General features: G+C 35.4%; 3 protein-coding genes across 3 annotated transcripts; 1 reads left to right on the forward strand and 2 right to left on the reverse strand.

Moving 5' to 3' along the window:
• The first annotated feature begins 26,365 nt into the window (after nucleotides 1–26,365).
• On the forward strand, nucleotides 26,366–53,182 carry LOC148955179 (kxDL motif-containing protein CG10681). The gene is made up of 4 exons (XM_089108093.1): nucleotides 26,366–26,493; nucleotides 35,720–35,864; nucleotides 41,949–42,148; nucleotides 52,955–53,182. Exons 2-4 carry the CDS (start codon nucleotides 35,725–35,727, stop codon nucleotides 53,071–53,073), a joined length of 459 nt encoding a protein of 152 aa, XP_088964219.1. The 5' UTR covers nucleotides 26,366–26,493; nucleotides 35,720–35,724; the 3' UTR covers nucleotides 53,074–53,182.
• Nucleotides 53,183–63,689: 10,507 nt separating this feature from the next.
• LOC148955180 (uncharacterized) lies at nucleotides 63,690–64,040 on the reverse strand. The gene has a single exon (XM_089106441.1). It carries the CDS (start codon nucleotides 64,038–64,040, stop codon nucleotides 63,690–63,692), a length of 351 nt encoding a protein of 116 aa, XP_088962567.1.
• A 6,961-nt stretch (nucleotides 64,041–71,001) lies between these two features.
• On the reverse strand, nucleotides 71,002–71,613 carry LOC148955181 (protein CFDP2-like). The gene has a single exon (XM_089106454.1). It carries the CDS (start codon nucleotides 71,611–71,613, stop codon nucleotides 71,002–71,004), a length of 612 nt encoding a protein of 203 aa, XP_088962580.1.
• Nucleotides 71,614–72,089: the final 476 nt, after the last annotated feature.

Here is a 72,089-nt window from a genome sequence, read left to right on the forward strand (position 1 = left end):
TTTCGGGCTCTTTCTGTAGCCAAAAATTTCTGAGGCAGTCGATTGAGAACAAGTCTTCATATCCTTCCACATGCGTTCTTGATCTAACTGTTCTGGTTGAGAGAGAGAGCTTGAAAGCAATTCGAAAGTTCTAACACGAAATCGCGCTACAATGTTTTGTCTATCAGCTTTTTTGAGTCAAAAATAGAGTTGGAACGAGGAGTCTTCTTTACATTTCTCCTCAACTTTATTTTAAATTTTGCTATCGCAAGTGAGTCGTTAGATCCTACATCAGCACCTCTATACGATCGAACATCAATGAGGCTTGAGCGCCACTTACGGCTAACCAAACAATGGTCCATTTGATTTTTAGCTACACCATCAGGGGAGGTCCAAGAATATTTGTGGATGTCGAGATGAGCAAATAAGGTCCCACCAACAACTAAATCATTGGCTGCTGCAAAATCAATGAGCAATTCACCATTCTCATTTTGGTCTCCAAGCTCATGGCTTTCTAGTATGCTACTTGGAAGCAATAATCCCGGTCGTTGCCAATCTTTGCATTAAAATCTCCAATGAAGCATGTTATGTCATGCCTAGGTATATCGTTTGTTGCAGCTTGTAAGGTTCTATAAAATTGGTCATTTACCTCTTCAGTTGCTTCATTGGTCGGGGCATAGCAAACTACCAAAATTTCAAGACAATATCTGAAGTCGCAACCGTCGGAATCTCCAAAAATATTCTACGATGAACTTCAAAAAGTTCATTCGTTTTGCCAACATTTTTCCTTAGGACCTTAAAAAAAAACTATAAAAAAGTGTGGTCCCCAAACTCCCCTCCTGGAGGTAAGCCACATATGTGGATATTTAATCAAATTCAACAATTTTACTCTTCGGTGCGCTCGACAATCTTGACTTTTCACATCCTGGCCATTTGCACATAGTGACCGTTTTCAAGTCACAAAATAACGATAATTGCAGTGCTGCTCTTGCTTGTTGTGGTGGGACTTTTCTGTTCTCAAAAAACGATTGTCATATTTTACCTTGGAGTATTTCCTCGTTATTATCATGATTTCGTAACTATGAGCCTCCAGAATTGAGCTAAAATTCGGCAACACTGAAACAAGAGTTGGTGAGCAGTTTTTTATTTCAAAAACCTCTCGGCCCTGACCCCTCAGATTGTGGAACGTATTTGCTTGTGCTGCATCTATAAAATGATGAAATAGAGTTACAATCCGCTATTTTGTTGAGGACTCGAAAAGAAAACAGCTAACCACAAGGTCCCCGAGTTTGACACCAAATATGTAGGTGTTGTATTCTGGGGAGCCGGGCTTTAACCCCCCCCCCCCTGAAAAATACCGCCTGTGAATAATACCCCTGTTGAAAATTCGCCCCAGAAAATACTCCCCGTAAAATACTCCCCTCCGTGGAAAATACCCTCCTCCCTGGTCCTGGTTGGTCTCAAATTACTCCCAATTACTGAAAATATTCTCCAATTAATTTTAAAAACCTTTTCCACAAAACAAGTTTTCTTATTTTGTGCAGTGGTAGATTCAGGGGGGCGAGGGTCGCAACCCCCCTAAAGTAGCATAAAGTAGTGTAATTAACTTAATTAAGGCAAGTTTGGGTTGATTAAACTTACTCCTAACGCAAGTTTATCGGATGAACCTATTTTGCCCCCTCCCCCCCAAAAAAAAAAAATCCTGGATCCGCCCTTGGTTTTTTGGCCTTCTCAAGACCAGAAAATAATTTGTACTTTATTGAAAGAAACAAATGACCGTGGATTGCCAGTATAATTTACATATACTGTTATTTATTCCTTAAAGTTCTAGTAATTTTTATTTATTAAAGTAAAAAAAGAGAAGACATTTAAAATGTATTTGGTTTACAGTGAAGTGCAAATTATTTTCTGGTCTTGAGAAACCATGGGGGTTAACAGCCCTACTCATGTTTTTTTTGCACGTTTTGAGTTTTACTCGGCTATTTATTTTAATTTCTGTTGGTTTTGAGTTTCATTTCTCTATTGAAAGTGATGTATGGTAGTTTTGCCGTTGGATGATTACTTGACTTAATTTCTACTCATTTTTGGCTTAATGGGGCTCTTTACTTTTCTTTGAAAAACTTGTGTTGTGGAAAAAGTTTGTTTGATTAATTTCTGTTCGTTTTTAACTGATATAGCCTTTTTCATAGAAATAAAAACATTATATGTCTTTTCGGATTTTTTTTTCTGTAAGAATCGATTGTTTGGCTTGCTATTGATATGTTGAAGAAACTTTTTGAACAATACTTAATCCTGACACAAATAGTGTTTTTTAGTTTAATTCTATGGCTCCTCAATTGACCTGAAAAGTAAACTTAATATCATTCCCAAAAGATTCTATACAGCCTATGCTGTTTGACAACCTGGATACACTTACGCATTTTTATTTATCTAAATTTTAAGAACAGAAGTAGTAATAGTGGTAGCCCCAAAAGTTTCCACTTAATACCCAGAGTAGTTCTCGATATATTGCCGAGTGGTCTAATTGGCAACCATACACACAATGCCTTTTGATTTAGTTTTCAAGCATAATGGACGAATTGCATAATTGTAGGGGGCTGATATGTTCAAAGACCCTAGAGACATATTTGCTGGACCGTTCTACTATGGTAGACAAAATGGCTCTCTCAAAATTTTCACTGGGTATTTTTGGAAAATGAATGGGCTTGGAGAAGGATTGCTTGCCCACCAATCTCTTTTTATTCTTAAAAAGGTTACTAGAACTTCTAATTTTGAATCGAATTAGCTCCTTCCAAAGTTTCCATGATATTTCTAGTAGGGAGGGCATAATATCTCCCGTACGAACACCGTGCTGCCATCTACAATTGAGTCTAACGCTGAAAGGTAATAATTTATTCAAATATTATTGATCGAGTCTAATGGGATCAATGCCCCTTTTTGGCGTGCCATGTTAAGAGGACCTAAAGAAACCTAACGTTAATACATATATTTAAAAAAAGGGTTGTATTTTAGTGGTGCGGAATGGGCCCGGGCGTATGTCTAGTTTGCTGATTTGTTACCTATACCTGAGCTGAAATGGATGTTGTCAAATACACTCGTAATAAAAATGAACTTAGCTTTGTGTTTGTCTTTCCCACTAGGCCCCTAGGGCAATTTTAAGAAAGAGTTAGTTTCTTTCTTACATACAATTTTTTTTCATAGCTTTTTGAATGAAATTTATGTATCTTGTATTCAAAAGGTGAATTCAAAAAAGAGGTTGTTGCTAACTTACAATTTTTTTCATAATTTTATTAATGAAATTTCCGTATTTTGTATCCAAGAGGTGAAATCAAAAAGAGTTTGTTACTTACTTACAAATAATTTCATAATTTATTGAGTGAAATAACTGTATTGCATATCCAAGAGGTGAAATCAATAAGGAGTTTGTTACTTACTTGCAATTTTTTCATAATTTCTTGAATGAAATATCTGTATTGTGTATCCAAGAGGTGACTTCAATAAAGAGTTTGTTACTTACTTACGATTTTTTCATAATTTCTTGAATGAAATTTTCGTATTGTGTATCAAAGAGGTGACTTCAAGAAAGAGATTTTTACTTACTTAGAATTTTTTCATAATTTCTTGAATGAAATATCTGTATTGTGTATCCAAGAGGTGAAATCAATAAAGAGATTTTTACTTACTTACAAATATTTTCATAATTTCTTGAATGAAATATCTGTATTCTGTATCCAAGAGGTGACTTCAAGAAAGAGATTTTTACTTACTTGCAATTTTTTCACAAAATTGTTACTTCTATGAACAATTTGGTATCTTTGTTAGAAAACTTGCTACTTTTTACAGAAAACTTGTTATCACTGACGAAAAAATTGCTACTTCTAAGAGAAATTTGATAGTGTTAAGAAAAATTTTTGTTAGTATTAATGTAAAAGTTGTTACTTCGAAGAGAAAATTTGTTATCATAAACGAAGAAATTGTTATTTCTAAGAAAAATTTGGTATCCTTGACATGGAACTTGCTACTTCTTACGGAAAACTTTTTATCACTGACGAAAAAATTGTTACTTCTCAGAGATATTTGATAGTTTTAAGTAGAAGTTTTTTAGTATTGAGGAAAAAGTTGTTACTTCAAAGAGAAAATTTGTTATAGAGAAGGAAAATTTGATACTTTTGGGAGAATACTTGTTATCATAAACGTAAAAATTGTTATTTCTAAGAAAAATTTGGAATCTTTGGCAGAAAACTTGCTACTTCTTACAGAAAACTTGTTATCACTGACGAAAAATTTTTACTTCTAAGAGAAATTTGATAGATGTAACTAAAACTGTTAGTGTTAAGGAAAAAATTGTTACTTTGATGAGAAAATTTGTTAGTGTTAAGGGAAACTTGCTACTTTTGACATAAAACTTTTTATCATTAACGGAAAAAAATTTTGCGTCTAACAAAAATTTTATAATATTAAGTAACAGTTTGTTAGTATTGAGGAAAATGTTGTTACTTTTAAGATAAAATTTGTTAGTGTTAAGGAAAACTTGCTACTTCTGACAGAAAACTTGCTATCACAATCAAAAAATTGTTACTTCTAAGAAAAAAAAGTATCTTTGACAGAAAAATCACTGATGAAAAATATTATTTCTAAGAGAAATTTGATAGTGTTCAGTAAAAGTGTGTAGTATTAAGGTAAAAGTTGTTACTTCGAGGAGAAAATTTTTTAGTGTTAAGGAAAAATTGTTACTTCTAACAGAAAACTTGTTATCATAAACGAAGAAATTGTTATTTCTAAGAAAAATTTGGTCTCTTGGACAGGGAACTTGATACTTCTTACAGAAAACTTGCTATCACTGACGAAAAATTGTTAATTCGATGAGAAAATTTGATAGTTTTAAATAGAAGTTTGCTGCTATTGAGGAAAAAGTTGTTACTTTGAAGAGAAAATTTGTTAGTGTTAAGGAAAACTTGATACTTTTGATAGAAAAGTTGTTATCACAATAAAAAAATGTTACTTCTGAGAAAAAATTTGATATCTTTGACAGAAAACTTGTTAGTTCGAACAGAAAACTTGTTATCACCGATGAAAAATATTATTTCGAAGAGAAATTTGTGTGTGTTCAGTAAAAGTATGTTAGTATTAAGGAAGAATGTTGTTATTTTGATGAGAAGGTTTGTTCGTGTTAATCAAAACTTGCTACTTCTGACAGAAAACTTGTTAGCACAATCAAAGAAAAGCTATTTCTGAGAAAAAATTTGGTATCTTTGGTAGAAAACTTGCTAGTTTTCACAGAAAAGTTGTTATCACAATCAAAAAATTGTTACTTCTGAGAAAAAATTTGATATCTTTGACAGAAAACTTGTTACTTCTAGCAGAAAATTTGTTATCACTGATGAAAAATATTATTTCGAAGAGAAATTTGTGTGTGTTCAGTAAAAGTATGTTAGTATTAAGGAAAAATCTTGTTATTTTGATGAGAAGGTTTGTTAGTGTTAATCAAAACTTGCTACTTCTGACAGAAAACTTGTTATCACGATCAAAGAAAAGTTACTTCCGAGAAAAGATTTGATATCGTTGACAGAAAACTTGCTAGTTCGAACAGAAAACGTGTTATAACTGACGAAAAATATTATTTCTAAGAGAAATTTGTGTGTGTTCAGTAAAGGTACGTTAGTTTTAAGGTAAAATGTTGTTAATTTTAATGAGAAAATTTGTTAGTGTTAAGCAAAACTTGCTACTTCTGACAGAATACTTACTATCAGAATCAAAAAATTGTTACTCCTAAGAAAAAATTTGGTATCTTTGACAGAAAACTTGTTCGTTCTAGCAGAAAACGTGCTATAACTGACGAAAAATATTATTTCTAAAAGAAATTTGATAGTTTAAAGTAGAAATTTGTTAGTATTGAGGAAAAAGTTGCTACTTTGATGAGAAATAGCTTTAGTGTTAAGCAAAACTTGCTACTTCTGACAGAAAAGTTGCTATCATAAACGAAAAAATTGTTACTTCTAAGAAAAATTTGGTATCTTTGATAGAGAACTTGCTAGTTCGAACAGAAAGCGTGTTATCACTGATGAAAAACATTATTTCTAAGAGAAAATTGTGTGTTTTAAATAAACGTTTGGTAGTATTAAAGAAGAATGTTGTTACTTTGATGAGAAAATTTGTTAGTGTTAAGGAAAACTTGCTACTTTTGATAGAAAAGTTGTTATAACAATAAAAACATGTTACTTCTGAGAAAAAATTTAATATCTTTGACAGAAAACTTGCTAGTTCAAACAGAAAACTTATTATCACTAATGAAAAATATTATTTCGAAGAGAAATTTGTGTGTGTTCAGTAAAAGTATGTGAGCATTAAGGAAGAGTATTGTTACTTTGATGAGAAGGTTTGTTAGTTTTAATCAAAACTTGCTACTTCTGACAGAAAACTTGTTATCACAAACAAAGAAAAGTTACTTCTGAGAAATTTTTTTTATCTTTGGTAGAAAACTTGCTAGTTTTGAAAGAAAAGTTGTTATCACAATCAAAAAATTGTTACTTCTGAGAAAAAATTTGATATCTTTGACAGAAAACTTGTTACTTCTAGCAGAAATTTTTTTATCACTGATGAAAAATATTAATTCGAAGAGAAATGTGTGTGTGTTCAGTAAAAGCATGTTAGTATTAAGGAAGAATGTTGTTACTTTGATGAGAAGGTTTGTTAGTGTTAATCAAAACTTGCTACTTCTGACAGAAAACTTGTTATCACGATCAAAGAAAAGTTACTTCCGAGAAAAGATATTGATATCGTTGACAGAAAACTTGCTAGTTCGAACAGAAAAAGTGTTATAACTGACGAAAGATATTATTTCTAAGAGAAATTGTGTGTGTTCAGTAAAGGTATGTTAGTTTTAAGGTAAAATGTTATTGCTTTTAATGAGAAAATTTGTTAGTGTTAAGCAAAACTTGCTACTTCTGACAGAATACTTACTATCAGAATCAAAAAATTGTTACTCCTAAGAAAAAATTTGGTATCTTTGACAGAAAACTTGTTCGTTCTAGCAGAAAAAGTGTTATCACTGATGAAAAATATTATTTCTAAGAAAAATTTGATAGTTTAAAGTAGAAATTTGTTAGTATTGAGGAAAAAGTTGCTACTTTGATGAGAAATAGCTTTAGTGTTAAGCAAAACTTGCTACTTCTGACAGAAAAGTTGCTATCATAAACGAAAAAATTGTTACTTCTAAGAAAAATTTGGTCTCTTTGACAGAAAACTTGCTAGTTCGAACAGAAAGCGTGTTATCACTGATGAAAAACATTATTTCTAAGAGAAAATTGTGTGTGTTAAGTAAACGTTTGGTAGTATTAAAGAAGAATGTTGTTACTTTGATGAAAAAATTTTTTAGTGTTAAGGAAAACTTGCTACTTTTGATAGTAAAGTTGTTATAACAATAAAAACATGTTACTTCTGAGAAAAAATTTAATATCTTTGACAGAAAACTTGCTAGTTCGAACAGAAAACTTATTATCACCGATGAAAAATATTGTTTCGAAGAGAAATTTGTGTGTGTTCAGTAAAAGTATGTTAGTATTAAGGAAGAATGTTGTTACTTTGATGAGAAGGTTTGTTAGTTTTAATCAAAACTTGCTACTTCTGACAGAAAACTTGTTATCACAATCAAATAAAAGTTACTTCTGAGAAAAAATTTGGTATCTTTGGTAGAAAACTTGCTAGTTTTTACAGAAAAGTTGTTATCACAATCAAAAAATTGTTCCTTCTGAAAAAAAATTTGATATCTTTGACAGAAAACTTGTTACTTCTAGCAGAAAATTTGTTATCACTGATGAAAAATATTATTTCGAAGAGAAATTTGTGTGTGTTCAGTAAACGTATGTTAGTATTAATGAAAAATGTTGTTACTTTGATGAGAAAGTTTGTTAGTGTTAAGCAAAACTTGCTACTTCAAACAGAAAAGTTTTTACCACAATCAAAGAAAAGTTAATTCTAAAAAAAAATTTGGTATCTTCGACAGAAGACTTGCTAGTTCAAACAGAAAACGTGTTATCAATGACGAAAAATATTATTTCTAAGAGAAATTTGTGTGTGTTCAGTAAAGGTATGTTAGTTTTAAGGTAAAATGATGTTACTTTAATAAGAAAATTTGTTAGTGTTAAGCAGAACTTGTTACTTCTGACAGAAAAGTTGTTATCACTGATGAAAAATATTATTTCCAAGAGATATTTGTGTGTGTTCAGTAAAAGTATGTTAGTATTAAGGAAGAATATTGTTACTTTGATGAGAAAGTTTGTTAGTGTTAATCAAAACTTGCTACTTCTGACAGAAAAGTTTTTATCACAATCAAAGAAAAGTTACTTCTGAGAAAAAATTTGATATCTTCGACAGAAGATTGCTAGTTCGAACAGAAAACGTGTTATCACTGACGAAAAACATTATTCCTAAGAGAAATTTGTGTGTGTTCAGTAAAGGTATGTTAGTTTTAAGGTAAAATGTTGTTACTTTTAATGAGAAAATTTGTTAATGTTAAGCAAAAATTGCTACTTCTGAGAGAAAAGCTGTTATCACAATCAAAAAACTGTTACTTCTAAGAAAAAAAATTGTATCTTTGGTAGAAAACTTGCTAGTTTGAACAGAAAAGGTGTTAACAATGATGAAAAATATTATTTCTAAGAGAAATTTGTGTGTGTTCAGTAAAATTCTGTTAGTTTTAAGGTAAAATGTTGTTACTTTGATGAGAAAGTTTGTTAGTGTTAAGCAGAACTTGCTACTTCTGACAGAAAAGTTGTTATCATAACAAAGAAATTGTTACTTCTAAGAAAAATTTGGTATCTTTGGCAGAAAACTTGCTAGTTCGAACTGAAAACGTGTTATCACTGATGAAAAATATTATTTCTAAGAGAAAATTGTGTGTGTTCAATAAACATTTGGTGGTATTAAGGAAGAATGTTGTTACTTTAATGAGAAGGTTTAAAATACATGTGATTTTATTAATAATATTTGATTTTTGTTCTGAAAAGATATAAAAAAGCCTTTTGAAAGTATTGCTTGGTGTTGGGGTATTCAAAAAGCTGTAAAGTAAATTTGTGGGTGAAAAGGATGGGTACTTCAACTTGTAAAATGGGTTTAGGAGGGAAATTAAGAAAAGAACTTGTTTTGAAATGCCTTTGAAAAGTATTTCTTGGTTTTGGGGCATTCAAAAAGCTGCAAAGTAAAGTTGTGGGTGAAAAGGATGGGCACTTCAACTTGTAAAATGGGTTTAGAAGTGAGATTAAGAAAACAACTTGTTCTGTAATGCCTTTGAAAAGTATTGCTTGGTGTCGCAGTGTTCAAAAAGCTGTATAGTAAAGTTGTGTGTGAAAAGGATGGGTACCACTACTTGTAAAATTGGTTTAGCAGAGACATTTAGAAAATAACTTGTTATGAAAAGATTTAATAAAGCCTTTTGAAATGTGGGGGCCCTTCTGTGGCTCATGTGCACAAAAAAAAGTATTAAAAAATGGGTTGGGGGGCCCGGGGGCCAGGGGGGTCCTTTGGGGGCCCATGGGAGAGGGGGCCTCGGGGGTCTTCTTGGTGCTTGGGGGCCTTTGGGGGCCCCGGAGGCCCTTTTGGGGCCCGGGGAGGGGCCCCTTTGTGCGGGGGCCCTTTGGGAGGAATGGAGGAATGGGGCCCTTTTGGGGTTGGGGTAGGGGACCTCACAACACTGTTCAAATGGAACTTGTGTATTATAACGACCACAGAGTTTCACCCCAAATCATCTTCTAAATCATCTTCTGAAATCATCTTGTAAAATGTCTCAAACTGTTTCGCCCAAATCATATTCTAAAATGTCTCAAACTGTTTCGCCTAAATCATCTTCTAAATTGTCTCAAACGGTTTCGCCTAAATAATCCCTAAACGTAATTGTTTTGGCATCCCTGCACTGTCACATTTGAAATTCCTATGAAAAAATTCCCACGTTAATCTCTTCATCTCATATGTGTTCCTAGCTACACTATTAAGGTTTTAATAGAATATTAATATTTATAACTCTGACCTAAAGATCAAAGAAGCCATATCTAAAAATAGAATATCTATCTCCTTAGAGTCCCGTATAATTCCTAGGAAACAAGTGATGTCATTTATCCCTCAGACCTAAAGATCAAAGAAGCCATAATGTTTCTTAATTCCCCTTTCGTGGTTCCCCTTTCGTGGATCAATAATTCACCGTCTTTGCTTTTGTAATCAATTTCTCAGAAATCCAGTTCCCCTCGAGTCAATCAACACATTGTTCCCGTCAATGCGCATGTGCACACTTCGCCCCGGAGTCATTACACGTAGAAACAACAAATAAATTGACCTTGAAAAAGGGGGCATTGACCCCATTAAACTCGATCAATAATCCTTGAATAAATTATAACCCGTCAGCGTTAGACTCAATTGTAGATGGCAGCACGGCGTTCGTACGGGAGATGTTATTCCCTCCCTACTATTTCTAGCTATTATAGAGTGGTGCTGGCTGTGATGTTGCTTATATGCCATTTTGAAAACCTACATGCATAATTTTTTTTCTTTTCATTGAAACTCCCCCTAAAGGTTCCCTAAGAGTTTTACCATAATACCATTGGCGTCATAAATCACAGTAACTTTAGTGGTAGTATTAATAGTATACACATAGTGCCTTCTAGCTAGTTCAAAATCCGCGCCAACTTACCCTTAAAGGTCTAGCTTAATAATGTAGGCAGTTGTTGGGATATGGCCTTGTCACTTTTTTGAAAGTTCACATGCTCATAGTTTGTTTTGATTTAGTTCAACATCCGCCTAAACATTCCTCAAAGCTTTTCCTTAATACCCTTCGTAGTAGCAGTAGTTGTAGTAGCATTAGTAACAGTATGCGCATAGCAGGTTTGGTTTCTCTACATTCCCTTCAACACAAGCTGGAAGTTTCAACTTAATACCATCAATCGTTAATGAGGCATTTTTGATACATCCTCTTAACAAACTGTGCGGGCATAGTGTATTCTTTCTTATTTGTTCCATACAGTTTCAATATATCCCAAATTTTTTGCATTAATACCCTTAGTTTTAATAGCAGTACTAGTAGTACCAGTAGAATTAATAGTAGTAGCCTTAGCTTTAGTGGCAGCAGTAGTATTAGAAGTAGTAATAATAGTAGCAGAAGCAGTAATATCAGTAGAAGCATTAGCATTAGGATGCAAATATTTTCTTTTGGTTAGTTCCACACACCAAACTGTTCCTAAAATGGTTTAAAAACAAGGTTTTTAAACCATTATTTTCAATTTTAATATTCTTAAATCCTCCCCCCCCCCAAAAAAAAAATCTTCGACAATTCTTGCAAAGAAATATGACTTTATATCGGGAGCTTTCTGTTATAAGGAGATTTCCGACGAAATAAAATATTTTGAGGAGAGCGATTCAAAGTTTTCAATCCAGAATAGTGATTTCATGCAGGTTGTATTTTTTATGTAAAATTGATGAGAACATAAAACAACTGGAATTAAACACGATTGTTCCAGTTTTTACACAAAACAATTTTTTTTTATTTATTTTTTTTTTTAATAATAAAAATCCTTTTCTGGCATGAACTCTCAGCTATACTCCATTAGTAGACATGAGCACGTTGAAATGCAAAAACGATTGTGCTCCCATTATGAAACGAGGTTTTGTCGGAAACGTGACCGGGAGAGAAGGGCTTTTTAAGGACTTATTAAACTTCGACTTCGATTACTAATTAAAATAAAGATATATCGGGGAAACTTTCTACTTTGATATATCTGAGGTAAACCAACCGGAAGATCATTCAGGAACATAATTGTCTTCTTCATTAGTTCCTGCTAACCTGTCTTTCATTGCACTATTTATTGGTAATATCAAAATTCCTCTCTCACTATTCTTGAAATTCACTCCATCAAGCCCAAGTTTTGTTTTCAGATCTCTGTACTTCGCCTCTGCAATCCAAATATGAGAGGAATACGCCTGACTATTGATTAAATAAAAAAAAAACAAGTTTTTTTAAACTGAAAGTAAGGAGGGACATTAAAACTTAAAACGAACAGCAATTATATTATTCCGTTTATGAACGGGGCTGTCCCCTCCTCAACGCCTTGCTCTTTACGCTACAGTTTGACTCTTTCTCACAAATCTATTTTTTAAAACAATAAAAAATTTTAGCGTAAAGAGCAAGGCGTTGAGGAGGGGACAACCCCTTTCATATACGGAATAATTTCTGTTCGTTTTAATTTTTAATGTTGCTCCTTACTTTCAGTTAAAAAAACTTGTTTTTTTATTTAATTTCTGAACGTTTTGAATTAATATAGCTTTGATTTTGGCTCACCGTACATGAATAATTAAAATAGAATTTGTGTATTAATTTTACTTTTTTCGGCTAAATGGCTTTCTCGAAATTTTGATCTGACATAACTTACGAAACAACTTACGTAACGAACTTCTATATTCGTATACTTTTATTACGTAAATGAGGGGTTCTTCCCCTAGTCAATACCTTGCTCTTACACTAAAGTTCGAATGTGTTCCAATTCTTTAAGAATGACCCCTGAATCACAAGGGCCGTTTAATTAAAATAGATAGCTGTTTTGAAAGCACTAAAAAAACTTTACCGTAAATAGAAAGATATTGACCACGGAAAGAACCCCTCAAATACGTAATAATTTCTGTTCGTTTTAAGTTTTAATGTTGCTCCTTACTTTCAGTTAAAAAAACTTGTTTCTTATTTAATTTCTCGTCGTTTTTTAAAATAAAACTGGGATATCCCCCCTCATAGGAATGTCCCTTATCCCATGAAAATATCCTCTATGAAAAGACCCTTCCATGTAGCCCCCTCCTCCGACCCCCCGCCCCAACAGCCAATCCCTCCTTAAAACATCTGCATGCTTCCAAATAACAAATACTATGTGTAAATGGGCAAAGTCCATAACTTGCAGCCCTTCCCCCGGGGACTGTTGGGGATTAAGTCATCCCCAAAGACATATTTATTAGGTATTCGACTGTGCTGAACAAAATGGCTATCTCAAAATTTTGATCAGTTGACTTTGGGGAAAAAAGATCGTGGGAGGGGGCCTAGTTGCCCTCCAACTTTTTTAGTCACTTAAAAAGGGCACTATAACTTTTGATTTCCGTTCGAATGAGTCCTCTCGCGATATTTTATGACCATTGGATCGATACAATCACCCCTGAAAAAAAAACAAATAAACACGCATCAGTGATATTTCTTCTGGCGATTAATGCAAAATTCCACATTTTTGAAGATAGGAGCTTGAAACCTCTACAGCAGGGTTCCCTGATACGCTGAATATGATGGTTTGATTTTCATTAAGGTTCTATGACCTTTAGGGGGTGTTTCCACCTTTTTTCGACAATGAGGCAAATGTTTTAAGGCTCGTAACTTTTGATCGGGTAAGATTAGACTTGATGAAACTTAAATATTTGAAATCAGAATAAAAATTCGATTCTTCTGATGTATCTACTGGCATCAAAATTCCGTTTTTTAGAGTTATGGTTACTATTGAGTCGGGTTACTCCTTACTTACAGCTTTTCTATTTCGACAACTTGGTAGGTTTTTTCCTACAGCATAAGCAGTATGGTATAGGCCTACCCGTATATAAATAAGGTTAAGAGCTAGACTTCATACAAGTCTTTAGCGTTTGCTTCATGTCACCTTATGTAAGTTACAAGGTCTCAAACTGCAAGGTAGTACCAATCCCGAGATAGAGGCCCAGTTATGAATATATCTAATTACCTTTACATCATTTACCGGATTGGGCTTGTTTCGGTTGAGTATTGTAGCCGTAGGCCATTCTGAGGAACTCCACACTGTAAGATTTTTTATGGGGGCTTATACAGCTGCATCGACGCTGTAACTAGGCATATAGCTGCGGCCAGTTATTCAAATACTTAACTGTCGATTGCTTCAAGAAACCTACAGTTCTGCTTGACAAAACGCCCATTGATCATGGTTTTATTCTGGCCTTTGTCGCCCACAACGGAAGACAAGAAAGTTAATTCGTTTAGTTTTGTCAGTTTCTTTGATGTATATTTATTCAAAACTACTGATCTCCATTAGGATTGGTAGTCCTTAAATACCTAAACCTCCTGAGACCGGCCGTCCCTGTCTGTGGACACTCTCTTATAAAATTTTAAGTGTAAAGGATATACCTCCTAGCCATGTTTTGAATGTTTTAAGATGTCCTACGTACATGAAATACCATTTACACTTTTTCAGAAAATTTTTTTTGCTTATAGTGCCTATTTGGCATACTAAAAAAATCTTAATTTTTAAGATGAAAAAAAAACGAAGAAAAAAATGAAAATGTAAAGTATAGGTAATAAGAAAAATAAGGTGTAATCTTTCAACTCCACAATTCACATAGACATTTTTACTAGGAATTAGTTAAAACAGATGGCTCTCATGGAGTCTCAAGAACCCCCCCCCCCCCTGTCCTCTGCAAAGGCATAGAAGGTAAGAGGGAGGTCAAGCAGTATGAAAAGTACCAGGGGTCATACTTGTAGGTAAAATGTCCACGAATTGTCTCAGACTACAGGGTCTAGGAGTTTACCCCGCCCCCAGCTAATACAACCCGCCCCCTCCAAATAAAAAAATACACCCCGTGAAAAAATACCCCCAGGAAAATACCCTCCTACGCAAAACACCCTCCGCGGCTGGTTGGTCTCCAATTATTTTTGACTTATGAAAAAAAGACTAGAACTCTCAATTTCTGTTCTAATGAGTAACCTCCAAAGTTACTGCCGCCATGAGGTGGAGCTGGGGATGACGATAGGGAAGTCCCCTTCCTATACAGAACAAATTCTGCTCATTTCGGGGTTTACTAATACTCTTTACTTTCATATAACAGCGTAGACAAGAAATATTCCCAGAAATCCAAAGGGATTAAATATTAGTTTTAAATTTTTGGTGCGTTTTTAAAGTTTACCCCCCCCCTCGAAAAAAAAAAGTCCTGAATACGTCCCTAAGGATCATAAATGAATTTCTATCTCCACCCGCCCATTCTCTTTTTCTTAGAACTAATTCTGTATTTATCGTAAGCTTCAATGAGAGTTGGCATATTTTGGCATTGAAATATACCCTTTGAGGCATCCCTCCCTTCGTAAACAGCCAAAATATTTTTAAGGTCTAAACAAATTTCCCTGTCTTAGGTAAATTATCTATTGTTTTACAATTCCAAAAAATTTGCATGTAAGGGCTTTAAACCTCAACAATGGGTTTCTATGATTGTTTTGTAGTTAGGGAGCGACGGATATGCCTCAAAAGCGGCATTTTCATACTAAAACATCCCAACTCTCATTGAGCCTTCAGATAAACACAGAATTAGCTCTAAGAGAGAGACAAGGGGAGGGCAGAGGTAGAATTGATCCAGGACTTTTTTGTCTAGGAGGTTTTTTTTGGGGGGGGGGGGTTAAAAAAATTTAGACACATCAAAAACATGAAAAGGATATTTAATCCCTCTTGGTTTCTGAGAATATTTCTTGTCTACGTTATTATTATGAAAGTAAAGAGTAAGATTAAACCCCAAAATGGGCAGAATTTATTCCGTATAGGAAGAAGAATTCCCCTTCCTTATCCCAGCTCCACCTTATGGTCTTAGAAACTTGGATGGTACTCATTCGATCTGAAGTTCTGAGTTCTAGTCCTTTTTTATCATAGGCAGGGCAATAGCGCTTCTTAAGTAAAGAGCGATGATGGCATAATGTTCCATTTTTTTTAGACCAGGGCACTTCTTATAGAAGGAGCTATATCTATATACGTAACTTACGAATTAACTTACGTAACGAACTTCTGTATTCATAGATTTTTAATACGTATAGTAGGAGGTTCGCGCCCTATTCAATACCTTGCTCTTTGAGCTAAAGTTCAAATTTAAAGTTCAAATATAAATATATATATATATATATATATATATATATATATATATATATATATATATATATATATATATATATATATATATATATATATATATATATATATATATATATATATATATATATATAATATATATATATATATATATATATATATATATATATATATATATATATATATAAATATATATATAAATATAAATATATATATATATATATATATATATATATATATATATATATATATATATATATATATATATATATATATATATATATATATATATATATATATATATATATATATATATATATATATATATATATATATATATATATATATATATATATATATATATATATATATATATATATATATATATATATATATATATATATATATATATATATATATATATATATATATATATATAGATTTATTCGAGATCAATTAGATAAAGATGAAGTCATCTTGAAAGAGCGTAGAAGCACAATAAATGCATCTGTTTTTGCAAAAGATGCAATTCACATGCAATGAAGGAATTGGACGCTAAGGGTGATTTCCATTTCAAATTCACTATTTATGATCCATCTGAGACTCCTTCCATACCTCATGATGTATTTACCTCATTAACGTGCAAACTAAACGAATGTGGTGAAAAAATGAATGCATGGCTGGACCGATGCAATGCCATTTCTGTCACTAAAACGTAGCCTACTCCCAGCGAATCTCTAAGTATCCCGCTTCACGTAAAAGAAGCACCAAACGAAATCTATAAATCGTGCCAAAAGCAGAAAGAATTTCTTGATTCCAATGGTGCATCCGGAAAAGTACAGAAGGTAGTTACGAGAAGCGATACGCTGGTGTTGTATGTTAGAACCGAGCATGATGCAGAAGCTATAGCTAATAGCATAAAATTGAATTCCGCGGCTGTAGTTAAAGTCCATAGGCCGAAATTCCTGGCAGTGGCTAAATTTGTCCCTGAAGATACGACAAACGAGGAGATTGAGTCTGCTATGGAAGGGATCCAAGAAGCGAAACGCTATGGTACTAGTAAGTCAGTCAAGCTAACATTCAGAGACAAAGAAGCTCTTGAAAAAGCATTGAAATATGGCGTTTACGTCGGTTATTGCCATATCAAGGTGGACAAATATGTTGCCGCCCCTCCGAGGCGTTTTAAACGCCAAAAGTTCGACCATTTGCAACGAAATTGCCCTAACAATGCGAAGTGTTCCAGGTGCCCCGGTGATCACAAAAACCCTAAAGACAATCCATGTGTCCGTGACACTAAATGTTCTAATTGCTCTGGAAAGCATCCATGTTATAGCTCGCAATGCCCGGTTTATAAAAGACAATTAGAGGCTAGTTCAAACAAACGTAAGCAATGAATGCAACTATCTCGCCTTATAACAGAAATATATACGGGCACGCTCCACACAAGCTGTCTCTTTTAAGTGATCTAGTAACCAAGCATAGCATAATATGCATTCAGGAACATTTGGTAACAGCCGATCATTCAGCAATCCTTGACCGATTTCCAGGAAAAGACTATTTTTTGCAGCCTGCTATCCGCAACAGCTCAGTTGGAAGGCCGAGTGGTGGAATCTTGATCATTGCAGACTCCAATTTGCAATGCTCGCTAATTGATTCATGCGATTATTTTTCTGCGATCATAGTTCCTGGTCCAAATGGCTTTATAGTCATATCAGTGTACCTCCCTACAAATTATCGTGATGTCCTCTCAGAAAGGCGTTATACGAAGGCTTGTGCGAGACTCGGGAGGTTGGCCGAACAATACAAGTCAGAAAAGATTATTATCTGTGGGGACTTCAACTCTCAGCTTCTGGATGATGATCGTTTTTTCACCATATTAAGGGGGTGTCTGCCAGACGCTATGGCCCCGGTTCCAAAATCCCAGTCCTTCACGTTTGTCCACAGCGCATCCCTGGCTACATCAAATATCGATCACTTTTTCGTAAATTTCCTACTTCCGACCGGGATTAAAGCCATTGTTGACTCGGAACCTAATTGTAGCGATCACCTTGGGATTAGCTTAATGGTACCATTCTCCACCTACAAGCGGTGCCCTGGGCGATCATGGTTTATCAAGAGTGAATGGCAAAGGATAGATCAGTCCTTGTACAAAGATATTCTTGACTCAACTCTTGCTAAAATCAAAGTACCGTTCCACCTGCTTACTCATGGCCAAAATGAAGACAGACTAGCCATGAACATCTTTTGCTCCGAAATTGTTCATTCGATGAAGCTTGCGGAATCTGCCGCTGTTCCAGTGGCAAAAGTGTACCCCAACACTCGTAAAAAGGGATGGGATAACCCAAATGTCAAGTTTGCCAAGAAGAGATCCAAGTTCTGGTACGAATTGTGGAAGGACTGCGACAAACCCCGCTCTGGAGTAGCTTCTCAGTGCTTTCGACATGCCAAAAAGGAATTCAAACGTACTGTCGAGAATATGCAAGTCCAGCAAGTGGAGAAGTTGTCTTGTGATTGCAGGAGTGACCCAAACATCTTATGGAAGCGATTCCAATCTAACAGGGCCGACGCTGATGTGCAAACTCCCATTCCCGATGAAAGTTGGGTAAACCATTACAAGGACGTGTTTGCGCCACCACCCAACGAGCTGGACTCCGTATATAAATCTGAGTTAGATAGGCAATTAATCAGCACAAAACTCCGCTGCACTGATGTCATTGTTTCCAAATGGCATATTGAGATAATTGTGAGAAAATTGAAAAAGAACAAGTCTCCAGGGCTCGATGGGATCACTCTGAGGCTTTTACAGCACGGCACAGAACGTCTGCATGAGTACTTAGCCTAACTATTCCAAATGAGCATCGAGCAGGGACTCACACCTGCCAACTTTCATGGTTGCCGCACATCCAATATTCTGAAAAAGAATCGAGATCCCTTGCTTTGTAAAAGCTACAGACTAATCACAGTTTCATCGGTTATCAGCGAATTATTTGAGAAGGTACTGTTGCACCATATTACGTCACACGCTCTATTTGGAGACAAACAACATGGATTCAGAAATGGGCTGGGCTGTGGAAACGCCCATCAGCTACTCAGAAGAATAATGAGGTCTACATCTTTAGTAAAAAAGCCACTCTTTGCTTGCAGTGTCGACATTTCCGCTGCGTTCGATTCTGTCGTCCACTCGCAAGCACTGTGGTGCCTCTTGGATTCAGGAGTTAACCCCTACATTGTTCTTGTTCTCCATGACTGGTACTCCCATACGCATATTCGTATAGCTTTGGAATGGGAAACAATCACTAGTCACTGCAAGCCAAAGCTTTCTGAACCCATTCGGCTCTTCAAATGAGTTCGGCAAGGATCTGCTCTAAGCCCTATCATCTTTAATTCTGCGATTTTCTCTGTAACTAGATTCGTTCGTGGGACCTTCTTTTTGGAGGGCTTGGATCTAAGTTTCATTTCTTATGCAGATGACTTGTTGCTCCTAAGCAGCACACTGAGGGGTCTACAAGAGAATCTTCGTCGTTTAGTGACCCTATACAGAAGAATAGGACTACGAGTCAACATAGAGAAAACCGAATTTATCGTTTTTAGCGGCACTAACTTGACTAATTCCAATCTTGTCCTTGATGGTATCAGAATTCAGCAGTCCCAGTCCCTAAAATACCTTGGTATCACGTACGGTCTGACGCCTAGGTCAACTAGAGGCTTGTTGACTGAATCAGTCTGTAAATCTATCCGCTCATGTGGAAAAGCTGTCAAATGCAAGTGGTCATTTAATGGATTTATTAAGTCAAAACTATTCAACGCCGTCGTCTCTCACCCTTGTGGGAAATGTTGTCCCTCACCGAGCGTCAAAAAATACGAACCACGTACTACAGATTTTCAAAATTTTTGCTGGGACTTCCACTAAGATTTTCTAACACGGAGATCTCATCCATATATGGAATCCTTGATCCATCAACCAAGGTGATTGATCTAGAACAGAGAGCCTCAAGACGATCCCTCAGTAAACTCTACGACTCACTGCCGACTCAACTGTTTCTGTGAATGAAGTACCTGTATTTAATTTTTAGTGTTGAACATGTTTTTCTTCTTTTTTTATTTCATTTTGTACTCCGCTTTTTCCTCCATTTCTCCATTGTAAGCGGGCATAAATATATATATATATATATATATATATAGCGGAAATTTTCAAGGAATTTTGAGGAGGAAAGGAGAACTGAATCACAACACGCCGTCTGTATGCAGATTGTCAAAAGTGCGTGACAGCAATATTTTAGGAACAGTTTGGTGTGTGGAACTAACCAAAAGAAAATATTTGCATCCTAATGCTAATGCTTCTACTGATATTACTGCTTCTGCTACTATTATTACTACTTCTAATACTACTGCTGACACTAAAGCTTAGGCTATTACTATTTATTCTACTACTACTACTACTGATACTGTTGCTAAAACTAAGGGTATTAATGCAAAAAATTTGGGATATATTGAAACTGTATGGAACAAATAAGAAAGAATACACTATGCCCGCACAGTTTGTTAAGAGGATGTATCAAAAATGCCTCATTAACTGTTGATGGTATTAAGTTGAAACTTTCAGCTTGTGTTGAAGGGAATGTAGAGAAACCAAACCTGCTATGCGCATACTGTTACTAATGCTACTGCAACTACTGCTACTACGAAGGGTATTAAGGAAAAACTTGAAGGAATGATAACTAAATCAAAAGGCATTGTGTGTATGGTTGCCAATTAGACACCTCGGCAATATATCGAGAACTACTGTGGGTAATAAGTGGAAACTTTCGGGGCTACCACTTTTACTACTTCTGTTCTTACAATTTAAATAAATAAAAATGCGTGTTTCCAGGTTGTCAAGCAGCATAGGCTAAATAGAATCTTTTGGGAATGATATTAAGCTTTACTTTTCTGGTCAATTGAGGAGGTATAGAATTAAACTAAAAAAAAAAAAAAAATTGTGTCAGGATTAAGTATTATTCAAAAAGTTTCTCCAACATATAAATAGCAAGCCAAACTATCGATTCTCACAGAAAATAAATAAAAAAAACACAAGTTTTTAAATTAACTGAAAGTAAGAAAAACTTAAAAAGAACAGATATTATTCCGTATATAAAAGGGGCTGTCCCCTCCTCAACGCCTCGCTCTTTACGCAAAAGTTTTTTATTGTGTAAAAAAATAGAGTTGTGAGAAAGTCAAACTTTAGCGTAAAGGGCGAGGCATTGAGGAGGGGACAGCCCCTGTCATATACGGAATAATTTCTGTTCGTTTTAAGTTTTAATGCCGTTCCTTACTTTCAGTTAAAAAAACTCGTTTTTTTTTATTTTATTTTTGAACGTTTTTGAATTAATGCAGGTTTTGATTTTGGCTCACCGTACATGAATATACGTAACTTACGAATTAACTTACGTAACGAACTTCTGTATTCATAGATTTTTAATACGTATATTAGGAGGTTCGCCCCCTATATACCTTGCTTAATACCTTGCTATTTAAGCTAAAGTTCGAATTTTGTTCCAATTCTTTAAAAATGACCTCTTAATCACAAAGGCCGTTAATTAGAATGAATAGCTTTTATGAAAGTACTAAAAAATCTTTGGCTTAAAGAGCGAGGTATTGACTAGGGGGTGAACCCAATCATCTATATATAATATTTTCTGTTCGTTTTAAGTTTTGATGTTGCTCTTACTTTCAGTTAAAAAACTTGGTTTTTTAATTTAATTTCTGATTTTTTTAAAAATAATTTTAGGAAATCCGGCATCCCCTTCATAGCAATTTCCCTTCCTCCATGAAAACTTCCTTCATGGAAAGATCCTCCCACTTAACCCCCGACCCACCCACCCCCGCCCCCCCCCCCACACCTACCAGAAAACGTCTGTATACCTCCCAATAACCAATACTATATGTTAACATTGGGTAAAGTTCATAACTTTCAGCCCTCCCCCCGGGGACTTCGGGGGATCAAGTCATCCTAAAAGACATAATTATCATATTTTCAACCATGCTAAGCAAAATGGTTATCTCAAAATTTTGATAGGGTGACTTTGAGAAAAAAAATGAGCGTGGGAGGGGGCCTAGTTGCCCTCAATTTTTTTTTTGGTCGCTTAAAAAGAGCATTAGAACTTTTAATTTCAGTGCCAATGAGCCCTCCCATGATATTCTAGTACCACTGGGTCGATACAATCACCCCTAAGAAAAAAAAAAAAAAAAAAAAAAAAAAAAAACGCACCCGTGATCTTTCTTCTGGCAAAAAATGCAAAATTCCACATTTTTGCAGATATGTGTTTAAAACCTCTACAGTAGGGTTCTCTGATAAGCTGAATATGATGGTTAGATTTTCATTAAGGTTCTATAGCTTTTAGGACGTCTTTCCCCCTTTTTCCGAAAATCAGCTAAATTTTCTCAGGCGCGTAACTTTTGATGGGTAGAACTAAACTTAATGAAACTTATATATCTGAAATCAGCATTAAAATCTGATTCTTTTGATGTATCTATTGGTATCAAAATCCTGTTTTCTAGAGTTTCGGTTACTATTGAGCCGGGTCGCTCTTTACTTAGCCTACAGTTCGTTACCACGAACTGTTTGAAAAATCCGAAAAACATAACATGTTTTTATTTCTATGAAAAAGACTATATCAATAAAAAACGAACAGACATTAATCAAACAAACTTTTTTCCACAACACAAGTTTTTCAAAGAAAAGTAAAGAGCCAAAAATGGTAAAGAGCCCAATTAAGCCAAAAATGAGTAGAATTAAAGTCAAGTAATCTACCCAGGGTTAAACTACCATACATCTAACAGTTAGTGGTAACGAACTGTAAGTAATGAGCGACCCGGCTCAATAGTAACCGAAACTCTAAAAAACGGAGTTTTGATACCAATAGATACATCAGAAGAATCAAATTTTAATGCTGATTTCAGATATGTAAGTTTCATCAAGTTTAGTCTAACCCATCAAAATTTACGCGCCTGAGAAAATTTGGCTGATTTTCGGAAAAAGGGGGAAAGACCTCCTAAAAGTTATAGAATCCGTTCTTGCTTTTGTCTTGCTACAAAAGCAAGAACGGATCCAGGTTTTTTTTTGGGGGGGGGGGGGGCAAAATAGGTTTCTCCAATAAACTTGCGTTGGGAGCAAGTTTAATAAACGCAAACTTGCGTTAATTAAGTACATTACACTACTTTAGACTACTTTAGGAGGGCTGCGCCCCTCGCCCCCCTGAATCCGCCACTGCACAAAACAAGAAACTTGTTTTGTGGAAAAGTTTTTTTTAAATTAATTTATAGGTCAAAAGTGATTGGAGACCAACCAGGAGCAGGGAGGAGGGTATTTTCCACGGAAGGGGTATTTCACGAGGAGTATTTTCTGGGGCGAATTTTCTATGGGGGCATTTTAGGGGGTATTTTCCAAAGGCGGTATTTTCCCGGGGGGGGGGTTAAAGGCCGGCTCCCCAGACTACAACACCTACATATTTGGTGTCAAACTCGGGGACCTTGTGGTCAGCTGTTTTCTTTTCGAGTCGCGAACAAAATAGCGGATTGTAACTCTATTTCGTCATTTTATAGAGGCATCACAAGCAAATACGTCCCACGATCTGAGGGGTCAGGGCCGAGAGGTTTTGAAAATAAAAAACTGCTCACCAACTCTTGTTTCAGTGTTGCTGAATTTTAGCTCAATTCTGGAGGCTCATAGTTACGAAATCATGATAATAATGAGGAAAGACTCCCAGGTAAAATATGACAATCTTTTTTTTAGAGCAGAAAAGTCCCTCCACAACAAGCAAGAGCAGCACTGCAATTATCGATAGTCTGTGACTTGAAAACGGTCACTATGTGCAAACGGCCAGGATGTGAAAAGTCAAGATTGTCGAGCGTACCGAAGAGTAAAATTGTTGAATTTGACCGAATATCCACATATGTGGCTTACCTCCAGGAGGGGAGTTTGGGGACCACACTTTTTATAGTTTTTTTTTTTTAAGGAACTCATTATAAAGAAGTTTAAAAATATTAGTTTATAACTTTTGATAAATTTTGAAAAAATAAACGGCCGAAAGTTTTTTTAATTTTGTTTTAACCTTTTAAATCTTAGTTAATTCTAATAATTATTTCTCCCCCTAATACGAAAAAAATTGGACAGTTAAGCTGAAAAAAGATTAAATTTTTGAAATGGTATTTTTTTTATTTTATTAATCAGTACTTTGTGATATTACTCTACCAATAACTCAAAACAAGTTTCTGAACTCATTCATCAGTTTGTGAGCAAAACTGAAAATTCTTATGAATAACATGAGGCTTGTCCCCTTTTGGTGCAAAAGGAAAAGACAACAGACAGTGAAACAACGTTACCCAATTCGGGCCTGTCAAAAGTTCAATGTATAAGAACAATATAGCTGGGGTTAAGGTAGGAAGTGAGGTTAGTAGCTGGTTTGGTGTTGAATCAGGATCTAAGCAGGGTTGTGTCCAACTTTTGCTAATAAGGATTATTTTGTTGGGCTTAGTCCTAAGGAATACGGCAAAGGCTATGGGAGAGTATGGAATTCAATTGGAAGGTAAAACCCTCCTAGACTTACATTAACCAGACAATTTGAGTGTCCTAAAGAAAAATGTTCGGAATTCCGACGGTCTTGAAATTTGTCTTGAAATTTTGACCCCGATGCCATCTGAGGTTGTAGGAGTACATGATGCATGAAAGGGGTGGTCTATTTATGGTCATATGATTGGAGGGTTCTTATAGCTCATTCAATTGATAATAGAAAGGGTTAATGCCTTTTTCAGTAGTCGAAAGTGATTGGAGGGCAACTAGTCCCCCATCCAAGCCCACCCTCCCATTTGTCCATTATTTTTAAAAACTAAATGTTGCCTTAAGAATAAATCAAAATGCACTATGTTAATGCTAATTCCCAATAAGGCATCTCAGCAGTATCTAAAAAACGACTGAGGGTTTTATGTTCAAACTTTTGGGGCTACTTCTGCTCCTAAAATTTAACCAAATTAAAATAGCGTAAGTGTTTCCAAGCTATCAAAGAAAGTAAACAGATTTTTTTGCGAATGGTATCAAGGTTTTTCATTTCAGGTCAACTAGAAGTGGTACGAAACTAAAATAAACACCACTATTTAGGTACAGATTTTTAAAAGGGCGTATGTTCTTAAGAATTGCTGAAAATTTTTCTCCGGCATACAAATAGCAGGCCAAACTAGAAAGTCTTTAAAAAACGAAAAGATTTAAAGTATTATTTTCTTTTTCCTTGAAAAGACTATGTTAATGTAAAATGAAAAGAAATTAATTAAAAAAAACTTTTTCCACAAAATGAGTTTTCAAAGAAAAGTAAAGAACTCCAAACGAAAAACGAGCAAAAGTAAAATCAAATAATTTACCAAGCGTGAAACTACCACAAATCAGCATTGATAAATAAATGAAACCCAAAACAAACATAAATTACAATAAATAGCCGAGTCAAACTCAAAACGAGTAGAAACTAACATGAGTAGGGCTCAAAACCCTTTTGCTTTCTCAAGACAAGAACATAATTTGCTTTTTAATGAAAAATATACAAATGAATGTGAATTGTCAGTTTAATATAGATGTACTGATATTTAGTAATCAAGATGTTAATATTATTTGATTTATTAAAGTTATAAAAGTAAAAACATTTATTTTTTTCAGTAAAGTGCAAATTATGTTCTGGCCTTGGGAAGGCATTGAGGTTTTGAGCACTACTCATGTTAATTTCTTCTCGTTTTGAGTTTGACTTGGTTATTTATTGTAATTCCTGTTCGTTTTGGGTTTCATTTATTTATCGATGCTGATTTGTAGTAGTTTCACGCTTGGTAGATTATTTGATTTTATTTTTCCTCATTTTTGGTTTAATGGAGTTCTTTAATTTCCTTTGAAAAACTTATTTTATTGAAAAAGCATTTTAATTAATCCTTAAAAAGAGTACTTTAGCTTTAAATGCTCAAAGATTACCAACGCTTTTAATCTTGATCTTCACCTTCATAGGCTACGCCGAAAAAGAAAACTGATGGAAAAGAAATGAAGTGAAAAGTTAGTTATTAAAATTTTGCAAAATATTTTTTAAAGAGTCACTGGATTTTAGCAAAGTAGAAGTAACAGTAATTGAGAGACTTCACCAAAAGGATTTTGAGTTTAGTCCTTATATCATTAGTAATTTAGACCTGTTGTCTTTAAGTCCATCTCAGGATAACATTAAAATTCAGCTATTTTTAAAATCACAATATCTGGACGTTTGTAATAAATACACGTTAGGATAAACAAGCTTTTGGTGATTGTATTATATTTTTTTCGATATCTCAATTTAGGATACTAATTATAAATTTGAGGTACATGAGAATCAATCTAATGTCTTTTTCTATATGGCACTCTCTATTTGTACTTTCTTTGCTCTGCAAAACAAAAACGGTGAGAAGTTTAGCTCATTTGTGTGAGAACACCATAATTTCATATGACAACTTTGCTGCCAAGGCTGATTTATTTTAAAAACTACACCTGATGTTCCAAGAACAAAATCTGAATAACCTGTATTTTAATACAAAAGAATTAAATTATTGGAACTAATTACTACAGGCTCCTTTGTTACACTGAGGCTCTTTCTAATCCAAGGTAATAAATTGCTTTCACGTTTCCAAAATAGATCTAGGCTATTCAATCCAACTGACAGCAATGCAAAGGAAAATAATAGGCCTAAATAAGGATTTACAGGACATTGATAGAATAGATGGTAAAATTCTAGACAAGCTACTTTTTGCTATCTTTGCAAGTGGTTATATTAGCAAAATGAAATTTTCAGTGATCATTCAAGGGCTAAAAAGAGGGATACCACTAGACCGCTAATGGAAAATAGTACAGTTTATGTATAGAGAGAAGACCTTAGCCAAACATTATATATGAGAAAAAATGTTGGTAAATTTTAACCAAATCATATTATTGACCTACGACTAGGCTAAAGTGAATATACCACTTGATGCCTTTTTTTATGCTCTTTACAAATATAATAATTATTTTTGTCAGAAATGAATTTTAGCCCCCACCCCTATATATAACAATTCAGGGTATATATTTGCACATTAGGGAGGTTAGGGGAAAGTTTAATCTTAGCCTACCTCTCATTTGCATCAGAAATAAAATTGTCTCAACTTCCATCAGCCCAATTATCTGAAACTGATGTTTGTTGGATAGCATGTTCAGAGCACCAGCATTTTGAAAGACATCCTAATATTGTTGCTTATGGTAGGTATCCTTCCCAGTCAATATATACAAAATCATATTATTGAGTTAGGACTAAAGTGAATGCACCATTCGATGCCTTCTTTTATGCTGATTACGAATATAATAAGCATTTCTATCGGAAATGAATTTCAGCCCCCCCTATATATGCCAATTCAGTGTTAGGTTAGATTAGGTATAGTCTATATTGGGGGGGGGGCTGAAATTCATTTCCGATAGAAATGCTTATTATATTTGTAATCAGCATAAAAAAAGCATTGAATGGTGTATTCACTTTAGTCCTAACTCAATAATATGATTTCGTATATATTGACCTCCTTCCCTCCCCAGACTGATGATGCAGTTTTCCTGTACAATTATCTCTTATACAATTATTGAGTTGACATTGGTGCCCCCCCCCCCAGCTGAAGTAAAAAGACTCTAATAGCCATCAGCCATCTGGTAGCTGCACCCTCCTCTTCTCTGTACTATCAACTGAATTTAGAAAGCAAATTAGCCTATACAGAAATCCTTCAAAACAAAAGGATCAATTAGTTTTTATGGAGATAGTCCTAAGGAAGATTGCACAAAGCTCTAGTTGAGTAGCTGAAATGCAGAAAGGTTAAGGGAAGCAGATTTGATAATCCATAATGGTGCCATCATTCAAAAAAACTTGCCAGTTGGAACAATCCCCCAGACTGCTCCAATGTCCTGCTAATGTATGTGCCTCCTTCTAAATCTAATAAGTCTTTAAATGTTTATGCACTTGCATCACCTAATTCTGTCTCTCAATGGTCTAGTATTGAACATAATAATAATAGTTTCCTTTCTGATGCTGACAATTCTCTTGTTTCTTCAAGAACAACTTGTTTAACTGATGTTTCTTCTTTGTTGTTTCATAGTGCTGTATCCAATAACCTTACCAGTCCTTTAGATCCTGCATCCTTGCTGATTCCTACCTCTCAGGGAATGAGATTCCTTAGCTCCAGTGTAGATAGCCTCCCTAATAAGCTTTCTGAACTCTCATTTCGTATGACATCTGAAGGAGTGGATGTTGCTGCAACTTCGGAAGTTTCACCAAAAAATAGCTTGTCAGTCTTACTTTCGGATGAAATCAAAATAGATGATTACCAACTATTTTCTAATCTGAAGTCCCTTCTTTGCCACCGAGCAGTACGCCTTTCTATAAGAGATGGAGTAAATGTTAGTCTCATTCAATTCAATTCTCTGAATACTGATGGAATTGAGTGTTTGCGGATTAAATTACACAATCAAAGAACTTCAATTGTAGTTGGTGTTGTTTGTAGAAGCCCCAGTGCTCTGTGTGTTATGGACTCAGAATCAAATTTGGCTGCCATGTTGTCTCATATGATGACCAATTTTGCCAGCTATGATTGTGTTCTTATGGGGGACTTTAATCTTCTTGAAATCCAATGGATTGATGGATCTGGTTTTTGTAATAGAGATTCTCCTTTTTTGTCTGCCCTCTCTGATAATGCCCTCTATCAAACAATTTCACAACCAACTTGTTTGAGGGAAGGTTAAGTCTCCAACATTCTTGATCTGGTTATACTCAGTAACCCTGACCTTCTTATTAAGAATGTTGTAACCACACCTGTTGGTAACAGTGACCATGTTGTAATTGTGACTAAGTCATGTCTACCCTACCCATCAACCTACGTCAAAGCAACAATTGTGTGTTAGCTAAGAAATAATTTCTGACCCACTTGACAAAGTGAAATGGAAAAAGCTAATTGCGGATGATGTTGATGAGAGTTGGTCAAATGTAAAAACAGAAATTCTAAATGTTGAAAAATCATGCACCAGAATTTTTCAGGTAAAACAGGCAAAAAGTTTACCTTTTTTAACTACTAAAATTAGTAAGCTAATCAATAGAAAACACAGAGCATGGAACCCTTATAGAAAAAATAAGACCACAGAAAATTATCTAGTCTTCAAATCCTTTTGTAATCAAACAACAAACCAAATAAAGGTGTTGAAGAGGAGGTTTGAGGAAAAACTGGCAGAGGAAGTTAAGGTTAACCCTAAATCTTTCTGCTGTTATGCCACTCAAAAATGTAGCAGCAGACACACAATCCCAGATATCCTGCATGATAGTAAATCAGTTGCTGATCCTCAACTGAAAGTTGAAATTTTCAACCAACATTTCTCTTCAGTTTTTTTGTTTAACTCTAGTATTGTACATCCTACACCTCCCTTATATGATGTACACACAATATGGAACCAATTCTGATTACAGATACTTTGGTTCTAAAGGAACTGACATCCCTCAAGCTGAATAAATCTGCTGGCCCAGACAGCATTCACTCACATATCCTACACAAATGTCATACAGTTTTGTGTCAACCTCTTTCCCTGCTGTTCAAATTATCAATAAGTATTTCTGGACTTCCTCAGGATTGGAAAACTGCACATATTATTCCTATTTATGAAAAAGGTAGAAAGGACCTTGCTGAAAATTATTGACCCATTAGCATGACATCAGCAGTTGTTAAGGTTCTTGAAAGAATAATTAATTATGCAGTTGTTAAACACCTTGAAGCTAATAATGTTTTACACAGTTCACAACATGGCTTTCATTCAGGAAGATCTGTTGATACCAATCTCCTTGAATCATATGGTCACATCACCAAGTTGCTTGATATTGGGGTTCCTGCTGACTTGATTCCGCTTGACTTTTCTAAAGCTTTTGACAAAGTGTGTCACAATCAACTTGCAATTAAATTGCATGCAGTTAAGCTTGAAGAGAAATCCCTGCTCTTGATCCTTGATTTTCTTTACTTGTGAAACCAATGTGTTCAGTTGTTTGATGACTCTGGAGATTGTATTCTTTCTTCCTCAATGTGTGTTCTGAGTGGAGTTCCTCAGAGAAGTGTCTTGGGTCCTACTTTATTTAATGTATTCATCAATGATGTTCCTTCCATTATCAGTAGTAATTCAACTCTTTATGCAGATGACCTGAAGCTACTTGGACCAGCTTTGTCCTGTGAAGATCATGCCCTGCTACAAAATAATCTTCATCTGCTGGGTCACTGGGCTGGGGCCTGGCTTCTTGAATTCAATGTTGCTAAGTGCCATATCATTTGCTTTGGCAAACACAATCCATGCTGCTTTTATTTTTTCTTAGGCCACCCACTCTCCTCTGTAAATAATGAGCAAGATCTTGGTGTCACTATTGACAATGAATTAAAATTCAGCACACATGCTAAGAGGTCTTCTGCTGGGGCTAGTTCAACCTTGGGTTTGATTAAGCGTACCAGCTCCACTCGTTCTTCTAAAGGCATCAGTCTTCTTTATAAGGGACTTGTGTGTCATAAGCTTGAAGTTAGAATGTCACTTGCCTCTCCGTATTTAAAAAAAAAACATAAAAGTTCTTGAAGATGTCCAGAGATGTGCCATTAAAGTGATATCACAAAGGCTAGATGTTGAGTGGTCCTCCAAAGAGTGTAAATTCAATTGGGATGCTATTGAAGATGGAGCAGCACCTGGTCACCAGTGATTCTTGCATACAATTAGTCATCATTCCGGAGCTCTACAATGAGAAATCCTTAGATTGCTCCTAGGTGCAATTTAAGGTAACTAGTACACTAATATTAGAATTGTATATACACTATTAAATTAGCTAGCTAGTTGGCTATTAATATCCCAGGTATACATAAATTTTATATTAAAATAGCCAACTAGTTAGCTACCAATACAGTTTCTAATACACTCATGGAATTAGCTAACTAGTTACTATTAATATCCTAGGTATATATAATCTTTAGTTTAAAATAGCCAACTAGTGGTAAATTTCTAGGTAGGACTATAATTTAGCTGAGATGAAAATGAAAATGTCATTTGATGCCTTTTTTTATGTTCGTTCATAATTCAATAATTGTTTCTGTTGAAAATTTCATCTTGAGCCCTTAAAGGGGCCCAAAGGTATTTTATATGAATTATAAAAGAGCATAAAAAAAGCATCAAATAATGTAAATAATTTCTGAGACCACACTGGCTAATCATGATAAACAAAAAATCGCGAAGAAAGAAAACGAGGACAATTAACAGCCAGTGAAAAAATTGAAAAATTATGCAAATATTTCGGTCAAGACCTCCGCTTGACCGTCTTCTGTGCAGAATAAAACTGATAAAAATACAAAAACCAAACCCTAAAATAAAAATACCAAACTAAAATTGGACGACCCTTTCCTAGTAACGGTGAAAGGGTAACTGACTAAAAAACACAAGTCTAAATGGCATTTCAGAATTTCATTTTGCGTAAAGCACTTTTAAAGGCTGATCGCTTTCCAGTTTGATTGTTATCGGAGACTCTATTCGATTGCACAATATAACTTTGTGGATGTATGTAAAAACGATCAGAATTAATAATTTTGTCATAAATGGGACTTAGAAAAATTTCTCCAGTGTCTCTATTGAGAGCTACCTTTTGGTGAATGTGCTTTTTTATTTCAACTGCCTCCCTGAAAACTTGCTTGAGACCTTTAACGGGGGCAACGATAGAGGCCTCGTCAAACAAAAGGAAATGGTTTGGATTCTCGTACACATGTTGCGCCAAGGCGGAATCAAAAACCTCAGGCCTTTGGCGTAACGTCATTGCCTTGTCGATTGAGGACTTGTGCTCAGATAACCTCTCCCCCAATTGATGTTGGGTTCTACCAACATAAAAACAGCCACAAGAACAAGGAATTCTATAAACACCACTACCCAGAATGGGGCTGGTTTTATCTTTGCCGTTGTTAAAAAAGTTCTGTGTAATATTTGAATTTTTAAAGGCGACGCTAAGTTTATGTTTTTTAAGGATTCTTTTCAATTTGTCACTAAATTTTGGAATGTAGGGTAGAAAAGGGAAAACTTTCTTATCATAAACCAATGTGACGGTATCTGTTGGGCCTTGTGGACCTGATGCACTCCCCTCTGCCTTTTTTGGCCTTCTGTCTATAATAGTCTCAAGTAATTTTATAGGGTAGCCATTGCAAAATAAAATGTCCTTAATATAGTTCAATTCTGAGTCTATGTGAGGCTCTGAGCATATTCTTATTACTCGGTCAACCAAAGAAATAACAACTCCTCTTTTTATGCAGGGAGAGTGGTTGGAGAAAAATGCAAATACCTATCGTTATGCGTAGGCTTTCTATAAATGGAAAATTCAAGGCCAGGAGACTTATTGAAAATTAAAACATCTAGGAAAGGAAGTTTGTGGTTATGTTCTAGTTCTAAAGTGAACTGAAGGTTAGAGTCCAAAGAGTTTAGATGAGTTAAAAAGGAGTTAAGTGACTCTCGCTCCATGCTCCCACAGAGAAATAACATCATCGACAAACCTACCCCAGAAACGGTGTTTTATCGGAAAATTTTCCAGAGCAGAGATTTCTATGAATTCCATATAAAAAGTTGCCAAAAATGGTGACAAGACTTGTACCCATAGGTAAACCCTTAATTTGGGTGAAAACATTGATTATTAGCGTCGCCTATTAAGAATTCAAATATTACACAGAAATTTTTTAACAATAGCAAAGATAAAACCAGCCCCATTCTGGGTAGTGGTGTTTATAGAATTCCTTGTTCTTGTGGCTGCTTTTGTGTTGGTAGAACCCAAAAGCAATTGGGGGAGAGGTTATCTGAACACAAGTCCTCAATCGACAAGGCAATGAGGTTACGCCAAAGGCCTGAGGTTTTTGATTCCGCCTTGGCGCAACATGTGTACGAGAATCCACACCATTTCATTTTGTTTGACGAGGCCTCTATCGTTGCCCTCGTTAAAGGTCTCATGCAAGTTTTTAGGGAGGCAGTTGAAATAAAAAAGCACATTCACCAAAAGGTAGCTCTCAATAGAGACACTGGAGAAACTTTTCTAAGTCCCATTTATGACAAAATTATTAATTCTGATCGTTTTACATACATCCACAAAGTTATATTGTGCAATCGAATAGAGTCTCCGATAACAATCAAACTGGAAAGCGATCAGCCTTTAAAAGTGCTTTACGCAAAATGAAATTCTGAAATGCCATTTAGACTTGTGTTTTTTATTCAGTTACCCTTTCACCGTTACTAAGAAAGGGTCGTCCAATTTTAGTTTGGTGTTTTTATTTTAAGGTTTGGTTTTTAAATTTTTATCAGTTTTATTCTGCACTGAGGACGGTCAAGCGGAGGTCTTGACCGAAATATTTGCATAATTTTTCAATTTTTTCACTGGCTGTTAATTGTCCTCGTTTCCTTTCTTCGCGATTTTTTGTTTATCAAATAATGTTTTCACTTTCACCCGAGCTAAATTATATGGCCCACTGCAAATTTACCATGAACTTTTCCCCACCCCTCTAATGTGGAAATATATACCCTGAATTGTTGATGGCAAAGTTTTGAATCACAAAATTCACCGCTATTTTTGTCAATGGCATTTTGAAAACTTGAAACAGTAGGAAAATGGTTTATATTTGAGTTGCCTAATAAATGAGATTAGAATTATTATAAATAAGTATTTTTGGAATATATTACTCTTGAGCAAGTTATTTATAAACTATTGATATGTTTTTAATCACTTTTCAAAACTTCACTAGTGTTGATCACTTCTTTGTGTGGTTACAAAGATGAAATACCTTTGGGGCCCCTTTAAGGGCTCAAAATGCAATTTGCAACAGAAGCAATTATTGAATAATGAAAGAGCATAAAAAGGCATCAAATGATGTTTTCACTTTCATCATAGCTAAATTATAATGCCACCTAAAAATTTACCCAACTAGTCAGCTATCAATAAAGTTTCTATTACACAGTAGAATTAGCTAAGTAGTTCACTATTGAAGTCTTAGCTATATACATATGTTTAGATTAGCAAAGCAGTTGGTTATTTGGATCTAACCTATATATAAATTTCAGCCTGAAGTAGCCAACTAGTCAACAAATAAGAGAACTGTATTTACTTTATAGAATTAGCTGACTAGTTGACTATTAATGTGCCATGTATATATATATATATATATATATATATATATATATATATATATATATATATATATATATATATATATAAACATTAATTTAAAATAGCCAATTAGTCAGCTATCAATTAAGTACCTAAAGTTTCATATGTTTAGATTAGCCAACAAGTTGGCTATTAGATCTCACCTATATATACAGTTCAGCTTGAATTAGCCAACTAGTCGGCTGTTAATATGCTTGTGAATATGTAAACTTTAGTTTAAAATAAGCAACTAGTCAGCTATCAATTAAGTTTCTAATGCACTGTAGAATTAGCCAACTCGTTTCCTATTAAAGTCTCAGTTATATACAAACGTTCCAATTAGCCAACCAGTTGGCTATTAGATCTCATGTACAAATACACTTCAACCTAATTAGTCAGCTATGAGAACTTTATATACTTTATAGAATCAGCTAACTAGTTGGCTATTAACATCCCATGTATATACAAACTTTAATTCAAGTTTTAAAAAAGAATTGGTAGTCCTTGTTGGCAGACAATCCAAGTTTGCTAATTTCCTTTCCTGTATATATATATATATATATATATATATATATACATATATATATATATATATATATATATATATATATATATATATATATATAGACTCAATTCAGTAGCCAATCAGTTCTCTGTTTTATATTTTTGTGTATACTTAAACTGTTTTTCAATAGCTGACTGGTTGGCTATATTTAGGACGTTTACACATAAAGTGGTTTGATATTAGCCAGGTAGTCTAAATATTATGTAGATATGATGAGTGGAAAGCAAGATGTTCCACATCCTTGCCTCTGACCTCTCCCAGTCAATAATAGCAAAAAGATGGAAAAGAGAAAATATAAATTAACTGGCGCTTCAAATCACTTTGATAGCTGACTATTTATGAAATGCCAAAGCCTTGTGTGACTTAAGCAGTCAAGCACCTTATTCCAGTTGGCAAACCTTTCACTACAGATGCCTGAAAAGAATGCTTATCCTAACAATGCTCTAGAAGGGACATTTTATGTTGACTGCTTCTGTGCAGAGTAGACACACAGTAGCTATCTTTGATATCAGTTTGTAACAAGTGGCACTGTTCTGTCCAACTTGCTTGAAATACTCTGTCCTTAGTGCTTGAGTCTAGTTGCACAACTATAGGTAATCAATTATACACTTGACTAGCCATATCGTGGATTTTGACTTTATAGCTAGCACTATCTGTTCATTTAAATCACACAAATGATCAGTTTAAGTGATGTTAAGTCAGACATGTTAAATCACCAAATTAGAAAATTGACCAAAAAAAATGTTCAAAATAGACATTTCAGTATCACTGTGCTTCTTTGTACAAAGTTTTTGCCTATGATGGAAATTTTACTGAGAAATCCAAAAATGTGGGTATGATATCCTTGCAAAAAGTAAGAAAAGGCTAGTTAGGGCCAAATGCTTTTGAATAATAATTTTTCAATTTTGTTATTCTAAACTGATTGTAGACTTAATTGCCATAAATTTTCTCATGTAGTTTTTAAAAGAAAAAAGGTTTTACTACATGGTAAGTGGATTTAACTATCTATGCCAGCAATAAATGTTAGGTTCTATTACATAAATTTCAAAAAACTTTGCATTAAATCAAACTTTGTTTTTCAGAAAGCATGGAAAATATGGACAGATCAATGTTCCAATCAGTGGAGATGTTCAGAAATTACACAGCAGCTGAAGTGTTTACACATAGTCTAGCTGGAGTTTCCAGTCAACAAATGGTTGAAGACATGATGATATCACAGAAGCAAATGTGAGTTCCACTTAAATTGAGACAGTAAAATTTCTCTGCATACCTTTCCAAAAGACTTTACTTTCCTTTGTAGAAAATAAGCTTTTTGGGTCCTTCTTCTTAATAATGCAACATGAAAGTCAAATAATCTGTATTCAAGTACCTTTTATTGGGTTTTATTCATTCCAACAAACTAATATTCTACCCTCCTAAGCCTAAAATTTGTTTAACGTTTTGAGAAAATGGAGATTGATACTCTAAGCCTGAAACTTAAGGTTAATCCATTGAAGATTATGATTAAGAAATACGTATAATAAATGTCCCAGCTTTTCTTATTTTTGCTTTATTTTGCTTTATTTTTGATTTATTGCAGTTGTATAATTCAGGAACAACCAGGAATTTTCTGTGTCCTCTGACATATCTAAATTACACATTAGCATAATCATTGTTTGATTCTTTAGTTTCAAGTTATAGTGTGGTAAGTTAGCAATTCCAGTTGCATGAAGAAATTCTGATGTAAATTAAATTTTTTCTTCCTGTTTATCTTTTACAGATGCTAAAATAACATGTTCCTTGTTCCATTGTAATTTCTGAAATTATTATCTAAATTATGCAACAGCATAGTTATCCTGCTATTCTTTAGTTTTAAGTTGCATTTTTGTTTGCAATTTGATGTGATTTTTGCTCTTTCTTGTTCCTTGCCTTTTTCTTTAGCTATTGGGAGTCATGTATCATCTTGTGAAATTTTGCCCACGTCATAGATGCTAAAATCAATTCATCTTTTCTGTTTATCCTTCACAGACTCGCACATGCTAAACTAACACGTTCCTTCATTCCATATAGTTTCATTTGTCTTCTAACTGCAAATTTTGTTGTGCAGCATTTTCTTTTGCATTCAATTTGATTTTTGCTGTTTCTTATTCCATGCCTTTTTCCTTGGCTGTTCACAGTCATTTGCCATCTTTTGCGATTTTGTATGCGTCATAGATACTAAAAACGAACCGACCACTCCTGGGTGGGAAATGATGCATTTTGTGCTCTTGAAATGTGCTCATAAATATGACGTCACTCAAACGACTTTTTTTTCCAAAATTAAGGATCTAAAGAAATTTTCTCAAGCTTGTGACCTATTTAGATCGTTTTTTTTTCAGGCCAGAAAACCACAGGATGCCAATTTTCAAAAAAAAACAACAAAAAACAAATATGGAGCCATTGTCAAGAAAAAATGTATACATACATACATAAATTGACAAAAGTTTGAATGATATCTTCTGATATGGGATTCTAACAAAATGATTTGGTCATTTTATTCTAACATCTTATTTGCAACCCATATCACAATTAAAATAATTACACATAATCTTTTTATACAAACATGTTTAAAAAAATGACTGAAATTTTCCATCTGCTAGTCTTTGCTATACAACAAAAGGAAAAGGTAAAAATGAAATCTATAATGGGATTAGCCTTAGCGTAAACAAGGATGAGGAAGATTGTAGACTAACTCATATTTATTATATGTATGAGCAAAAAATATACACATCATATTACTAGCAAACATAAATATAGGCTACAAATAAATATATACCGCATTTTTATTAGCAAAAAAAAAACAACAAAAACAAGCCAGAGCCTCAAACAATTCTGTCATTTTAGAAGAAAATAAAACTAAAGAAAGTAAAGAGACACAAAAATGAACTTGTTTAGTAAAATTAGATATAATTAAATGCACTTTGGGAATATAGATGCCAGTTTGAGAACTCAACATTCTTCTGCTAGATTAGCCAAGGTAATATTTAATTCATTTTTTCGAAAATAGTTTTATTCAAAGAGCTTTTACCTGTTTTATATTAATTCGTTTTAATTGTATTTACTTGTGTTATGCATAAAAATTTTACATAAATAGATCTTTAAATTTTGTCACAATCCCATGCAAGAACGCAATTTTCAAACTTTTGATCTTACAGAATATTTGACCCCAGTTTGTTACCATTCTGGATTTTGTTCAGAACTTTACTGAATGTCTTTTTTTTTTTTTTTTTTTTTTTTTTTTTTTTTTTTTTTTTTTTTTGCATGGCATACTTCATCTCCTTTTATTATTTCCTCGTATGTTTTTGCTGTTTAACCTAATTTTTCTTTTGTTTATAGAAGCTTCTGGGCATGAAGCTGAAAACCTCTGGCTTTTTTTTTAGTATAATTTTATTCTTTATGGTCTTAATTATAAGTTTTACATGTTTTTACATCTATTCATTTCACTTTATTTATGAATGTGCAAATAGTTTGGTTTGAGAAAGGTATCAAAACTTACCATAACTTACAAAATGAATGGATTCTTTGCCAATTAAAAGTCTGAGATCTTCTTATTTTGGATAAGATTGATAAAATGCTATTAATCGAACTAAATGCAAAATGCGAACTCAAATCTAATAAGATAAAATAAAAAAAGGGTAAGATTTATTTCGGGTAAATATTCAACAACATCCATTTTGTTCCTTCAAAAGAGAATGCAGAGCTCCTTAAGCTCTTATGCAAGAGCAGACGAGTTAAATCAGAACTAGGCACCAATTAAAAGGAGTAAAACTGCCGTGCAAATTGCGAATCTTATTAAAGATTCATTCCCTCGTAAGATAAGCTAGGATTTCTAGGATATGGTGTCAGTTTCATTATTATGAATAAAATTATTCATCTTAAGGAGTTAGATCTGTAAGAAAAAAAAGGATAAGATACTATTTAATTAATTAAGTACAATGGCAGAAATGCAGCTGACACTTTAATTTATGCTGAAATGAATACTAAAGATAAAAAAAAGTTTTCAAGGTAATAATGAAAATTATTACGTAAAGGAATACGGAAAACATTCAGGAAACGAAAACTTTATCATAGCTAAATCAAAAATAAGTTTTCCCACAGGAAAGTAAAGAGCAGTCTCAAAAAGTGAAATGAATAGAGATCACCCTAAATATGAAGGTACTAGTGCCTCCTAATATTTAAAACACAAGATTATGTGCAAATAAAGGTTTAGTCCTGTGCTGTTGAGTTCCGTGGGGTTGATTTATTTGCAGATGAAGACGTGTGGAAGGAAGGGTTGGCCTATGTGGGTTTGACCAATTACAATCATCAGAATTGAGCTATTAGGCTAAGCTGAGATAATTTATTTGATTTTTTTACGATGAATTTATGTTTTATGCAATCAAAAACTTCTCTAAAAGATTCTTATTATCATCTTTTTTTTTCAAAGCAATAAGTAAGCCGAAGACCTCAATGATAATCTTTTAGGTATGCTGAGGAGTATAGCCTACATTTTTTTCTGGAAAATTAAAATATTTTATTGTAATAGAACATTCTATGTGGATCTTGTTTATGTTTGAAATTCCAATTCTGAACAAAAACGTGAAACATTCATAACATGAAAACCTGAGCATGCACTTAGTACGTATACTTGTTCCTCAACGCATCTAAGTTTGCTGTTTATAAATTTACGTGTTTAGGGTTCTGAATTTTAAGAAAAGGAGAATAAGGGAATTACTTTAAGAAAATTCGCTAATGCAGTTTGTATGCTAATTAATAAATGAGATTTAGTCTTTTTAGGACATTTAGCAGGACGTTTACGAAATTTACCTAGAAAATATACCATCTATCCCTATTTCTACCGACCTGGGCATTGAAATTTCCTTATAAAAATGCCATATTTGGAAGATGTTTTTTAGCCCAAAAAAGTCCACAAAAAACAAACTAAACCCAGAAGAATTATCCATTCATCAGAATCCAAAAAAAAAGCTGTGTCGTTTACTAGGCTATAATTTCCCTCAGGAAATTATACAATTCTGAAAATACCAGTCTGAAAATACCATTTCTACATATAAAACACTTTTTGCTCAAAGAAAAGCTGTCAAAACACAAGCTGGTGCTGCTAAAGTGTTGGCAGCTTTTGGAATTCTGTCGAATTCTACTACTGGCAGCTTTGGAACTTTCTCCATACCTGTCTGAAAGTTTCAACTTAATACCCTTAGTTGTTCCTGGTATATTGCAGATGCGCCCTTTTGACCACTTGGATACTTGCAGTGTTTTTGGATCTAGTTCAAAATCCCTTCCCCCCCCAGAGATTAGATTTGTTCCAAAATATGTGGGACAAAACTCATGGAGAGTTTCAGCTAAATCGGACTGCGAGAAGGGATAAAATCTTGATTGCAAGATCTGGTCTTTGGTCTAGTTTTATGAAGTTGTCAAAAAGCATTTAATAAAAAAGAGCGTAATACTGCACAATACAAGTAAAATAAAGAAAACAAGAAGTACCATTGGTGCATATAATATTTGCCCAAATATTTTCGCCCAAAGATGGTGAATCCTTGAAATAACCCATTTTTGAACAGTTTGTGGTAACGAACTGGAAGTAAGAAATGACTCGGCTCAAAAATAATCGAAACTTTAAAAACACAATTTTGATAACACCAGATACATCAAAATAATTGAATTTTTATGGTAATTTAAAGTTCATTAAGTTTAATGTTACCCATCAAAATTTGCGTGTCTAAGAAAATTTTCCTAATTTCCGAAAAAGGGGTGGGGGAACACCCCCAAAATTAAAGAGATCTTGATGAAAATCACACCATTAAATTCAGCTTACCAGACCCTATTTAAGAGGTTTCAAGCTCCCTAAATACAGAAATTTAGAATTTGGCTTTTTTTGCCAGAAGAGATATCACAGATCCGTGTTTTTTTTTTTTTTTTTTTTTTTTTTTTTTTTTTTTTTTTTTTTGTGAAGGGTGATCGGAAACCAATAGTTCTAGTGCCTTTTTTTCTTGATCAAAAAGATGAAGGGCAACTAGCCTCCTTCCCATGCCCCTTTTTTCCCCAAAGAAATCCGATCAAAATTTTAAGATTGCCATTGGATTCAGCGTAGTTGGAAGGTCCAATAACTATGCCTTTGGGGATAAAATGACCCCCATAATTCCTGGTGAAAGGGCTGTAACTTACGAAATTTGCCCATTGTTTACATGTAGTATTTGTTATTGGGAAATATAGGGAACTGTTTTGGCCGGTATTTTCTGCAAGAATTTGCCATGGGAAAGAAAGTTTCCGAGAGGAATTTTATTGGAGAAATTTTACATGGGAGGGGGCAGGAAAGGGGATTTCCTGGCATTATTTGAAAACTTTCAGAAATTAAATAAAAAAAAACAAGTTTTTCAACTGAAAGTTAGGAGCAACATTGTAGCTTAAAACACACAGAAATTATTCTGTATAAGAGGGTGGCCTGTCCCTTCCTCAACCCATGCTCTTTACGCTAAAATTTTAGTTTTTGTCATAATTATTTAAGAAAGACAGTTCAGACACAAGGTCCGTTGAATTTGAATCTAAAGTATTTTTAAAGAACATCAATGCTTTAGCGTAAAGAGCTAGGTTGAGCAAGGGACAGCCCCCCCCCATCATATATTGAATAAAATATTTTCGTTTTAAGTTTTAGTGTTGCTCCTTATTTTCAGTTGAAAAAAATGATGGTGCAGTATTTCTATTTTTGCTGGTTGGTCCTTCAGATAGGTATATTACCATGCGGTCATCACTTTTGCAGTTAGGTAAATAAGTCGCAGCAAAGGTATATACACGGTAATGCATGTTTGTTTCAGAAATGGGATACATCGCAGCGCCACAACGAACGTGGATAGCAGAGGAACTAGGGTTGGAGTATTGATTAATTTCCTAATTGCGTCATTCACTTCTTGGCATTCAGTCAGATCAGATCAAAATGAAATGTTTTTTAAAGAAAGTTATTTTATTTAATTATTGATAAGTTATATTAATTAACTGTTCGCGCAATAATTCTTTATAATTTTTATTATTTATATTCATTAAAGTTTAGTTGTAAGTTAACTAATGGAGTCATGCGCAGAAAACACCAAAAACCAGGTCTCCTAGCCATCGGTAAAACTTCGTCATTTTGGACGTGGGAAAGAGGAGGCAAGGAGAAATACGTGACAGATGATGTGCCCCGAAACTCTCCAATGGAGAAGACAGGAAAGCGCATTACTGCATAAATACCTTTGCTGTGTAAATAAGTCTATTAAAGAGAGGGTAAGACCTTATCTCCTTTCAAAATAGTTTTCTTTTCAGGCTTCAGAGGTTTGAGAAAACGAACGAAATGCTGATCAATTGCAATCATTTATCCTCAACTAGATTTCAAAGTGCATGCTCCTCTTTCAAACAGCACAATCAAGTTTTGACAGAGCTGAAAAAGGACCTGGATTACATATTCAAAAAACTGAAGAAAGTGAAAACAAAACTTTCAACTACTTACCCAAAAGAGTTTGAAAGTAGGTAGCTCCTAATTTTTGCATACTACTGGGATAATAAACGACTTTAATTTACAAAATATTCCTGAGAAAGTGAAAAAAAGAAAATCTCCTAGTTTAAAATAACCGAAATCTTGTATATAAAATCAACCATGTTTCGGTCGACGTTCATACTGAAAAGACTGCTAAACTAATCAAGCTAGAAGCATGACAATTTTTTAGAATAATTTAGAACCGTGAGAATATTCATAGACTAGAAGTCAGTGACGAAAAATTTGCAGAATTTAACTTGTAATGGTATTACGGTTATTGGCGTCGTTGAGGGAGGGGGGGGGTTGCTCCCCCAATGATTTGGAAAAAAACTATAGTATATTAAGTAGCTTTAAAAGTCTTATTCGTTTTAAGTGTAAAATTTGCTCCTTACTTTGAGCAGTTTTTTTAATTAACTCATCCTCGTTCTTAACATAAGGAAAACGAGAAAAATAGGGCCCTATTACACTTCATAATATGTTCCGAATTAATATTTTTCCAAATATACTTCTTTTTAAGTCTTATTACAAAGTAAAAAGGTGAGCCTAGTAAATGACAAGGTGGCAAAATGTACTATACTTTCTATTTCGCCACGTTTTCTCAGGTCAATTTTTTTTCCTGATATTTAAGGTGCTTTTACTTCCTAAAATCTATAAGTTCAAGATTGGATTCTCTTGTTTCAAAACTTTCAAAAGTGGAAATGAATACACCCTCTACGTCTGCAAATAGGACAAAAATGCAATCATTGAAGAGTAAGAAGGTAGATATACAGTGCTTTTAATAATGATATTCGTACTATAACTAGATGGGTCAAATCGGTTGTAGTTTGGTCATGAAATTTGGTAGAGGAGGATCTGCACCAGGAATCATTTAACTGTTTAAATTTTTACTTCCAGTATTTAATTAAAACTCCGATTCTCTTAATTGTCATTGAAATGTCTAATAAGCGCTGATAAGATCCTATTTCTTACGTTTTGGATACACATACTAACTCATGAATGTAGACCTGCATCTATGTACAACTAAATAACAAAAAATAGTATTTTCAACTGAAAGTAAGGAGCAACATTAAAACTTAAAACGAACAGAAATTATTACGTATATAAGGGGGGTTACTTCTCCAAAGCACCTCGCTCTTAACGCTAAGTTTTTTAGTACTTAAAAAAAAAGCTTCTTATTGTTCTAATTGAACGAACATAGTATTTCAGGAGTCGTTCTTAAAGGATTGGGACCGAATTCAAACATTAGCGTAATGAGCGAGATGTTGTGAAGGAGTAACCTCCCTCATATACGCAATAATTTCTGTTCGTTTTAAGTTTTAATGTTGCTCCTTACTTTCAGTTACAAAACCTTGTTTTTTTTTTATTTAGTATCTGTTCGTTTTTTTAGATAATACCAGGAAATCTGGCTACACCTCCACAGAAAAATCCTTCTACCCACTGATTTATCCTCTGGATAATTCAATCCTTGTGAAAATCTATCCCAGACAATTACCCTAAAAATCTCCACGCGCAAAGTCGAGTCAGAAAAGAGAAAGCAATACATAAGAACAATTTCGAAATTCTGAGAAATTCCTCCAGTGTAAAATTTCCCCTGAAAAATTCGCCCCCCGGAAACTCCCCTCCTTATGGAAAATTATCTCCGTGGAAAATCTCACCAGTAGAAATTCCCCCTCCTCCTGAAAAATGTATGCATACTTCCCAATAACAAATACTATACGTAAACAATAGGCAAATTTTGTAACTTAAAGAGCTTTCCCCAGGGGCTTTTGGAGGTCATGATATCCCCAAAGGCATAGTTATTCGGCCTTTCAACTATGCTTAACAAAATGGCTATCTCAAAATTTTGATTGGAAAATTTTGAGAAAAAAGGGGCGGGGGAGAGGGCCTAGTCGCCCTCCATTTTTTTTGGTCACACAAAAAGGGCACTAGAACTTTTAATTTCCGTTCGAATGAGCCCTGTCGCTATATTTTAGGACCAGTGGGTCGATACGATCATCCCTGAAAAAAAAAAAAAATAAATAAACACGCATCCGTGATCTTTCTTCTGGCAGAAGATACACAATTTCACATTTTTTCAGATAGGCGCTTGAGACCTCTACAGTAGGGTTCTCTGATATGCTGAATCTAATGGTGTGATTTTCATTAAGATTCTATGAATTTAGGCGGTTGTTTTCTCCTTTTTTTCAAAAATCAGGCAAATATTCTCAGGCTCATAACCTTTTATGGGTGAAATTAAACTTAATGAAACTTATATATTTGAAATCAGCATAAAAATCTGATTCTTTCGATATATCTATTGATATCGAAATTCCGTTTTTTAGAGTTACGGTTACTATTGAGCCGGGTCGCTCCTTACTAATCGTTCGTTAAACACGACCTGTTTGATACTATGCTGACTTCTCGCTATTTTCGCTTTTCTAAATATTTCTTTTAACCAGCTCCAAGAAAAAGAACTGACATAAATGTGCTAAGAATTATGACTGAAATTAGTCGCATTTTACTATAAAATCAAAGTTCAAAAATAGGGATGACATCCTTTTTAATAGTCAGTGTATACAAATTCACAAAAATGCCAGATATTTCGGTCACGTATACAGTGACCGTCATCAGTAGTGAAACTAAGCAAAAACAATATAAAATAAAAGTTTATATACGAAATCAAATAAAACTACATGTAGTTTATTTGATTTCGTATATAAATTTTTGTGGGATGATCGACCCCCGCCCCATCTGGGATGATTGTCATCTTATATATACACCCAATAACTTTGCAGTCTGTAGACCTACATTTCTTCCACATTTTATTTGGTCTCTTTTCTCTCTCCCCCTCCCTCTCTCTCTCTCTCTCTCTCTCTCTCTCTCTCTCTCTCTCTCTCTCTCTCTCTCTCTCTCTCTCTCTCTCTCTCTCTCTCTCTCTTTTTCTCTCTCTCTCTATCAAATATCAAGTATATCCAGTAAATATCAAGGCTGTTTGTTGCTCCCCCATCAAGAGGCACCGGGTTGCAAGAGGGGGCTCGAAAACCAATTTCATGAAGACTAAGTCGCTTAAACTATGAATAAATGAGGATGAAGTGACAATTTGATGTGCCGAGGGTTTCGTCCAGGGGGATAGCTGTACTGACCTTGGTTGCATTATAATTAAAGAAGATGGCTGCAGTGAAGGAGTAATATGCAGAACAGCAAGGTGCACAATGCTTCTTTGCTGTAGAAATATAATAGGAAGAATAAGAAGATTAATATTTCAATCCAAAGTAGGATACTAAAAGCCACAGTAATGATAGTTATCAAGTATGGTTTCAAAACGTGAGCGCTTTGACAAGCTGAAGAAGGTAGGCTAAATGTTTTTCAGAGGAGCTATCGAAGGATAGTTATAGGTATAACGGTTGAGATAGTTATCCCAGGTTTTATGGATGAAAACTGATTTGCGGCAAAATATTGTGTATTATTTTTGTAATTTGGCGGAAGCCGAACAAAAAACAGTATGTCCTTGAATGGGGAAGCGATCGTAAAGAAAAATTTAAAAGAAGTTGGAACATCATAAGAGGGAGCAAAGAGCTTAGCTCTAAACAGAGTAGATTGAAGAAGGAGCTTGCGCATTTCCTAGGAATTAGGATGCTGCGATAAGTTCTTAGTAGCAGTAGTAGTGAAATCAATGAAACTGTTCATTTAATCGTTCGACAGTAACCCTATAGCTTTAAAAATTTTCAACCGTATTTTCCGAAGAAAAAGAATTGGAGTTAATTTTTTAAAGTTTTGAAGAACAATAATATTCAAATAGAAAGAAACCAAGTTGTCAGTATATAATTTAAAGCAAAAAAAAAAAAATTGTGTCTTCAAAAAGATGCGTGTCAAGGTTTGTTTTCATTTGAGAAAAATAATTCGGAATGTTGATCATGCAAACGTTTTAAAGAAACGGAAAGACAACAGTAAAAATTGAAGTCTAAAGACAACCATTAAATTAATGACGCATAAATTGGTTGCAAAAAAAAATTCAGTTGAACGTCGTCTAGAATCTAGAAGTCGCAAATTAAATAATATTAACCGTCATAAAAACTATATTATTTTGTTACTAGCCCTTTTTTTTATATCTTTATTATGATCTTTGTGCCTTAGCGATGAGATCCTTTTAAGAACCACGTCTAATTGATCATAAGGTTTTGCTTGGTGGATCTTCCATTGCGAAATGAAACTCTGCAGCAGATCAAAGGAAAAATAAAGAGTTAAAAGAAGAGATACGGGATAAAGAAGGCTAACAGAAAGACTTTATCACCATCTTGTATTATTAAAACTAAAAGAGCAACTCGGAATTAGTGTTTTTTAAGCTGAATTTGATCATATAAAAACGATGTTTGTACTTTGCACCTGCTTGTTCTATGGATTTTTTTGGGCAACAGTAAGCTACTCAGATGAATGAAGCTGTGGTAGCAAATTTCTAGGAAAGCCATGTTCTCACAAATGTCTCCCTAGCATAAACTACATGGGATCGCTGCTGGTGAAGATGTTTTTTTTTTAAATAAACAATTTAAACGACAAATGTAGGAAAACCATAAAATCACTAACGTCAAAAACTTTTTTTTTAAGTTATCCGTGGAAAAAATGTTTAACAAGGTTTATTAGCAGAGTATGTGGAGCATTGGAAATCCTAGCCTCGAAATCTCTTTTTTTTTCTTTTTTTTAATTCCATGTCTTTAAACTTCTTCATAAAGCTATCGTTGTTCTCTTGTAGGCCTTAGATCCTTTTTTTTGTCTTAGCCAGGTTTATATAGTTGGTGAATTTTATGGATTTTTTTCTTTTTTTTTATTCACTAAATTTATATTGAAGGTTAAGAGTTTTGAATTAAGATTTTTTCTATTTTTTTTTTAACCAAAGCCATAATTTTGAATGGTGTGACTATATTAAGATCGTTTCTTTTTAAAATTAAATAAAAAAACTAGTTGTTTTTTAACTGAAGGTAAAGAGCGACATTAAAACTTAAAACGAGCAGAAATTATTCCGTATATGAAAGGGGCTGTACCCTCCTCAACGCCTCGCTCTTTACGCTAAAGTTTTATTGTTTTAAAAAACAGAGTTGTGAGATAGAGTCAAACTTTAGCGTAAAGAGTGAGGCGTTGAGGAGGGGATAGCCTCTTTCATATACGAATAATTTCTGTTCGTTTTAAGTTTTAATGCCGCTCCTTACTTTCAGTTAAAAAAAATATTTTTTTTTATTTAATTTCTGAACGTTTTTGAATTAATGCAGGTTTTTATTTTGGCCCACCGTATATGAATAATTCAAAAGAAATTTGCATGTTAATTTTTCTTTTTTTATGATTTTTCGTACGATACGACAGATACGATACGATCGAATTTTGTTCGAATCACAAATCCCTGAATCACAAAGGCCGTTTAATTAGAATAGATAGCTCTTTTGAAACTAATAAAAATATTTTAGCGTACAGAGTGAGGTATTGACTAGGGGGCGAACTCCATATTTCTTTACTGTCAGTTGAAAAAAACTAGTTTTTTTTTAGTTTTTGATCGTTTTTTAAATAATGCTGGGAAATCCGACGCCCCTCTATAGGAATGTCCCTTCCCCCGTGAAAATATCCCCCATGGAAAGATCCTCCCACGTACTACGTCTCCCTCCTCCGACCCCCCCCCCCACACACACACACAACAGAAAAAGTCCCTCCTGAAAACGTCTGTATACTCTCGGTTAACCAATACCATATGTAAACAATGGCCAAAGTTCATAACTTGCAGCCCTTCCCCAGGAAACTATGCTAGATTAGGTCATCCTCAAGGACATGTTTATTAGATTTTCGACTATGCTGAAAAAAATGGCCATCTCAAAATTTTGATCAGGTGACTTCGGGAAAATAAATGAGCGTGGGAGGGGGCCTAGTTGCCTTCCAATTTTTTTTTCACTTAAAAAGGGCACTAGAACTTTTAATTTCCGTTCGAATGAGTCATCTCACGATATTCTAGGACCACTGGATCTATACGATCACCCCTGGAAGAAATAAAAATAAAATGAACACGCATCCGTCATTTTTCTTCTGGCAAAAAATACAAAATTCCACAGTTTTGCAGATAGGAGATTGATACCTTTACAGTAGGGTTTTCTGATACTTTTGATCTGATGGTGTGATTTTCATTAAGATTCTATCACTTTTAGGGGGTATTTCCTCCTTTTTTTGAAAATAAGGCAAATTTTCTCAGACTCGTAGCCTTTAATCGGGACGACTAAACTTTATGAAACTTACATATTTGAAATTAACATAAAAATCCAATTCTTTTGATGTATCTACTGCTATCAAAATTATGTTTTTAGAGTTTCGGTTACTATTGAGCCGGGTCGCTCCTTACTTACAGTTCGTTACCACAATCAGTTTGATAATGGTTTTTTATTAAGCAATATTTTTGCTTTAAATCCTGGATGTCTTTATGTGTTTTATTGTTCTTTCTAATGCTTCTAGAACAGCGTCAAAATCTACCCAATTATATGGAATGTTCTTGGTACTTTATTTTAGAGCTTGTCTCTTCTAAGTTACCCCTCGAATAAATCAATTCAATTAAGCTATAAATAGTCTGAAGAAATAGCGACTCGTGGAGAGAAATTTACTTTTGTAATCTTGGGTCAGGTCTTGTTTTATAACCCCAATAACTTGGGGAAGTTATGGCCACAGTAAATATCCAAACCTCAGGGGTAGTTAGACCCGCCACAAATGTTTCAGAAGCCCCTAGGAAATTGTTCCTAACTTTAATCAGGATGTTTTAGTGCTTTGAACTCTTTCACCTTGGAATTTGTTATTCTATCCTTTCAACCTACCCCTAAAATTCCCCGCCGAATCCTATTTATTGAAAACTGATATTGATGCTTAAAGTCCAACCGTAAAGTTGGTGTTGCTACTGTTAAAAAGATTGAAGTTAGACTAAAAATTGGGGCCTATTCTTTTTTTTGTTTTTTAGAATCTTGGTAATGAAGTCGTTTCAATTACAAACAATGCTCAATAAGCAGAAGTTTGGAAATAATGCATTCATTAACAATCAATTTTAGGCTGACCTCAAACGTTAAACATTTATCAAGTTTAAGCTAACCCATCAACAGTTACTAGCCTAATTATTTTTTTTTATAAATTTAGAAAAGAGGTACCCACTCTAAAAAGTGATTCGATATTGACTGAAAATTTTACTATCAAATTCTGGATGGTAAACTCTTCAACTAGATTTTCAGTCGTAAAACTACGGAAAGATTAAATTTTATGCAATTAGGAAAGTCGCAAAATAAAATAAAGTCTGCGAAAGCAGCGCGAACCATGCAGTCCTTGGTGGAAGGATCCAAAATTTTAAAGAATATTCTTGTACACTTTTACTCCGTCGTTTGTTTGAAAATACTCAATTCATACTTGTTTATTAGACACCTTTTTGAATTTGTGTTTTTTTATATAGTAAATAAAACGTTAAATTAATAGAGCAAGGGACTAAGGTTGTGACAGCCTCCCTCGCATTTTACAGATGATAGGGAACCTGATATAAAAAACAAACAGATCAAAATTTTTCTAAACAGGTTTTGTTTTCAAATGAAAGTTAATAACGACACTGAAACTTAAAACGAGCATAAATAATATTATATTTAAGGTAGGGGGCTTTCATACTAAAATTTATGTGTTATTGGTGCTAAAGTTTTGGTCATACTTTATTGGGGGTAGATCTATATATGTTTTACATGCAAGGAGTTCGATAGTTGATCTCTTTATAGATTAATAAACGGCACACAAATAAAAAAAGTACGATCATAAAAGGAATACTTTCCTTAGAGTGGAATTAATCCCTTTATACATTCTAACGCTTTTGGCGTAAAGAGCATAAGAATTTGGCGGCGACAGCCCCTTCCCCATATATACAGAATAATTTCTGCTATTTTCAAATTCTGTCATCTTTCTTCACCTTTATTTGGATTGCTTTTTCTATTGATTTACATAACCGGTCGAAAATAATATTGAATTTAGGTAGATGAGTGCTAATTCGAAATATTTTCTTTATTTCGTATCAAACAGTTCGTGGTAACGAACTGTAAGTAAGGAGCAACCTGGCTCAATGGTAACCGAAACTCTAGAAAACGAGTCTTTGATACCAATAGATATATAAATAGAATTAGATTTAAATGCTGATTTCAAATATATAACATTCATTAAGTTCCGTGTGACCTGTCGAGATTTACATGCCTTGCACTATTTGTCTGATTTTAGCAATAAGGAAGAGAGGCACTCTAAAAGCATCGACACATTAGTCAAAATAACACAATCACATTCAGTTTAGCAAACAACTCTCCAGTAGTGGTTTTAAGTCCCCATCTACAAAAATGTGGAATTTTACATTTTTTGCCCGAAGAAAGATTCCGGATGCGTGTTTATTTGTTTTTTTTTTGGGTTTTTTCCACGGGTGATTGTGTCGAACTATTGTTCTAAAATTTTATGTAAGCGCTTATTGGAAAGTAAATTAAAAGTTATAGTTTCCTTTACAAGAGACAAAAAAAATTGAGGGCAACTAGGCCCCCTCCCACGCTCATTGTTTTCCAAAGTCACCTGATAAACATTTTGAGATAGCCGTTTTGTTCAACATGGTCGAAAATCCGATAAATATGTCTTTTAGGATGACTTAATCTCCCGAAGTTCCCAGAGGGAGGGCTAAAAGTTATGAACTTTACCTAATGTTAAAATATAGTATTGTTTATTGAGAAGTATACAGAAGTTTTCAGGAGTTTCTTTTTCTGGTAGTGGGAGGGAAGGGTGGGTCGGTGCTTATGTTGGAGGATCTGTTCAGGAAGGAATTTTTCATGGGGGAAGGGAAATTGCCATGAAGGGGGCGCCGGACTTTCCAGCATTATTTATTGTTTATTGGGAAGTATATAACCATTTTCAGGAAGGATTTTTTCTGGAGGGGGGGGGGGGCTAGAGGAGGGGTGACTATGGATAATATTTAATTTGATGAGGTTTGTTGGTGGTAAGGGAAAGATCAATGTAGGGGACGCCGGATTTCACAGCATTTTTTAATAAACGATCAGAAATTAAATAAAAAAAAACAAGTTTTTTCAACTGAAATCTAAGAAGGAATATTAGAACTTAAAACGAACAGAAATTATAACGCATGTGAGGGGGTTCTCCCCCAAGTCAGTAACTCGCTCTTTACGCTACAGTTTTTTTTTATTGCTTTAAAAAGAGCTATCTATTCTAATTAAACGGCCTTTGTGATTAAGGGGTTTGTGAATCAAAATTTTTTTTAACTTTTAACGTAAAGAGCGTGGTATTGACTAAGGGGAGAACCCCTTCATATTCGTAATAACATATACGTAATAAAAAAACAATAAAAAAACAAGCGATACGGCTCAATAGTAATCGAAACTTATAAAAACGGAATTTTGATGTCAATAAATGTATCAAAAGAATGTGTTTATAATGCTGATCCTAAATATATAAATTTTATTAAGTTTAGTATTACTCATCAAAGGCTACGAGCCTGAGAAAATTTCCTCGATTTTGTAAAGAGGGGGGAAACATCCCCTACAAGTGAAAGAATTTTAATGAAAATCACACCGTCAGATTCAGCGTATCAGAAAACCCTATTACATAGGTTTCAAGCTCATATCTGCAAAAATCTGCAACTTTGTATTTTTTGCCAGAAGAAAAATATACGAATATAGAAGTTAGTTACGTAAGTTGATTTGTAAAGACATCCATTTAGCAAAAGAAAAGTAAAATTTTTATGCAAATAAAAGCTGTATTAACTAAAAAACGATCAGAAATTAAATAAAAAAAACAAGTTTTTTAAACTGAAAGTAAGGAGCGACATTAAAACTTAAAACGAACAGAAATTATTCCGTATATGAAAGGGGCTGTCCCTCCTCAATGCATCGCTCTTTACGCTAAAGTTTGACTCTGTCTCACAACTTTATTTTTTAAAACAATAAAAAACTTTAGCGTAAAGAGCGAGGCCTTGAGGAGGGGACAGCCCCTTTCATATACGGAATAATTTCTGTTCGTTTTAAGTTTTAATGTCGCTCCTTACTTTCAGTTTAAAAAACTTGTTTTTTTTATTTAATTTCACATAGGCTTATACAATATCGCAAAGACGGGGTTTCCCCATTTATTACTCTTATATACATTTCAAATTGTCCAATTTTTGCTCAAATTCTCTTAATCTAGACATTGTAGCCATTCCCCGAAAACTAAGTTAGGTTACAGGGGGAGGGGTTGATAACTCCCTGATAGACCTACCAGCGTATTCAGCCTAATAAGAATGACATGAATTGAAAATAAAGATGAACTTAATTATAAAAATAATGAAGAAACTAATATAAGCTTGTGACTGTCCAAAACTAAAGTAAATGCGAACAAGAGATGCCACTGAAGCCTTATTCTTATTTTGGTACAACCGCTTTTTAACTAATTTGCATTTGTTATGACATTATCATTTTTTTACCAAATTTCTGATGAGGGGAAAAAAGTAATCCTGTAGTATTGTACCAGCTTCTTTCGGATCTGTTTTTTTTTAACCTACCTAAAAATTACTTTTCAAAGGCCTATTTGACAGACCTCAAAATTCAGTTGAAATGGTCTGCGTAAGTTTTATGGGTATCCTATACGAACAATTTTTTTTTCAAACTTCTATGAATTTACCTCTTACTTTGTATGTTTGAACGGTATTCGTGATTTTATTTGTTTAATCAATGCTGATGGTGAATGCGCAGTAAATTGACTATTTACTTGTATCAATAAGTTAGTTCAAGCGAGTTGGCACTTTTAACTTTTTTAGATGCAATGTCGTCTGCTCTGGCTTTAAATGAAGAAGAAGAGGATTTGGCTTCTACTCAAGAAGAGAATGTTGAAGGTACTTCTAAAGAAGAAAGTGACCAACTTGCTTTAGAAACATGATAGCGTAAGAAGTCTTGCCTATTGTTCTTAAATTGCTTTGTTCAGTGTTTTCTTAACTGCTTTTTGTTCTTAATGTGATCTCAACTTTTATTAAACCGTGTACTTCATATTCAAAGAGTTTTTCGTTTGTTTATTTATTCACTGTTTTTCGGAAAATTTGAATCAGAGTAGGACCTTTCGATAGACTAATATGATCCTCAAGAAGTTCGTCGTTAAGATATTTTGGTCCGCAGTGGGCCGAAATGTCATCTTGCCAAAATTCTGAGTGCTATTATGGTCTACCACTCTCAGAGTTAATACTGGCGTGCAATATACAACTTGCCCCTAAACATAGATGCTGTCCATAAAAAAAGTGCGGTTATTCTAAGCCAGCGGCAATAGAGTGTAGCAAAATTACAGACTGTCTATTCGAGGGTTGGCCAGGGGGAGGGGTGAAACTAAGGCCTCAAAAAAAGGTATTTCTGTTTTCAAACTTTCTATGAAAGGCACTTCTGACGGATTGAATGAATATTCAGATGATTTCGGATTTAATCTTTGACCTGCTTTCGTTAGGAATGGTATATAAATGGAAGAATATAGAACAAAGTGTCCAATATGGGTTCCGAGGGGCAAAAAGCTCTCCTATTATTATGGATCCGATACTTTATCTTTTAAAATTGCACTTTGTAGAAAATCAAATGCACTAAACTTTTGTTTGGAATAAAAGACACAAATGTAGAAATCTTGCAATCTTTTTTATTGGAGGGGGATGGGGTGAGGCTTGAAAGGTTTCGTTTAGCTGTTACCAATATGTTAAAGCTAGTTTTGCCTGATTTTTATGACCTGTTAAGTCTTTTTTATCATGCAAAATACATTGCAATGCGCTGCGTGAAGTTATGATGACTTTTCTCTCCATGGATCTGTAGGCTAGGGTTTTAGGCTATTATTTTATATGATATTATCTTGTTGGCGCAGTTCCTTCTCTGCCATCCCCGCCCCTAGGTTTGCGACTGCTGACTGGTCTCAAGGCTTCGTTGGGAATGATAAAAAAAAATGTAAAAAATTCTCAAAATATTGTTCTTTAACATTAAATTTTAAGGTAAATAATGGAGCCTGGGGGGCGCTAGCGTTCCTCATATTTTGGGCACTCCTGGGTGAGGTATTAAAGCGAACGGAAATTTACGTTAAAAAAAAGAGATACTAAAAGTTAAAACAAACAAGAAGCATTCCGTAACTGAGGAAATGCTCGCCTCCTCAACTTCCCGTTCTTTGCGCTAAAACTTAGATTTTAGAGCCTGGAGGCTTTAAAAAGGGTTGCTCACACGCAAGGGAAGTTGGAACGGGATAAAAGGTGCTTTTCATTATGCCTCAAGAAGAGAAAATGTGTATTTGCTTTAAGCAATAAAATGCTCAGTTCAATGTTTGAAAAGTTAATCTGTAAATAAAATTAGCGATTATCCTATAACTACAAATATATGCTGCTTTAATAAATGCTTTCAGCAAAACAGTATAATATTTTAGTATGAAAAGGGAGGGGAGCAGTCCCCCCTTGTTTGTAGGTTTTTTTTAAAGTTTTGATGGCGTTCTTTACTTTCATTTGAAAAAACTTGTTTTTTTTTGTAATGTAATGTCCGTTCAAGAGCAAAAGGAAAATGCACTGTAGTTTTTTGTCGATAAAACTTTCGCGGGTGTTTGTAGGATTGAAGTTAAAAATCTAAGCTGAAAAATGACATTTAGCATTCTGCTACTTTTATTATAGTTCTTTAAACAGCCATATTGTAATGCATATTGTAAAGAAACCTTTTTTTAAACAGTCCGTCCTTTGAAATTGTTCTTTTGTTTGTATGGAAAAGGAAATGAGTCCTTTTAATCAAAAGTAGTCACTGAATTAGCGATGTTTCCTAGGAACAGAATCAACTGTGGGCTTTCACAACAGATATAGTAAGATAAGGCTTATTAGACGTTTCGTCTCTTCATGCCAGTAATTTATCTAAACTACATGTTATCCTATGCTACATATTAATCTACACTAATTATTACGAGTACAACTTGAAGTATATTAGTGCACAAAATATCGCATATAACTTTTATTAAGTAATGCAAAAATATTTTTAAGATATTTGATTGATTAAAATCGAAAGGCATTTACTTTAATCTTGTCAAAATAACTTAAATTATATTGTTCAGGTGATGGGACAAAAACTTCTTTTTCTTCCAACGATTTATCTATTCCAGGTTTGTGATTTTACAAGTTATGGAAGGCATTGGCGACCACCTTTGTTTCTTTTAATTGTTCAGGTGGGGAGATAAGAACTTCTTCTTTTGCCTTGGCTTGTCTTTTGTCATTATGAAAAACATTTCGCCAAACCTTTGTTTCTTTTAATTGTTCAAGTGGTGGGACAAAAACTTCTTTTTCTTCCAACGATTTATCCAGTCCATCTTTTTGATTTTTAAAGGTTTGGTAGATATTGATGACCTTATCCGTGTTAAAATCCAAAACCCAATCATTATCACTATCATTTTCAATTTGTTTGCTTCGTTACACCTCGGCTTATTTTTTGTCATTATGGAATACCTATCGCCGAACCTTTACGGGTTCAAATGATCTGCGTTTAGAAGACAAGCAACAGTGAGAATCTATGTGTAGAAGCCTGCCGCGTGGCCCATACCTTTGTTAAAAAAACAAAGGTTCGGTGATACGTATTTCATAATGACGAAAGATAAGCCAAGGTGTAACGAACCAAACAAATTGAAAATGATAGTAAAGATGATTAGGTTTTGGATTTTGACATGGATAAGGTCATCAATACCTACCATACTTTTGAAAATCAAAAATATGGACAGGATAAATCGTTGGAAAAAAAATTTGTCCCACCACCTGAACAATTAAAAGAATAAGAGATTCGGCTTTCATAATGACAAAAAAACAAGCCAAGGCAAAAAAAGAGGTTTTTGTCCCACCACCTGAACAATTAAAATAAGCAAAGGTGGTCGTCAATGCCTTCAATACCTTTGAAAATCAAAAACCTGGACAAGATAAATCGTTGGAAGAAAAAGAAGTTTTTGTCCCACCACCTTAACAATTGAAAGAAACAAAAGTTCGGTGATATGTCTTTCATAATGACAGAAGACAAGGCAAAAGTTAAAGGTCCAATAAAAAAATATAATTTTACAAAGGCACCACTTCTAATTTAAGGTCCATTTGGACGTCATGACATCAAGAAAAGGCTCAAATTGTTTGCGTTTAGAAGACTAGCGACAGTAAGAATCTATATATAGAAGCCTGTTGCGTGCCGAGTGCCGGGGCCCGGTGTTATATATATATAAATATATATATATATATATATATATATATATATATATATATATATATATATATATATATATATATATATATATATATATATATATATATATATATATATATATATATATATATATATATATATATATATATATATATATATATTTGTCTATATATATTTGTCTCGAGATGCCGCTACCCAACTTGCAGAAGCAATGAAAAGGAAGAACATAACCACTAAAGTCAAAGTTCCCCAGTTTGTCGGTATCATGAAAAGAGTACCCTCATCAGTTAGCGAGAGTGAACTCCTGTCAAATTGCTGGTTGCGACAAAGTGGCGCAATGCGGATCTACGAGAGCGTTCAAGTTATTCTATGCAAGTCGACAAACACTTGAAAACGCTATCGCGAACCCGCTGAAGATTTGTTTAGAACTGTTCAGGATTGAAGAGTTCCGCTTTCTACCGAGGAGGTGTTTCAAGTGCCATGCTGTTGGTCATTTAGCAGCTGACTGTTCGCAACCAGAAAGGTGTTCGCGCTGCGGTGGCGATGGTCACAGCTCTAGTAAGGACAACCCATGTAGTAATCCGCAAAAATGCCTAAACTGCGGCTCTAGTAGACACTCTTGCTACCATGCTGCTTGTCCCTTTAACAAAGCCCAGCCTAACACTAGCACGTAAATGGAAAATCGAATATTCTGCTGGAATATGAACGGTAAAGTGTTGGACAGAATCCCCCTTCTAACTGACCTTTCTAAAGAATATAACTGTATTTGCATACAGGAACACTTTTTGACCGATGATAGTGTAAACCTTCTAAAGTTTTCCTCGGATATGCATTACCTCGTTCAACCTGCGCGAAGATCTGGGACTCGGGGTCGTCCCTCTGGTGGCCTAGCCATAATCACGCGCTCTAACTCGGGGCCCCCCGTGTGTGTCGAGCAGACTGAATGGTTCCAAGCTGCCAAAATGCATGGCGTGTTTTTCGTAAATGTTTATTTACCAACCAATTACAATGACATCGCTTCAGAAAAGAAGTTTGCAAAAGCATGCCAGAAGCTCGGAAAGTGCCTCCTCAGTTTAGTCCAGAAATCATGCCCTGTTATAATTCTTGGTGACTTTAACTGCAATCTTGACGATCATTCCTGCCCTCGGGCTGTACTATTGCTGAACGCCCTACCAAGCGGATTTAAAGTTGCTAAGAAGGATAAGTGCTATTCCTATATCAGTACCGCAAAAACCGTCTCAAATCTTGATCATGTAGTAACTTACAAACTGGACCTAGAGTCAGTCTCGGTTGGATCTGACGGTGCCTATTCGGATCATTTACCTCTCTCTTTTGCAATACCAGCCGTCAGTCCCCAGTGTGCTCCAAAAACCAAGCCTGAGCCAGCACGTGATTGGAAAAAGTAGTCCGTGAGCAGTTCCAGCTCAATTGTGAACAAATTTTGAAGAAAATTAAAGTGCCTTTCCACCTCCTACAGTGGGATTGTGGCCTAACAGAAAGCGAGATACGCCTACAACTGAACATGTATTTCTACGAAATTTGCCACTCCTTGAGAGTAGCTGAAAGGATTGCTGTCCCATTACGTAGCGTCCGACGTGGGTCGCGAGTGAAAGGATGGGCCTCTAACAGTGAGCTTGTGAAGGCAAGAGCAGCTGCCAAGTTCTGGCTGGGGGTTTGGCACGAGTGCGACCGGCCAAGAAGCGGGGTAGTCAATGAATTGCGGGTTTATACAAAACGGCGGTTCGCGAAAGAGCTACGAAAACATCGTAGTAGCCTAAAACGGGAAACAGTTTCAAAAATCATTGAAAACCCTAATTTGGTCTGGAAGCTCCGTGCCAGGCCTATAGAAAGTACGGGACAAAATGCTAGTGATATAGATGAGGAAATATGGGTAGATTATTTTGCTGCTGAATTCTCCCCACCAGATGAAGTGAAAAATAAAAAGTTTAGTGAAGAGCTCGATCAGCTTATGACGAAAGAGCATAATTACCTCGTGATTTCTAGTGCGAAAATAACCCACCTTTGTCAAAAATTAAAGAAGAAATTATCCGCCGGTGCCGACCAAATCTGTGCTCTACACCTACTGAATGGTGGTCCAGTTCTATCGGAGCATTTAGCAATAGCTTACCAAATTATACTAACACATGGTATTGTACCGGATATTTTCTGTTTAGGTGTGATCACTCCAGTTTTGAAAAAGGGTAAACCTGCTCATGAACCATCGTCATACAGACCCATTACTGTATCATCTGTGTTTTGTAAGCTATTTGAAAAGCTCATAATTTCGGACATTAAAGCTAGTTGTAAAGTGCCTCCCCACCAGTTTGGATTCCAAGCTGGCTTAGGATGTGCCCATGCCTTGCATGTAGTTGCAAATGTTCTACTGGATGCCCACATTTCGAAAGAAAGCCTAGCTATAGGTGAATATGATGTACGGCGGGCTTTTGATTCAGGTATCCATTCTCAGAATATGGTTGAGCTGAGAAAGTCCGGAGTTGACCGTGCTATTGTCAAACCCTTGAACGACATGTATAGTAGGCTCAAGGTCCGTATTAAACTGTCAGGTAAATTAAGTCGTAGGTTTGCTGTGGTGAAGAAAGGTATAAAACAGGGAGCCGTATCATCACCTGATCTGTTCAGCAACAGCATATCGACGACCCAGTCAAAAGTGGCCCCTTGCTGTATTTTTAAAGGCATTGACGTGTCCCTAGTTGGGTTTGCAGATGACCTTCTAAACTTTTCAAGAATTTTGTCTTCTTTGGAATCTAACTTTAAAATTTTGGAGATGGAGTATGATGAAATCGGGTTGAGTTTTAATGTGACAAAATGTGAAGTACTGTTATTTAACTGGAATGCCTCTCAACCCGAAATCCAACTGGGGTCACAGGTGGTCATGCCCTCTAAGTCAATTGTATACCTGGGTCTGCCGATCGGTGAAACTCTTCAGCATACACGAGCACTACTTGTAAAGCACATCGAGAAGAAGATCAGGTCAGCTTATGGAGCTTCGGTTTCCTCCAAGCGTAATCTAAATAGGTCGCTGCGTGCACAAATATTTGTTGCTGTTGCCTTACCCCATGTTCTTTACGTTTCGCCGTTCTGGAAGTTACTTACAAATTCGAATAAAGTAACTATAAGAAGAATATTCTTCAGGTACCTCAAGTTCCTACTTGAGATGCCATTAAGAACAAGTAATTCTTACCTAACGAGGCGGTATTCAGTACCTGATCCATTTACTGCGGTGGAAGCGTGTCTTGAAAAGTACCGTGATAGAGTAGAAGCGAGTAACCACCAGTGGACTGCCATTCTTACATAGTTGTATTATAGTTCCTTCGTGATTATTTTCATTTCAAGAAGTTTCGTTGTGTTTTGTATGTGCGTTTTCTTCTCTTTTGTTTTTTATCCGTCTTTTGTCCAATTGTGACGGGTTTTTACAATATATTCATTCATTCATTCATAAATATATATATATATATATATATATATATATATATATATATATATATATATATATATATATATATATATATATATATATATATATATATACATATATATACATATATATATTTACATATATATATATATATATATATATATATATATATATATATATATATATATATATATATATATATATATATATACTGCAGGATTTGAGGAGAAAATTTGGTATAGTTTCAGGACCTGTGGCTTTGGTCACATCAGGTAGGTATTCCATGTTTGTGGGAAGGTTCCGGAGCGAAAGCAATGACAAAAGTCCAGCTAGTTCGGTATTGCAGGATTTAAGGATAACATTTGGTATAGTGTCAGGACCTGTGGCTTTGGTCACATCAGGATGCCTCAAAATGAAAGGGATATTAGGAGCAGAGAAATTCGCACGATCCAGGACAATATTGGTTCTGTCGGAGAAATTTGGCACTTCTGTCGAGAAATTCGTAATATGATAATTCGGCAAAAGCCTTAGCAAAAGTTTCAGCCTTTGCCTGTGGATTTTGCGCCACAGTCCCGTTAATCTGTAAAGTAGGAATTGAAGTCCCCTTGGACGACCGTAAAGCCTTCTTGACAATTCTCCACCAGCTCTTTGCCTGAGCATGTTGAAGCTTGGTGGCGAATTTCTCCTTATACTGAAGCTGGGACTGCCGAATCATATGAATTGCATCTTTGCGCGTGTTGATGAATGCAATTCTTTCCTCTCCGCTCTTCGAAAGTAGACAACACTTGTGTGTATTTTGCTTTTATCGGATAGCCTTCTTACACTGGGCGTTGAACCAAGGTTTGTCCTTACTTGGCACCTAAATCCGCTTTGAAGGGATGTGTTTTTGACAGAGTCAACTATGGCCTGCTGATACTTCTCTGCAGCTTTCTCCGTGCTTTCAAGGAGGAAGACTTTCCGCTGGTGAGTACAAAGAGTGTTTCTCAAACCGTCTCAATCACCTCTTTTGTATAGCGAACAATCAACAGATTGTTCGCTCATGCTTTATTGGAGGTGGAATACGAAGGTTTTCGCGTGCAATGACGGCAACGTGGGCACTTGTGAAAGCAAGAGTGTCTATCTTGAAGGAGTCAGGGTGATCTGTAAGGAAAAGGTCAAGACGAGATGATCTGTTTGGGCCGTGATACGCATCGAAATTGACAAGTTGTTCCAGCCCTTATGAGAGAGATCGATCATACAAGTCCGATCCTTCCTTATTAGTATTTTGCTGCAAAAACACGCCTTATGATGGACGCACGGTGAATAATGGCAGACTGAGAGTGCTTGCCCCGAATTTATTCGAGGGAGGCTTCAAAGTAGCTGGTAATCTGGCAGGCTGGAGAGGTATACAGGGTACGAACATTCATGGACTTTGGAAGGGCCACCCTATCCCACAGAGCTTCTTCGCCTGCTGAATCTGGTATATTTAGGCATGACTATGGTTTATGGTTCTGTAGATAAACAGCAATACCTCCTCCTCCCTATTTAGTGCCGTCACTACGTTTGCGATCTTACCCAAGGAGCGTGTATCCCTGTATGGCGACCTCATTGCTCTGTATTTCATGGTTGAGATTGGTCTCAGTGATGCAGATATTGATGGTTTGACCGAGTTCACGAAATATAGGAACCGGTCAAACTTAGAGATCTGAGACCACGCACCTTGCAGTGGGCTACCGTAAACATGTCCGTTTGGATGGTCGGTGGAAGTGCAACAGGTCACCTACCAAAGTGGTGTTTTGTGCAAGGCTTTTTATTATTGACAATCATAACCAGGTAGAAGAAGCTTTGCCGGGTGGTTTTCGTGACAAAACCTATACATCCGCTGTCATGTATCGTTAGACGAAGAACGGTGCCATCTGCCAACGTACCCTATTACCGAATCTTGCACATGGAAGTGGTATCCCATAATAGCTTACGATTCGATGTGATCATCGCTCTCACTTGTCTTCCAACCGAAGAATTCGCTGTTCATTTTCTTCATCATTACCTCAGATATTTTTTCCATGGCTTTTGTTTTAGTAAATTAGATTCATGCATCATATAATGTAATATCTTAAGACGTCGTAGGTTTACAAAACGTCTTTTCCAGTTTCTAATGACAGATCGCTGTTCAAAATTTTGGTTTGCAATTCAATGTGATTGTCACTGTCATTTGCTCCAATCCTTTTGCTTTAGCTCATCTTTTGCTTGTATTTCATTGTCATTAAGCAACCACCTTAATATTTTTCCATGCTCTTTGATTTAGCTTTGTGCATACGTCTCGTCACATATGATGGTCTGGGATGTTGGACAATTATTTTGTTTTGTTATTCAAATGAATTATAGTTTTCAACCATTGTCAGCTAAATCGTGTTATGTTGTTTTACTCTGTCTGAGCAAATGGACTTTGAATTATGAGTAGCGCCTTTGTAAAATTACAAATTTGTTTTCTTAGTGTTTCGGTAACTGTTTACCCGATTTCTACGTCTTTTGGTGCTTGATGTGGATTTAACAGCTTCTGATGCAGACTCGCCTATATGATTACGTCCTTTGCCACGTCTTTATTTACTGTTTTTTTTCGATTGGGCCTTTAACCTTTGTCTCAGCTTGCTTTTTATCATTATGAAAAACATAACGCCCAACCTTTGTTGTTGTTTTTTTAACAGAGGCTGACACAGTATTAGGTTTTACTGCTTTTTCTTCTATAGAAATTTTAACTTTTGTCTCGGCTTGTCTTAATCCGAATAGGTAAAGAAACAGGCATGGAAAAAAGTCTTAAGTAATAATGCACGAAAATGAAGCGCAAGCGAGACCTGCTGCTAGAAAAAATTTGACAACCAGTATCGTAACAAATATGTCAAATCGTAAATGAAATCTGTGGTTAGAAGAAAAAAAAGTCAAAATCACAACGAGTTGATGAAGAAAACAAATCTTATAAAATGGATGATTTTTTGATGCATTAAAAGGAAGGAGGAATTGAATTCACGCCAGACTTTCTTAACTCAATTGTTATTGCTTATTTGACGCCTCATGCCTAAACAAAAGAATGCCAAATACATATACTCTTACTTACTTGTTGAACGTTCAAGCCGCATCTAGGCTCGTCGTGGCGCCCAGCAGACGACGACATGTTTCCTTCCAGATATTTCGCTCGAGGGTGGCAGGCTTCATACTTTCAAGCCATTGACGATCCCAGTGTCGCCCAAATTTTCGGAAACCCCCAATAGGCTCTAGGTCAGCCTTCGTCGCAAGCCATGTTTTCTTCTATCCTCCTGCTTTCTTCTGCCATACTGGTAGTGGAAGGCATTTGAGGCATTTTTTGGTAATATTCTCTTGTGATCTCCGCGTGGTGTGGCCAAACCACTTCAGACGCCTCATTTTTACAACATCAGAGACAATTGGGTGATCCCTGTCTCTTCTCCTGACCTCTTCGTTCGAGACTTCCGCTGCTTTCAGTGACCAAGTTTCACGCCCATAGAGATGAACAGAGAGTACCATGGCTTCGTACACTTGGAGCTTTGTGTGTGGAGAAATTTTGCTACGCTTCCAAAGTGAGTTCTTTAGCTGCAGAAAGACGTTCCATGCTGAGGATAAGCGATTCCGGATCTCCTCTGATGATTCCCCAGTTGCATTTATCATTGAGCCAAGGTATTTAAACGACTGAACGTCCTCAATTTGACTACTATTTAGGGTCACAGGGGTATCATCCATCCCAGCTATCCGCATCGTTTTCATCTTCCGTGGACTTCTTTGGAGGCCAGTCAAAAATCCTCTGCTTGCTACTTCATTGACCATGGCCTGGACATCTGTAACAGACTCAGCAAGTATATCCACATCATCAGCGAAATCAAGATCCGTGACAGAGAAGAACGGGCTTACTTCCACACCTTACACCTGTAGAGGGCCTTGAGAATCCAATCAATGACGAAGTTGAATAAAATCGGTGACAGAACACATCCTTTATGTACACCCTCCTCAATCAGGACCAGATCCGAAAGCTCACTATCAACTCTAACTTGAGCCTTGGTTCCATCGTAGTATGCCTTCCGTAGTCTGATGACCTTCTCAGGGACTCCGTTCTCCCTAATTGCGACCCATATGGCGTCCCGATTTACCGAGTCAAAAACCGTGATGAAATTGATAAAGATTTGGATTATCTCCTGCTGGTGCTTGAAGCGTTGTTCTAGGACCTGTCTTAAGCTAAAGATCTGATCACAGCAGGCCATGCTTGGTCTAAGTCCTGCTTGGTTGGGTCGCGTTCGGGAATTTCTATTGTTTCAGAACCTATTTAGAAGTATAATTGCGAATATCTTTGCAGAAATAAGGATGAGGGATATGCCTTGATAGTTTTTACATTCCATTTGGTCTCCTTTTTTGAAGATAGGGACAAGACTTGCAGAAAATTTTCCTCTAAGGCTAGCTAGACTTGCTGCTTTCTCATTATATCAGGTGATTTTTTCTTGTATTATATTTTCTTAAAATTTAAGTTTTGTTTAGTATGATTATTCTGTTGTTTTTTTTATGCTAAAAAAGTTCAATTCAGTACCGTATTTCATCCATTTGGTCGAAAAGATGTGGATGTGAAATCACCCTTCAGTTTTGCTTGTTGAAAATATACAAGCGTGTAAGTGGATGTTTGATGTCTAAGAAAATGTTGTCAAAACTGGAGTTAGTCCCATTTGGTTTGAACAGACACGGAATCCCTTAATCAAGGTAGATTAGGGTACTTTAAATCGATCCATGCCCTATTTAGACTGATTTTTTGGTCCAAGAGTTAAAGGTTGATTATTTTCAAAATAAAAATTTCGTTAGTCATATTGTTATAAGTATTGAAACATATCAAGTTAAAAAATGGCAAAAATCTGTATGCCTATAAGACTTAGTTCTTCGTGAAATCAACTTTCCTTTTATTTCTTGTAGGTTATGGAGTTATATCAAGTGGTCCTAGGTTTGGCTCTAGTAAAGGATTGAATAGTCCTCAATTTCCCACTGAAAACCTTCTTTTTATCAAAGTCAATATAGCGATGAATGTTTGAAAAAAGATAAATGCACATGGTTTCGGGTAGAGGCAATCTTTGTATCTAATGTTGAACTTCTGATAATGCCTATTCTTTGTCCGAGTTCATGAATCCTAAATTTTACAAAATTAGGCTATAATTCATCAAAACTTTCAAAATTAGTTTGTAGTCTTGGACTTGAATTATGGATGACTGACCTGCCTTGTCTAAACGTTTCCTAAGTCAGGAGGCTAAAACTGCTTGTCTCTGAATCTTAATGACTCAAGTCATAGAAATTTCTAAGCATTTAATGGCCTCCTAGAATCATTAGATTAATGCTTCAAAGATAAGTATATATGTGCCGTTTTCTTGACTTTGTGAGTTATGGAAATAGCTCGCAAAGAATGTGGCGAGTAAATAATGTATATTATAGTTGTATTTTTTTCAAATCTTCATCTTCTTCATAATGCTTAGTATCTTTCTTTATTCATACCGTAGTACCTTTTTTGTAATATCGCTCTTAAAGTAAGGTAAACAAATTGCTAATGTAGGCTCTCGAACTGTGTTCCTGTAAAATAGAGAACTTTTGCACAGCATCATTAATGTGGCCGCTGTGGCCTTCCCCTTCTAAAAAAAAGCATGGAAGCTATAGAAAACGTTCTTTTTACAAGAGGTGTAACAATATCAAGCTAAAGCGTGGGCTTGTCCCGTCCCTCAAAAAACCTAAGAAAGTCGTTTTGAAAGACTTGGGACTTGTTTTACTACTTCCTTGATTTGCTTTACTGGATTCAGGTAGTAAATTCCTTACCTGTGGGTTGCAGCTATCTTGTACATACTTTGGCAGCCTGAAAATAATCTAGCAATTTTACTATCTCTTTATTCTTGTAACCTTCAAATAATTTTCTATTCTGAATTAAAGCTTCTAATTTGAGAGAATTAAAATATCTCTCACATGTTTGTAGGCGAAATATTAGCTCAATATGAATATAAGCCAAAGCATTCTATTGGTAAGAACGATTTGTGAATTATTTGTGGTTATTACAGGTTAGGCCATAGTTATCAGGATGTATAACAGCTGATGGCGGCAGACATTTTGGTAATCCAGTCCAACACCATTTGCTTACAGAGTATGACAAGGATTGTCCAAACTGCATACGAATGGCAAAAGAAGCTATAATTAACATGGAATGTTTCGCAGAGAAAGTAACCAACTCCACGTGCTGATGATGGTAAATGCCTGTTAATGCTTTGATTATGCCCAAAAATACTAGAATGCTTGCCCTTCTAGCTGTTAAATCTATTTTACTTATTTTATCACCTAGGTACTATGTTTTAGAAATTTGGAAGTTGAATGCGCAAACTTTGATATAATCGGGATATTACGTGCAATTTTTTGGATGTGAACAGTGTAACGCAATGTATTAATACAAAAAAAATATATAATTTTGGATTATAAATTAATACTATAGACGTACTGATGTATAATAGAGTGTAGACATAATGTGTTTTGGCGAGCCTCTTGCGCTTTTTTTTAATTTAACCAGCAAAGGTTTGCTAAGTCGTTTGAAGCAGGTAAATCGGTTATTTAGGTCCGCTTCTTTATTACTAGTAATTGCCATCGACCTTGTTGTATACCTGGGGTCTATTTTCCTGCTCACCTATTGCGCTACTTTGTCTATATCATCTGGCAAGACCGTACCCAGGACTTTTTTTTCGGCGGAGGTTTTAATCAAAGATGTTTTATTTTTTTGGGGGGGGGGTTACAAAAAACCTCCAAAAATGCCAACAAAATTGTTTAAATCCATTTTTGTTACGTTTCTACGAGTCAGAAATATTTCGGCGGGGGCGGCTCAAACTCCTAACCCACCCCTTCCTTCCCCTGGGTACAGCCTTGATCTGGTATCTATTCATTTAAAAATTTTGTAGATTAATTCACTGTTTTCAGCTAACTTCAAAGTATTTTCCTACGTTGTTGTATTTTCCTGTTGAGGTCATTTTATAAAGCTATTTGTATTCATTTTCTGTCCTTTTCTTTGTATCTGGGAAAGAAAACTACTTTTTAATGCTCAGGAAGCCCTCCCAGAATACTCAATTACTCGTACAAGAAAGTTTGCTCCCTATTCTTCGCCAGTAAATGTGTGTCCCTAACGTAGTCTAATTGGTCCCTAGGGTATATTCTTGCAGCAAATGCTTTCTTTCTAGAAGTTCTCTTCACTAGATGGTGAAGACAGGTCCTTTTTTTCATTTAAAGTTTCTTTCATTTCGAACGATTTAAATTCTCTTTCTCTCCTTGGCTTTTAAATGGTGAGTTTCTATGGAACTTCTAAAGTTTTTTTCCCGGTGGTTCTCTTATCTAATGGGGTCCAGCTCGAACATAAATGGTAACTTTACATATATCAATCTTTTCCTGAGTATTAAAACAAGTTTTCCAAGGAAATAAAGCGCATTAAAATTCCCAGACAAACGAGAAATGTATTGCGTAGAAAATGGCTGATAGCCACTACCTCCTTAATCCTTCTGCCATTACCCTTTTATTGATATTGGTGCTTGATAAAAATCGTAAAAGATCACATTGTTAATTATTTCTATCTCAAACTTTGGACCACTCAATTCTATATAGCTGCTATTTCAATAGGTTACCGTGTACCTTACGTGAATTCTTCCTGGGGACTGGTGACACAATGAATATTCTTTTTAATGAGTCATGCTATAATCGAGTGAACATACAACAGTTCGTGATAACGGACTGTAAGTAAAGAGTGACTCGGCCCAATAGTAACCTAAAATCCTTTCGAAAAAGGGAGAAAACATCCCTAAAGAATCAAGCGGTGTTAATAAGAACCACGCCGTCAGATTCAGCACATCAGAAAACCATCTGTATAAGTTTCAAACTCCTATCTACAAAAATGTAGTACTTTGAATTCTTGGCCAGAAGATCATGGATGCGTGTTAATTTGTTTTCGTTTTTCACCAGAGGCAAACGTATCTAACCAAAAGTCCTAGAAGATCCGGAGAGGATCCATTCGAACGAAAATCAAATGTTCTAGTGCCTTTTTAAGTGACCAAACAGATTGGAGGGTAACTAGCCTCCCTCCATGCCCCCTTTCCCCCAAAGACATCCGATCAAAATTTTGAGATAGCTATTTGATTCAGTATAGTTGAGTGATTACATAGCTATACCTTAGGGGATGACAAAACTCCCATACTCCTTGGGGAAAGGGCTGTAAAATATGCAATTTGCTCTTTTTAAAATATTGTATTGGTTTTTGGTAAATATACAGATTTTTTGCGGGGAGGGGGGATCTTCTGCGATGGTATTTTCCACGGGAAGAATTTTCCATGGGAAGGAGAGTTACCGAGGGTAAGTTTTCATGGGAAATCTTAGAAGGGGGGAGGAAAGAGTGTTTCTGGCATCATTTTAGAAATGGTCATAAATTAAATAAATGGCAGGGTTCAATTGAAAGTAAGGAGCAACAATAAAACTTAAAACGAAGAGAAATTATTCCGTATATAAGAAGGGCTGCCTCTTCATGATCCGTTGCTCTTTACGCTAAAGTTTGATTTTATGTCACAATTTTCTATATAAGACTGCTCAAATACAGGGTCCGTCGAATTTGAATGAGAAATATTTTTAAAAAACTTTAAGACTTTAACGTAAAGAGAGAGGGTTGGGCGTATATTATTCCTGATATACCGAATAATTTCTGTTCGTTTTAAGTTGTAAGTTTTATTTAGTCTGGTTAAAGATGAAGTTTCCTCAGAAGATATTTGGAGACGATTGAAAGTATTCCCCTCCTTCTGAGTATTGCCTGTCAGTTGTTATAAAATGGGAGAAAATACGGGTGTAGAGACAGGAGCATGCGTCTTGTAACGGAATTGGTGTATGTGATGAAGTCTGCTAAGTACCAGCAACTTGAATCCCAGCTAATCTAGAATCGTCCACATAACTGGTCACTGTAGGCCTAAACGAAAATCATAAAAATAGCCATGTGTACCCTAGTTTGTGTCTAAAATGACCTTTTTTTTCATGACTTTAATAAAATAACAGACAGTAGCTAGTGCTCAAAAGAATGTTTCTCAATTATCAACCTTCTTTTCTTTTCTTGTCCTTTTCGTGTGTTAAGTGAATCTTTAAGCACCAAGAAAATAGTATGGGAAACTGACAAGAGAGAAAACTCAACAACGAAAAAAACCCTCATCTAGTGTTCTCCAGCAAGCCTCACCCAGCAAAATTAAACTGTGACTTATTAAAGCCCAAAAAAAGTATCAATTGTTTTTATTTTATTTATCTCTTTTATTTAAATTTGCTGTATGTAGTCCTTTAGACCTTAGACCTTAGATACTCCTGCGCCGCCAGGGGTGCCTAGGGCATCAGTGGATATTCGCCAATCGGGTCTGTGGTGAGCCGCTGCGTATACATCTTCCCAATCTGGTTGGAGAGAGGTATTCAGGCGGCATAGGTCACTGGTGTAGGTTCGAATCAACGTGTTTCGACGTCTTCCTGGCTTCCAGCTTCCAACTGGCTTCCACTCAAGTGTAGACTTCGGGATTCGATGGTTTTCCATTCTTAAAACGTGTCCGAGATACCTCCATCTACGAGATCTGATGGTGTCGGTTATTACTGGTTGATTGGTGATTTTCCGAATGGTATCGTTTGAGGCCCTTTCTGACCAATGTATATTCTGAATCCTCCCGAGGCATATGTTCTCAAAAGCAAGAATCTTCTTCTCTTGTTGAATGTTTAAGTGCCAAGTCTAAGCGGCATACAGGAGGACTGGTAAGACGTTACTGTTGTGTAAGCTCAGCTTCATGCGATTTGAATTATTCCTGGATTTCCAGATTCTTTCCTGTTGATTGAAGGCTGCGTTAGCTTGACCTATTCTAGTTATGACTTCTTTAGTGGTAGATCCAGTATTCACTATGATGCTGCCCAAATACTTAAACTCAATAACTTGATCCATTTCCTCACCAGCACATGTGATATGTACGGGGGGATTGGATGTTTCCATGGTTTTTGTCTTTCCTGCATTTATTTTAAGACCAAACTGGCTGGCTTTCACACTGAACCTGTGAATGAAGTACTGCAAACGTTGCTTGCAACCCTGAACTAATGTTATGTCGTCTGCAAAATCTAAATCGCTGACTGTTACACCGGATGATAAATCAATGCCATCTGTTGTTGTGTTGTAAAGGGTATAGTCAATAGCTATTATAAAGAGCAGTGGTGACAACACGCATCCCTGTTTAACTCCAGATGAGATTCTAAAGTATCTTGTTTGGCCTTCTAGCGTCTTAATGCAACATTCACTCCCTTCGTATAATGACATATTTATCTTAATTATTCTATCCGGAAAGCCGTAATAATTCAGAATTTGCCACAAAGTTTCGCGGTCAACCGAATCGAAAGCCTTTTCGAAGTCGATGAAAGCCATGTATATTTTGGACCGCCACTCTTGACTTTCCTCTGTGAGCTAGCGTAAAGCGAAAATAAGATCCGCACAGAAACGTCCTGCACGGAACCCATATTGTTCTTCTCTCAGGTTTTTATTTAGTTCGGTCTGTATCCTTTCCAAAATAACATGACAAAGCACTTTCCCGGGCACTGATAATAAGCTGATTCCTCACCAGTTTCCAAGAACAGTAGCATCACCCCTTTTGAAAAGTCTCACCAGTGAGCTTCTCTTCCATTCAGCTGGTACTTCTCTATTCTCCTAGATTTTGGTAAAGAACTTGACCCAGTATGAGATTTGTCCTGGGATTGATGCCTTAGTCATCTCTGCTGTTATTCGGTCTTGACCTAGCGATTTTTCATTTTTCAATATCCTTGCTGCATTATTTATCTCCATCACACTTGGTGGCTCATCACCGATAGTCAGGGAACAAAAGTGGTATCGTTGGGATATTCGGGGGGTTTTCTGGTGGAGGTCTATTCAGAATTTTATCAAAGTGTGACACCCATGTTTCATTTACAACCTCTGGCTCTGTCTGTAAAGCACCGGAAAGGGCCATCTTGAGAGTGTTTCTTTCCAACTATTTCATTTGTTATCCTATAAAGGGCCCTAGAGTCACCTCTTTTGGCAGCTTCTTCTGCAAGTTTCGCCTTCCTTTCAATTTGACAACGGTGGTCATTTCTTGCGCTTTTTTTTTACCGCTTTGTCTGCTTCTCTATAATAACTGGAACTTCTAAAGATCATTTGGCCGTTTGTTTTATGCATTTCCGTTTCTCAATGAGAGTCCATGTCTTGTCTGAAAACCACTGATCTTTCGGGCTCTTTCTGTAGCCAAAAATTTCTGAGGCAGCCAATTGAGAGCAAGTCTTCATGTCCTTCCACATGTGTTCTTGATTTGAATCTTCTTGTTGAGAGAGAGCTTGAAAGCAATTCAAAAGTTCTACCACCAAATCGTGCTTCAATGTTTTGTTTAGCAGCTTGTCCGAGTCAAAAAGAGAGTCGGGACGAGGAGTCTTCTTTGTATTTCTCCTCAACTTGATTTTAAATTTTGCCATCGTAAGTGAGTGGTCAGATCCTACATCAGCACCTCTATACGATCGTACATCAATGAGACTTGAGCGCCACTTACGGCTAACTAAACAATGGTCTATTTGGTTTTTAGTTAAACCATCAGGAGAAGTCCAAGAATATTTGTGGTTGTCAAGATGAGCAAATAAGCTCCTACCAACAATCAAATCATTGGCTGCTGCAAAATCAACGAGCAATTCACCATTCTCATTTTGGTCTCCAAGCTCATGGCTTTCTAGTTGGCTACTTGGAAGCAATAATCCCGGTTGTTGCCAACTTTGCATTAAAGTCTCCAATGAAGCATGTTATGTCATGCCTAGATATATTGTTTGTTACACCTTGTAAGGTTCTATAGAATTGGTCTTTTACCTCTTCATTTGCTTCATTGGTCGGGGCATAGCAAACTACTACAGAAAGCCTGACATGCAATCCAGTAAATCTAGCAGTGAGGATTGTGGCTGAGATTGGGACCATTTGAGCATGGCCTTTTTGGCTTCTTTTGTCATGATGAGAGCAACTCCTTGTTCTCTTCGTGAATCGGTTCCACTGAAAATAATATTGTAGCCATTTGGTAGTTGATTTGATCCCGCACCAGTCCATCTCACTTCCGATGAGGCAAGTAAGTCTAGATTATGTTCAATCATTTCATTGACTACTTGTTTAGTTTTTGATGCTTGGGCCATTCTACGGACATTTCAAAACCCAAACCTGAGAGTATTTTTCACAGTCAGAAATCTTGTCTGGGGACAGGCAGTCGTCG

Source organism: Artemia sp. Qi Xiang Cuo, chromosome 2, assembly GCF_049724085.1.
Source record: "Artemia sp. Qi Xiang Cuo chromosome 2, ASM4972408v1, whole genome shotgun sequence".
NCBI lineage: Eukaryota > Metazoa > Arthropoda > Branchiopoda > Anostraca > Artemiidae > Artemia > Artemia sp. Qi Xiang Cuo.

Excerpts from the sequence above, each read along its gene's own strand:
- LOC148955181 (XM_089106454.1), bottom strand. The coding sequence starts at position 71,613 with ATGCAAAGTTGGCAACAACCGGGATTATTGCTTCCAAGTAGCCAACTA.
- LOC148955179 (XM_089108093.1), top strand. The coding sequence starts at position 35,725 with ATGGAAAATATGGACAGATCAATGTTCCAATCAGTGGAGATGTTCAGA. Across the intron at positions 35,865-41,948 it reads ATGATATCACAGAAGCAAAT|GCTTCAGAGGTTTGAGAAAA; the intron begins GTGAGTTCCACT and ends TTTTCTTTTCAG. Across the intron at positions 42,149-52,954 it reads TTACCCAAAAGAGTTTGAAA|ATGCAATGTCGTCTGCTCTG; the intron begins GTAGGTAGCTCC and ends TAACTTTTTTAG.
- LOC148955180 (XM_089106441.1), bottom strand. The coding sequence starts at position 64,040 with ATGGCCTGCTGTGATCAGATCTTTAGCTTAAGACAGGTCCTAGAACAA.